At 37.4% G+C, this 52,749-nt stretch overlaps 1 protein-coding gene and 3 non-coding genes across 7 annotated transcripts; all 4 read left to right on the forward strand.

The window, feature by feature from the left end:
- Window positions 1-2,884: 2,884 nt before the first annotated feature.
- Trnad-guc (transfer RNA aspartic acid (anticodon GUC)) lies at window positions 2,885-2,956 on the forward strand. The gene has a single exon. It is a non-coding gene; the product is annotated as a tRNA-Asp (tRNA).
- A 654-nt stretch (window positions 2,957-3,610) lies between these two features.
- Window positions 3,611-3,682, forward strand: Trnaw-cca (transfer RNA tryptophan (anticodon CCA)). The gene has a single exon. It is a non-coding gene; the product is annotated as a tRNA-Trp (tRNA).
- Window positions 3,683-8,246: 4,564 nt separating this feature from the next.
- On the forward strand, window positions 8,247-8,319 carry Trnav-cac (transfer RNA valine (anticodon CAC)). Its single transcript has one exon. It is a non-coding gene; the product is annotated as a tRNA-Val (tRNA).
- Window positions 8,320-16,725: 8,406 nt separating this feature from the next.
- Window positions 16,726-45,114, forward strand: Tmpo (thymopoietin). 4 transcript variants are annotated; one of them, XM_076854972.2, is made up of 9 exons: window positions 16,728-17,295; window positions 24,816-24,942; window positions 26,579-26,737; window positions 31,981-32,078; window positions 40,152-40,271; window positions 40,371-40,466; window positions 40,865-40,975; window positions 42,016-42,104; window positions 42,910-45,114. In XM_076854972.2, exons 1-9 carry the CDS (start codon window positions 17,017-17,019, stop codon window positions 43,193-43,195), a joined length of 1,365 nt encoding a protein of 454 aa, XP_076711087.1. In that variant the 5' UTR covers window positions 16,728-17,016; the 3' UTR covers window positions 43,196-45,114. The 4 variants fall into 4 exon arrangements, with proteins under 4 accessions (XP_076711086.1, XP_076711087.1, XP_076711088.1 ...); XM_076854973.2 differs by lacking the exons at window positions 40,152-40,271; window positions 40,371-40,466 and having other exon boundaries at window positions 16,729-17,295; XM_076854974.2 differs by lacking the exons at window positions 40,152-40,271; window positions 40,371-40,466; window positions 40,865-40,975 and having other exon boundaries at window positions 16,730-17,295.
- Window positions 45,115-52,749: the final 7,635 nt, after the last annotated feature.

Genomic DNA, 52,749 nt, shown 5'->3' on the forward strand with positions numbered 1-52,749 from the left:
TTTGGGAGTCTGAGGCAGGAGGATCGCAAGTTCAAAAGCAACCTCAGCAATTTAGCTTAGGACCTAAGCAATTTAGCAACTCTGTCTCAAAATGAAAAATAAAAAGGACCAGAGATGTAGCTCAGTAGTTAAGTGCCCCAGGTTCAATCCCCAGTACTAAAAATAAAACAAACAAATATCAGACTATCTTTACAGTCACTTTTGAGGCCCCCAGGCCTCTCAGAGTTACATAACCATTGTCACTTCCTTCCTTCAAGTTTGGTCAAATGTTAGCTTTAAAAAAAAAAAAATTATAGTTGTAGATGGACAGCATGCCTTTATTTTATTTGTTTATTTTTATGTGGTGCTGAGGATCGAATCCAATGCCTCGCATTTGCTAGGCAAGCGCTCTAACACTGAGCCACAACTCCAGCGCAAATGTTAGCTTCTTAATAAGGCCTATATTGAACATCTTATTTAACTGATCATTCTCCAAATACCCTATTCTCTTTTCTAATATTTTTGCTCTTACTTTTATTTATTATACTCATTATTCACTGTCTTTTTTCCTTCAATAGAACATAAGCTCCACCTGAACAAGATTTATTTGCTAAAAATCTTACCATACATCTGAAACAATGTCTGGCACATATCATGGGTTGTTAAGTGAATGAGTAACTACAAAGTGTCTGTTAAGTAATTTGAGATTACTCAATAGTAGTATAGGAACAAGCAGAACACGTGCTTACACTAGTTATAAAGTTTTCTCTGCATGGCGTGTATTTGTTTGTTAATACTCATGTATAAGGAAATTTGCAACAGGGTGAAAATAGCAGCGGAATACTATCAAAGCTTGGATGATTCCTGGCCTCTCACCACTTCTACTTGTGTGACCCTTACAAAATTCTATTTAGGGACCGATAAAACATCTACCTGTAAAATAAAAATACTTACCCTATTGGCCTCATGGGGCTGTTAGAAGATGAAATGAATTGTTTAGCAAGCTACCCAAACAGTTACGTAAGCAGAGCAAGACTTGAACTTCTCAATAATATTGATTGCCATCATGCAATCTAGAGAGATTTCTCTCCAGGGTGTTCGGTGCCCTCTGTGCTGCCAGTCACATTCTTAACCTTTATGTTCTCCAGCGCTGACAGTGAGAAATCTCTGAACTCCGTTACCCTGTTCAGGTTAATTACCCTCTCTTTTCCTTTCCATTTTAGGAAGATGGACAACAGGTGCTAAGTTCCCTGCTCTCTGATCTGCGCTGACTCAGGCAACTTCTTAGTTTCCCCAGGGAGGCAAAAAGAGCAGTAACAACATGTGTCTCAACATCAGCATAGCTTTACCAGAGCTTCAGTGGGTGGTCTCTCCTGGAAGGTACAAAGATTACGCCTCTTCAATCATATGAAGAACAGGGGACAAACATGTGATTCCAGGAGACCTTGAGTTCTCAAGATGCTATGGCTCTGTCAAAGGAGGGACCTGGGACAAATCCTTTGGATCTTAATCACAAAAGAGGATGCCGCCATTATTATCACAGTGGCTTTTGGCAAAGAGTTATTTGAGGGTAAGAAGTGGAAGGAGTCACAAGGATAAAGAGGGGTTTTATTTTTAGTTTTTGAGGCTTCCGGTATATTTAGGAGTGAAAAAAATAATACATGCCAAAACACACTGCAGAAATTGCCATTGGTTGATATTTGCATTAGACAAATTATCCTTTTCATCAGATGAAAAATATCATGTAATTTACGATCTATAAAAATACATTAATTTTTAGTACACAGCAAGAAAGGGGCTTCTTTTTTTTTTTTTTTCCCTGGGGGTGGGGGGGTTCTGTGTGTGCCGGGGATTGAACTCAGGGGTGCTCAACCCTGAGCCACATCCCCAGCCCTATTTTGTATTTTATTTAGAGACAGGGTCTCACTGAGTTATTTGCTGAGGCTGGCTTTGAACTCGCAATCCTCCTGCCTCAGCCTCTCAAGCCCTGGAATTACTGGTGTGCTCCACCTGGCCGGCCAAGAAAGGGATTTCTTAAAACATGTGAGTTTAAGTTCTATACTGAATCTTTTCAATCACGCAGTTTATCAGTGACTCTAAACACACTAATTTAGAGACAGTCAAAAGATGACATGAGAGGCCCTCTTTGTCCCACTGGGAAAATGGCTTGCTCCTGTTTATGGAAAGATTTAGGATGGCACAAATAATCCTGCTAATGTACTTTCCTGACTTTTTTGTTTAAACAGTAACACATCCTTATTTTGAATTTTAAATTTAAGTGTATTACTTGGTCATTTACATATGCTTTATGTCATTCTAAGCAAATCGAAGACACTACCTAGAATTTGTAGACAAATTGTATCAGGAACAGGCGGGTGATAAAATTTCATACGGCTGCAGCTGGTCAAAGCCAGAGCCCTTTTGTGTCGTGAAAGCACAGAATTGTCTGAGAGGCCCCAGGCTGTGGGGCGACTCTGACTGCAGCAGACATCTGACAACCGTTGGGTACCCTTGAACTTCAACTTCTGAATGAAAATTAAAATTTGTGAGGGTGAAAATTCTGTTTCAAGTCACATACCCTTCCTCGGTCCTGATTAAATCCAACCAAAAACTCATGCCAACCACCTAAATCACTTGGAAAGCATAAAGAACCCCGGGAAGCTATTTTTACACAATTCACCACCACTGAAATTGGAAGCATTTTTGTTTCACTCATCCTTTACCACTTATCCCTTCCGCCCCCAAAGAAAAAGTGTCTAAGACTGCCAGGGAAGATAATCAGAGCAGCTACTCCAGGAAGGTGGTTTTTTTACACTTCCTGGCGGCACACCAAAGAGAAACAGAACCCAGGAAGGGGACCTGAGCACTCCTTGAAGAAATACCTGAGCAAGGGACCGTGCATGGCTCCTCGTTAGTATAGTGGTTAGTATCCCCGCCTGTCACGCGGGAGACCGGGGTTCAATTCCCCGACGGGGAGGTTCTCTCACTTTTTTAATATCCCGATATTACTTTTATAAATTTAACCCTCATGACATTCTTGTCAAACATAAGATGTCGAGACATCCTTTCTAAGTGCACAACCATGTATTTTCAAAATGATCACCTTTACGCTTAAGGCACAGTGTGGAATGAAAGCTGACCTGAGCGGAAACACTACAATGTTGACAAAGACGGAAAGGCAGGCGCAGAGATTCTGGCGGGCCCCTAGCTCGCCCTGGGCGCCAGTTGGCACCGGTCCGCGCGTGCGCAGTGGCTCCCCGTCGCTTTGCAACTCAGGGTCACGAACTCACGCGCCATCCGTGGGGGAGGGGAGAGGAAGGGAGGCGTCTCCGCCCCTAACGGGCGGGGGCGGGGCACACAAGAACGGAAATGGCTCGATAAAGAAGAGGAAGGACCGTTTTCTCCTGACCCTGGGGGCCCGCTTAACCGGGTAACCCTAGCGCGGTTCCCCGCTGGCTATGTCTCAGTCTAGGTAGAGAGCTAGTTGTCGGGGACAGTTGAGCTCTGAAGGAATCGGTCTCCAGCTCCGACAGATACCGAGTGGAAGGAAAACAAGAAAAGGCGGGGTTCAGCCGGAAGAAGCGCCATGTTATCGGAGTCCTAAGAAACCGCGCGAGCCATAGCCCAGCAGGACCTCGTGGCGCAACGGTAGCGCGTCTGACTCCAGATCAGAAGGCTGCGTGTTCGAATCACGTCGGGGTCATGGCTTTTTTTTTTTTTTTATAATTTCTTTCTGAAATTATCCGTTTGTACAATCTTCGATGCGTTCCCGCCATTTTTCGAAAATGATTTTAGTGTTAAAAAACAAAAGTCTTCCTCGGTTAAAAGTTATCGTAGTAACCTTTAGTATGCAGAAAGATAAAGCTTACCATATAGTAAAAAGCCTTAAGGATGGTGTTTGTACTGTCTGGTCTTGTACAGTGAGTTTTTTGTTATTACCGAGAATTAAGCCTAAGAGTGGAAGGGTTACCTCTGCATCACTGAGCGTATCAGCCCACTGCGGTCCTTTGTAGCATATATGCAATATACTGTGCTGGCTGCTTTTCCGAAAATGATTTTAGGCCATTTGCCTTTTAAAAGCAAGTACAATAGAGTACTGTTTTGAATATTATGATTTACAAGTTTTAGCCCTTACTGGGTGCCACAGGCACTGTGAAAACCGTACAACGTGTGACCAGTATAACATGAGGCTGTGGCACACAGGTTTTAGTGATCTGCCAAGGGTCACCCAAGATTGCAATCAGCTAACTGACTCCAGATAGCCCTCTAAATGTTTGATTTTAAAAAGGTGGGGGAGTGGGGAACTATTGAAAGAATGTCTTAGAAGCTGCAGGAATACATTTTCATCAATTTCAAGTGAGTCGTAACAAGTCTTATACCACTTTTGACTGTTAATCTCTTTATACTAAATAGTGCCTTAAAGATAATGTATAAAATATTTGTTGCACACACACACACACACACACACACACATAAAAGAATAACAGGCTATGAGAAATATTTTTAGGTTTTTATTGGATATTTCTATAAAAGCCCCTGAGTTTTACTGCTCAATATTTTGAAAATAGCGAATAATAAGTTCTAATGATTCAACCTAATGTAGCCATATAGCTAGACATTGTATTTTCATTTGATGTAGTTTGTTTTTCCCTCTCCTGTTCAAATTGAAAATAGGTCCATTTCAACAGATATTTATGAGACCTCCCCAATTAAGATGAACCTGGTGTTGTAGATGAGGGTGACAGTAAAATTTACATTGAGTAAATTTTTTTTTCTTCTTTTTTGAGCATCAGGAGACATATATTTTTAAGCCCCCCTCCCAATACTATAATATGTTTTGTGCCACAAAAGTAGCATAAACCAAATGGTATGGGGTGCTGAAAACTGGGAGATTAACTCAGCAGTTTGTTATATGAGCTGGTAACAATGTGATACAACCCGCTGTGTCTATATCACAAAAATGTGATTTTATACAAATGAAACAACATGCTTCTTACAACTGAAGATCAAAGAAGTACTGTTACAGAAATATGCTGTATTTACAAAGGTTCCAGGAGGAAGAAAGAAGATAGCTTCTGTTAATGAGCTAAATTGTCCTCCCAAAGTCTGCTGTTGAAGCCCTAATCCCCAGTACATTGAAATGTGAATATATTGGGAGACAGCCTTTAAATAGATGATTAAGGGAAAATTAAGCCATTAGAGTGGCTCCTAATCCAGTCTGACTGGTGTCATCCTTTAAAGATTAAATTTGGACCTACAAACATTAAGGATACATATCTCAGAGGAAAGGCCACGCAAGAACAGAACAAGAAGTCATTCATATACAAGGCAAGGTTTAGCACCTTAACCTTGTACTTCTAGCCTCCAGAGCTAATGCAGCTTCCTTGGAGACCATTTAGTTCTTCAGTATGGCCAGAGAAGGAAAAAAAAAAAAAAACAAACTGGAGAGGTAAACAAGACAGATGACACAGGACCTTTTACATTCTAATTTAGATTTTATTTTGAGGATAATGCAGAGCTATAATTCACAATTTTGATGATACATCAAAATGTTTTCTAAGCTATAAAGCAGTTTATATACACATTGTTATTAATACTATTATATGCACTGTGAAACTTTCACTTCACAGTTCCCATCTTCTTTCCCAAAGGTGAACATACATGGTTTCTTAGAATGGTCCATTGACTGACTTGCTGTAACTTTTAATTAACCTAAACCCAACACTTCATTTTAACTTGATCTTTATATAGGGTTGATGTGTGGAAAGAGGATCTAGAATACACAAATCCATATCTGAATCCAAATTCTGACTTTGTTCCATTTCACTAAAAATTTTCCAGAGTATTTTTTAAATTTTTTTTTTTGTTGTTGTTGTTGATGGGCCTTTATTTATTTATCTGTATGTGGTGCTGAGAATCAAACCCAGTGCCTCACACATGGAGGCAAGTGCTCTACCACAACCATTATTGTTTATTGTTTATCCCCAGCATCACAAAAAAAAAAAAAAAAAAAGATATTATTTATTCTTAAAAGGGGATTAATTCACTAGTACACAATTGTCTGAGCTGTGTATGTCACCTGATAAATAACTGTTCTCTTCTGCCATTATTTGAAATCAGTTACCTAAAGTAGATCTGGATAAGTTGATGAAATGGAGTTTGGGAATAGGCAAAATTGAAATATTCTAATTCTGATAAACCAAGTGATTGCTTGACTTCTCACATTAATTTAAAAAGAAAAATATTTGTGGTTTAAATTCATATGTGTTTATTATAAAAATCTTGGAGAAATCACCCATGCCCCACTACCCATGGGAACTACTACAAACATTTTGGTCCATATGAGGTTAGTATGTTTTTCTTTGAATAGATTTTTAAATATGCACATCTCCACACACACTGTTACATCTATATTCTTTATAGAACTGCAATCTCCTTCTACATAGTACTCCATTTTTTCTACTTTTTACGAATGTTACTGTGAACATTCTCTCACTTTTTTTTTTTTTTTTTTCTTTTCTTGAGGTGCTGGGGATTGAACCCAGGACTTGTGCATGCAAGGAAGCACTCTACTAACTGACCTCTACCCCCCCAGTCCTTCCTCATATTCTTAAACATCAAGAACATGATTTTAATGACCATGAAATATATGGGTTTTTATGACCATAATATCATAGATATTTCATAAATTACTTAGCCAGTTCCTTATTGTAGATTTCAGTTTTTATTTTTCACCATTATAAATAATAAAACAATAAATATAAACAAACTCTACTTTTGATTATTTCCTTGGAACAAATTCCCAGAAATGGCTTCAGGGAAGTAAACATTTTTTAAGGATTTTGGCTTTTCAATTTTTGACATCATTTTAAATGTAAACTGATCTTCTATTTGAAGTGACTTCTTTTTGAAGTGACACCCTAAAGTTCACAGTCAATCCCATGAAAAAAAAGTCAGCTGTATATTAATAACACGAGAAATGGAGGCAGTTATCCAAATGATTAAGAAAGCTATGAAAAAGTTTTCTGACAAAATAATTGGAGCAAAAATTTTTTTTTTTTTTTTTAGTTTTGTTTCATTTATTTTTTTGTGATGCTGAGGATCGAACCCAGGGCCCCACACATGTTAGGCAAGTGCTCCACCATTGAGACACAACCCCAGCCCTTAGTTCTGTTTTAGCATAAAAATATCTTTCCATTGATTCTTGGGGTTTGGAGCCTTGATATTGTAGGTATTTTAAGGATTTTTAATACTTGTTTTAACATAAGAAATCAATTTTTTATTGGATGAATATTATAAAATACATAGCTTCCCCCCCCCCCTTAATTCAGAACATTTCACAAAGAAATGAGAGTTTTTAAGCATTGTTATTCTAGCCCTATTGTCAAAATGTCTGGTCAAGTTTGGTGTAATGCATGGAAAGGGTACTAAAAGAAGCAAGTCTTTAAAATGGGAAGGACCCTGAATACAAATGGTAGAACTTACTTATGATAGTACAAATCTTCAACTGGAAAAAAAGAAGAAAAGATGCAAGAGAAAATGAGAGAAATTTGACAGTTCTGGAGGTTGAAGCACTCTCAACAGTTGGTTTTAATTTTCTTAAATATGTGGCAAGGTCACAAGGAAGTGGAGGAAAGGGATGTGAGAAATTTGAGGAGAGAATTAAAGGTAAGAATGGTTAATCCAGAGAATGGAATGACTTTGCCAAATAGTGTTGAGAGCTCCTATGAGGACTAAAGTCTTTTGAATTAAACCAGTCAATCCATTTCATGACTTTTGTACAGCAATATTTGCTGTTCAGATGCAAGTAAGAAAAAATTCAATTGAAGCAGGATTTAATCCAAGAAAGGTTGAGGTTACTCCAACAAAGAAAGAGGAGAGGCATTGAGTTAAGAGAGTTGAAGATACTTACCAAAATGTTGATCGGGGGCTGGGGGTATAGCTCAGTGGTAGAGCGCTCTACCACTAGCATATATGAGGTTCTACCACTAGCATGTATGAGGCTCTACCACTAGCATGTATGAGGCACTGGGTTTGACTCTTAGCACTGCATATAATATAAATGTCCATCAACAAATAAAAAATGTTGGTCAGGATGAGTTGATAATGGCAGAAGCAGGAAAATAGAAAATGTTAGACTTAAAAAGGATTAATGATTTGGAAGTCTTACTTAGGTTAGGGACACTACAATAAGCTGAAAAAAAAAAAAGGCTAGTGGTTAACAATTGGGATCCTTAAAATTGAGATTTAGAGAGTAAGGTAGGGTTGGAGATGTAGCTCAGTTGGTAGAGTGCCTGCCTCACATGCACAAGGCCCTGGGTTCAATCCCCAGCACCACCAAAACAAACAAACAAAAAAAAAACTGTAGAGAGTAAGGTAGTTGACTTGGGGCAAAGCCAGTTGTCACTCTTCATAAAACATTTCTTCTTTCTGATTCACTTCTGCCTGTGGCCCTGTGGCCCCATGGCCCACATTCTGCATGCTGGTCCAAGGTAGCTGCAACATCTTTCAGGTTTGGACTAGAAGGACATCACCAGCATTCTTAGGTTCCCAGCTTATAGACAGCAGGTCATGGGTCATTAGGTCATTCCCCAATCATGTCTAAAGTAGAAAGCTCCTGGAGTGGTAGATTTCACTTCACTCACAGCTTTTTGCATCTGATCCTTAGGGGATGCCTACAATGATTCTGACTCTGCCATGTACTGTGCGTGGCCTCCCATGCTTTCCCTTGAAAAAAAAAAATATATATATATATATATTTTTTTTAAAGAAAGAGAGAGAGAGAGAGAGAGAGAATTTTTAATATTTTTGTGGTGCTGAGGATCGAACCCGGGCCACCCGCATTCCAGACGGACGTGCTACTGCTTGAGCCACATCCCCAGCCCTCCTTTGAAATCTTGGTGGAAGCCTCCATCACCCTGTACCTCTTGCTTTCTGTACAGCTACAAAACGAGCACCATGTACAAGATGCCAGGGTTCACCACCAACAGGAAGAATGGACAGGCCCCCTTGAAATGTGAGTATAATGGCTCTTGAGTGCCTGGCAACTGAACCATGGGAAACAATTTCCTAGGCAGCCCTGTGCCAGCAAGGAGCCCTATGGCTCTCTTCTCAAAGCAAAATTCTTTCAAATTAGTTTACAATTTTTACACTCTTGATCCTGGGATGGGTGGGAGTATGGCCAATTCCTTAGAAGTCCTCAAGGCCTAATCCCACAGCCATGATACAAAGCACTTGGCTTCTTTTTAATGGTACTAATCTCTTCAGCAACCACATCCTCCTTGGTCCCAAACTGCAAATTTTAAAAATCTTTCTGCTCTTCTTTTTGCTTCCCATTCTCACTGTAAATCTGGCTCAATTAGCCATCAGTAGCCATTGCAGATCCTGAATGCTGTGCTGTCTTATGTGGGGAGCCACAGTGAATGACCACACCTTCCAGTCCTGATGCCTCAAGATTCTGACCAACCACTGCATGCACTGTGGCTTGGGCGGGGTCTAGCTTGGAAAGTAAGGGGTCTTTGTGGGGTGTGCCCCTAGGGTTGAGTAACACTCACCTGCCCTTTTTTGGATAGAACTTTATAAGAACAAGAGTCACCCCAATAAAAGCTCACTTCCGAACATGTTTTCTCTCTCTTGTCAGCCTCTCATGACTTTCTCTTGCCCTTCCTTTTGGGGAGCCTGAGGCCGAGAGCGGGGAAGCCATCCTGAAGCTTGTGTAAAGGTAAATTGTGTCTGTGTTTTATTTGGTGTCCCTGCAAATTCACAAGAGTCATCTTAAGTTCAGCTGCCCATTACTGGTCGGCAGTCTTGAAATTTCTTCTACCAGATTATTCGGTCACCTTTAAACTCAGCCTCACACAAAGTCTCAGGGCGTGCATAAAACATAGGTAAGTTCTTTGCTAGAATGTAATGGTCTCTAATCCCAATTCCCAATAGAGTCCTCATTTCCTTTGGAAACCTCATCGGCACAGTCTTTACTTTTGCATTCCTATCAGCATTCTGGTTTTATAAATTACCACCAGAGTCACCTATCAAGTTCCACATACAACATTCTATGCCCGACTTATAGCCTGATTCTCCAAACTTTTCCTGCAAACCAGTTCTAAAGGTTTCTGAATCACATGGTCAGATATAGTCACAGTAACAATTCCGTTTCTGGTACCAATCTTCTGTGTTAGTCAACTGAATTGTTTCACAATTTCAGAGGCTTTAGCCCATGGCCGCTTGGACTCATTGATTTGGGACTCTGGCAAGGCAGGACATCATGGTAGAGAGTGCACAGTGGCACTCTCACTTATTTTTTAATAATAGAAAATGTAGAAGCTGGGTTTGTGGCTCAGTGGTAGAGCACTTGCCTAGCATGTGTGAGGTACTCGCTTTGATTCACCACATATAAATAAATAAAATACAGGACATAGACTACTATAACAAGAAAAAGAAAATATAGAGAGCACCAACAGTTGTCCCAGGGACACAGGCCACACTTTCTTCTGATCAGAGTTGACACTGATCATTTTGAGTTGAAAGGAAAAGGAATTGAATACATTGAGTAGAGATAAGATGAGGTCTTGGGGGCTGGGGTTGTGGCTCAGTGGTAGAGTGCTTGTCTCCCATGTGTGAGGCACTGGGTTCGATTCTCATCACCACATATAAATCAATAAAATAAAGGTCGATTGACAACTAAAAAAATTTTTTTTAAAAGATGAGGTCTTTAAAAGCCAAAAATTATTATAGATTTTTGGGCTTGAAAAGATCATTGAAGCATGCCACAGGTTTTAATTTCTAAGCAAGTATATGTCATTCTCTATAACACACTGCAGTGAAAAAGCTTCCAGGGTCCTTTTCTTATTATTAAAGTGAAAATGGTCCCAGAGACCAAAAAGTAAGACAACCACTGTGGGTTACACCAAGTTGTGACTGGACCATTTGCTTCTTTGACCTCACAAGGAATTAATGTAAGGGAATTTCAAACAACACCTATATAGGCTCTGGCGTGACTGATTTTTGTCCATAAGTACAGGGAGCTTTTGTTTGGTGACCTGTCAGACTCACAGATAGTTAGCTCACTTAGTGGTTTGGTTTTGATCTTCATATTGGTTTTTGATTTGGGGGTTTGTTTGTTTGTTTTAGCTAGAATCCTTAGTTGGTGTTGCTTTTGAGGCTGTATAGTGAGAATAGTCAGAGTAGTGAGGTTGTAAGAGTATGGCAGGGCCTTTCAACCAGCTTCTACATTGAGGAACCCTCACATGTTATATAGGCCCCTAAAGGACATCAAATAGGGAAACTTTCCTTAGGTGAATCTGACCTTGCATATCCTCATGGGTACAGAGGTAGCCATGAAAATCTTACGAAAAGTAGAAAAGAACTTTGTTCTTCATTATATTCTAAGTGGATCTAATGAAGACTATGGAACACCCAAGTGTGATCTAACTCTCTCACATTATTGAAACAACTGAAAATATCTGCCTCGTGATGGAGTATGCAGGTGGCAGACAGCTAGCTACTGTAGTCCATCCCAGAGGTCACTGGCATATAGGAGGAGGTTCACAGAGTACTCAGGCAGATCTTGTATTCTGTACACAACTGTCATGAGAAAGGCATCATGCCCACATCTGAAGCTGGAGAACATCCTGGTGAATGCCAGAAGAAATAGCAAACTTTATGACTTGAGGCTGGGCATCAGGTTCACAGCAGACAGAATCTGACACCATCTGCGGCATTCTTCCAGACCATGCCCCAGAACTCTAACAATGAAAAGACTGTAACAGCTCCATCATGGACATATGGAGCCTTGATGTCCTTCTGTCCTTCATAAGAGTCCTCCCGCTTAACAAACATCACATTTTTCTAACTGAAGAAGCAGGTCTTGCACACATGGTACCTTCCCTCTCACGTTTTCATGAAGTGATAAGTGTCATCAGTTACTGACTGACCTCACGAAGAATACCACGGTAGACTAAGTCACGAGGCACCATGACTAAACTAATGTGAGGAATATTCACTGATTTCTTCTAGGGAGCCACTCCCCAGCCACCTAGAACCTCACTACTGAGGGTCATGTTTGACATGGTTTGTGGTCCATATGAAACCTGAGTTTCTTAGGTAACCAGAAAATTTGATGAGATTATAGCTATCTTTCAGATGCTCCAGCACAAACAAACCAGGGGGACTGATCAGTCCAAGTTAACCCTATCCTACGCATCCAAAAGTGGGCCCAGCCCATTCCCTTCCAATCCTTTCAGCTTCACTCTCTGTTCAAAAAAGAGTGCTAGTGAGCCTGCTCTTTACTTCTTTCCCTTTTTGTCCTGTGAGCTATAGCTGCCTCAGGAGGACTGTCAGGACAGAAGGGCAGTAGAAGACCCAGTCTGCCTACCATTCCCCTCTGCAACTTGCAAACAAGGATACCCCAATCCAGTATAGTCCCACAAATATTCTTGCAACCCCCCTCACCCAACCCCTTGTTGAGCACCGTGGGTAGGAGGCAGAGAGCAGCAAGAACTCCTGGGATACATTGTCATCAGAAGAAAACTCCCTCCCTACTGAGCAACCCCATGGTAGGACTACAGCCTGTACTGGTGACAACAGCAAGGACTGGGAGGCAGTGACTAGGAGCATTGCAACTGTATCCTAGGAATATGTTGCTGAATGCCATGTTGCTGCCTGCTGGCCCTCAAGACAAACACTAAATTCAGGAACAATGTGCTCTAACAAAAGGAAGACACACACACACTCTGGACTCAGAAATAAAGTGGCTCCAATGAAAATGGACAGCTCAGACAGAGGCAAAAACCAAATAGATTACAGGGGATCTCACTCACGTGGAACAGCTGCAGGAGGGAAGTCTGCAAGCTTCCTGGGACATCGCCCCATGAATTCCAATCCGGAGGGCATTCAGAACTGCCTGTGGATGAGTTGGCCCCACTATCCTAAGTGGAAGAAATATCACAGACTTTTTTACCTGGGACTCTTCTCCCTTCCCTACTCTTCTTTGTCCTTTCTGCCATGTTTCTGGAATAGCAGAGATTTTTTTCTTAATATTTTTTTAGTTGTAGATGGACACAATATCTTTATTAATTTTTGTATGGTGCTTGGGGATCAAACCCATTGCCTTCCACATGTGAGGTGAGTACTCTACCACTGAGCTACAACCCCAGCCTGCAGAGATGGTTCTTAATAAGTTTTTATTTCTCACCAATTTGGTAGTAAAATTGATGCTCCAAAGATAATCACAATTTTTTTTTTTTTTAAAGGTAAGGTAGTTATTGATGCTAAGGCTCATAGTCTTACCACTAGAGTCGATACAATTGAAAAGGGGAACAAATTGTTGGAGATACAGAAATCAAAGATCTAAGAGGCTAAGTGTTAGTGTTGCACAGATCACCCACAAGATGCTGAATCTGCATAAACTGTAGACAAGAATGATAGTGAGAAAAACCTAGAGCAAGGAGATCTATAATTTCTGAAGGAGATTAGCCAGGAGGTTAGTAAATAATAGCAAAAAAAGTAGAGGGTGACTTAGCTGGATGATGTGAACTCCAAATGTTCCTGGAGGAGGAAAGAGAAGTTTGAAAGTAGCGATCAGGAACAAATTCAGTAGCCTAATTACTTTAGTTTGAGGTACATAGAATATGAGAGAAAAATATCCTCTACTTTGGAATTCTACAGCAGAGTTAAAAGCAAAAATTACCTTCATCACTAAAAGTATAGTTTTGGGAATACATCCTAGGATGATTCCAAGTCTCAATTTGATAATTCATGATTTGGGGAGAAAGATCTAGAAAGGCAGTCTCATTGTGATAGCTTATGACATAAATCATGCTTCCAGAGAAATGTAGTATCTGCAGTAACCTCCTATTGATAGCATGTCCAGGAATAAGAAAAGAGATGAAAGTGACAGTTTTTGTTTAGGGAACATTAATTTCGGGCATCTAGAATGCAGTTTTTGTGAATCATACTTGACTTGTAGGGCACAGTACTGTCTACTAAAACAACTTTAAGACTCAATAGTTGGTCAACACTCCTTTGCTTGTGGAAAAAAGAGGATGAGCTATCGATACTACAGGTTATGAGTGATAAGTTCTGTTTCCTCACATGTTGAAGGATAACATTAAAGAAGCACACTGAGGCAAGCACATAAAGCAGGGTTCATTTAAAAAGGGGTAACATAGACTTTTTCCAGGAGGGATAAGTGGGCCATAGTTAGTATCCTAGGAAGTGAAGGTGCTCTGCCTTTTTATATGTCCTAGGCTTCCTTTGTTCTCCTGTTCTCTTCCTCCTTATCTCTTTCCTTCCTGCATACATGACTAGGCCCAGGAGATGATTGATGGAATGGTGAAAAGGTGGGGAACAGGTGGCCTAGAGGGCCAGGGAAGGAGTGATCTGGGAAGGAAGGGGGCCCAGGGCAAATTAATTAGCAGTTCCCAGTCTGCTCTGGAGTTGCTTCATTAACAATTCTTTAGGATGGGCCTTATAGGCTGGACTTTGGGGATATTAACATTTCAATCTCCCACAGGCACAGTACCCAACGTTTAGACCCAAACCAGATTGGTCTGTTTTCTTCAGTTTGTCTATGCTGACTATCTCTTTTTAAATTCTGGCTTCATTATTGTCTCTAAAAATTAAACTACTTGGAAAACTTCTGGTGCAAAAGTCCTGTGGATAACAAAACAAACAGTTTCAATGCAGCATCTTCAGGAAGCACACTGAGGTGGCAGTGAGACCTTAGTATTGTATTGTACTCATACCAGATTTAGGGTAGAAGCCAGCGCAGTGGTGCACACCTGTAATCCCAGTGGTTTGGGAACCTGAGACAGGAGAATTGCGAGTTCAAAGCCAGCCTCAGGGGGCTGGGCTTGTGGCTCAAGTGGTAGAGGGCTTGCCTAGCACATGTGAGGCACTGACTTTGGTTCTCAGCACCACATAAAAATAAGATATTGTGTCCACCTAAAGTGATGGTGAGGCACTAAGCAGCTCAGTGAGACTCTCTAAATAAACTATAAAATAGGGGTGGGGATGTGGCTCAGTGGTCTAGTGCCCCTGAGTTCTATTCCTAGTACCAAAAAAAAAAAAAAAAAAAAAAAACTTAGGTAGAAGAATATTATCTTAAAATGTCACCAAAATATCAGCAATACTTCTTCCTCTGAAGATCCACAAAAGACCTATTGTATATGCCCTTGCAGAGATAAAGCTCAAGACTTGTTCTGTCCATTAAAAGTTGAGACTATACTTGAAAACATAACTGAAGTACATTGCAGATTGGGACGCAAAATTATGGTCCTTTATCTCTCAGTTCAGTTCCCTTTTTGACGATAAAAACACTCACCTATGCTGTGGGAAGCTGTGATGGGGGGTGGAGGGAAGCTGTGATGGGGGTGGGGGAACCCCAACTTTCATAAGTGATTATAAAAATGTACAAAATAACTTTTTTATTAAAACAAAATTTTAAATTTTCATCACTGAGTTTAATACTGTTGCCTAAATATATGTAATATTGAGATTTTTAGGCAGGAATTAATAAAATCACTTCTAGGAAAATAATGTCATTAAAAGAATGTTTCTTTGAATTCATAAAAACATTTTTAGTGATGGCATTTATTTTAAATTTACTTCAACATAACCATGTAGAAATCAGGTGAACATTTAAAAAAATCTTAAAGCAGTTTACAAAGCATAATTTTTTTCAGAGTCAGCTGACAACCTAAATCCGAGGATAGCTTTTCTCTAGGAAGCATCTTGAAACGCATCTACATACGTATATTCTTGAAACGTGTTTGTTCCTATTGATGTCATCAATGGTGTTTGTTTCCAGGAAGATATTTTAATTAGAGTATATGTTTCAGATTCTACTGGATTTTAATCAGTTTAACATGGGTTTGTTTATAGTTTCCGGCCTAATTATAGGTCACTAATGCTGCGTCCGAAATTAAAATCTAGTATGTACCATCTCCGTTGTTTGAAGTTGACTATAAATACTGCGCTTCATTTAGTTGTTACCACTCTCTCTGGGTTTAAGTTATAGTCAGAGACTTAAGACTGGGGGGGATTTAACCAAGGGAGACTGTCCAGCAAAAATGCATGCACGGATTTATGTAAGCTCCAAGTAACTGTTCAAATGAAATAATTTAGAAATGCCTAATCCATAGGGTCACAAACAAACGGGACATATAAGAATGCAATTTTGTCAACATATTCAAGGACGTTTTAAACTAATAGCAGAGGTCCAGTTTCTCCGGAATTGCAGGAACAAAAGAAGCTTTTCCGATCAGAGGGGAATTTGCCTCCTGGTGCTGCCCCTTCCACTCTCCAAGTAAATCAAGACACACGAACATGCATGCCTCGCCTCTCGTCTTCCCCACTAGAGCTAGCTTTCGGGAAAGCAGCCTATTCTTTGATGGACTGTGTCCTGGGAGGGAGAAAGGCCCAGCCAAGTGTCCTCAGGGCTGGCGTGGAACTCGGCCCGCTCGGAGGTGACCGACCCCAGGATGGAAGCTGTGTCCCAAGCAAGAGGAGGGAAAGGAAACCGAGCACAAAAGCTGTACGACCCGTCCCTTATCAGCGTCTAAAGGGAAGGGTGGAGGAAGGGGGAAACCGAAACGGGCCAGAAGCCTGAGCTCCCGCCCGAGCAGCTTTTAAACTGCGTTTCTACAACCTCTCGCTCCGCACGGTGGCTAATGGAACCCGCGCGAGCCGCCCAGCCAATCACCGCCGCGCTTCCTCCCGCCGCCCGCCAATGGCGGCGCGCGTTCTTGGGGCGTGGGCGAAGCAGGCTGCTCTCGCCTTGGCTGTAGTGTGTGGGCTGGGGTTGGTGCAGCCTCTCAGCCTGTCCGCACTTAGTCCGTAGTTGGGCTCGCGGCGCTTTTGTGCCCGCGTCTGGCCTCGCTTTGTGTCTGCGAGTTTTTTGCCGTGCCCCCGCGGCGCTCCTCCCGGGCGGGAGCCGTAAGGCTCGGAGGCGACAGCGCGGCCCCCGGCCAGGAGTGAGCGCGGCGGTGTGAGCGGCGGCAGTGAGGCTGCGGGGAAGGGGACTAGTAGATCCCGGAGATGCCGGAGTTCCTGGAAGACCCCTCGGTCCTGACGAAAGACAAGTTGAAGAGTGAACTGGTCGCCAACAATGTGACTCTCCCGGCCGGGGAGCAGCGCAAAGACGTGTACGTGCAGCTCTACCTGCAGCACCTCACTGCACGCAACCGGCCGCCGCACGCCGCGGGCGCCAACAGCAAGGGGCCCCCGGACTTCTCCAGCGACGAGGAGCGCGAGCCCACCCCAGTGCTCAGCTCCGGGCCCTCCACCGCGGGCCGCGGCCGCGCCACCGTCGGCAGGGTAAGGACGCCCGGCCGGGGCCACAAAGGCGGGCGTTTGGCGGTTTCCGCGCGCGCTCGCCCCCGCTCGGCGCGGGGCTGTCCCCGTGCTCCGGCCCGCAGCTCGGTGGCCGCCGGGGTGCGGGCTCCGGGACCGGGGCGCTGCGAGGGAGGGACCAGAAGTTGCGGCCGCGGGGCGCTCGGACGCTGCGTCGGGGAGCTGTGCGGCGCCGCAGCCCTGGTCCTCGACTGGCGGCCGTCGGGAGTGGGCCCTGAGACCGGGCCCCGAGCGCTTTTCCAACGCCTGGCGAGGGTCGGCCCCGGAACGCTGTAGGTCAGGTCCGAGCGTTTTCCCGCTTCAGTAACCGAAATGACTCGCGCAGAGCAGTCTCAGAGCGCTCCCTGGAGGGCAGTCTGCGACCTACTCATATCTAAGCAAAATTTGAAATAAAGAAATTCCCGCCTTTTCATATTGGTTTTGTTAGTTTGCATGCAGAGGGCTTTTTGAACTGGTGGTGTTTTCTTGTTAGTCTGACTTCTTCCAGCACCAGGCCATCTCTTGTCGCGGCAGTTTTACTCTAGGTTGAAATGAACCTTTAAAAAATTTTTTTAAATGTTTATCATCGATCTTAGGAAATTCTAGTAAATGAGTTTGGGTTGATTGTCCCCTCCCACCCCTTTTTTGCTTAATTTTACTTGAGGAAAGAAAGATTCGGAACCAAGAGATAGGTTTATTTTATGGCATCATGATGTGTCGGTATTAAATTTGGGGAGGGGTACCGGGAATTGAACTCAGGGGCACTCATGTGACCACTGAGCCACACCACATCCCCAGCCCTATTTCGTGTTTTATTTAGAGACAGGGTCTCACCGAGTTCTTGGGCCTCGCTGTTGCTGAGGCTGGCTTTGAACTCGGGGTCCTCCTGTCTCAGCCTCCCGAGTCGCTGGGATTATGGTATTAAATGTCTGATCCTGGTTAAATCTCAGATTGGCTTCAGCGAATGCTTATTAGTTTGCTTTTTGTTATCGGTAAATTTTAAGTGTGTTTTTGTTGGTTTGTATATACTTACTTACCAGGCTTCATATCATAATGTTGTTAAAACTTGATGGTGTAACTTAAAATGCTTTCATGAAAGACGGTGAAATGTGGTAGGAGTTATTGCTGCTGGTTACTATAATAACTCAAAGTTATTGCTGCTTTTCTTTTTCTTTCTTTCTTTTTTCTTTTTCTTTTTTCTCCTTTTTTTGATGCTGCATTTTGCAACAGAGCCAAACCCCAACCTATTTCTTTTCAAAAGTTTTACAACATTCTCTGTTAATTTAAAATTTTTTTATCTAATGTGTTTCGCTGACGAATGAAATGGAAATGAATAACATGTAACAGACACATGTAAATTTAATCGAAAAGTCTCAGTCTGGGCTTCAGAGAAACTAAAAATCATGCAAGGCAGTGTATGCCACATAGTATATAATAAGTATTTGTTCAATAAATAAAAGAGCAGCCAAATTTTATTGTTTCTGGTGTCTCCATTTTAGGGTTTAAAGAAAGCCACTTTAAACAAAAATTTACTTTCAAAGTAAAGTTTATCCCTTATTGATTTTCCTCCACTGACTCTTCAAAAAAGGGAATAGATAGTATTTAAACTATTTCATTATAGATTTGGTCAAAAGTGAAATATCTTCCATTTCAGTCAGCACACTTTAAAAAAAAAAAGCAGTTCTTCTGTAGTACCCTTTGTTGGTGTAGATGTATTAAACCATGAAGTTTGGGTTGTATGCAAAAACTTTAAGTCTTGGAGTTTCCATTATTTTTGAGTTTCTAATATGTGCTCATAACACATTAAGATAATAAAAATAGAAATTTAAAGATTGATTTCTGCAGACCCTACACATCATCATAAAAATTTAGTGTCTTGGGTCTAAAAATTATGTTATTTACCCATTTCTCACTCCAATTCATTTTGGGGGGGAAGAATTAACATTTTTTTTAGCTTATCTACTTTGGGACTGAAGGTGTGGCTCACTAGTAGAGCATCTGCATAGCATATGGAAGGTCTAGGTTGATCCCCAACACCTGCCCCCCTACACACACACACACACACACACACACACACACTACTGTGTCCAGTGACATGCTAAAAAGTTATATTTCTCTCACTGGCGGTGAGGGGGGTGTCTCCTGGTCTCAAGTGATCCACCTCAGCCTCCCTAGTTACTGGGACTGCTGGAGTGTACCACCATGCCCAGCTTCCTTTATAGAGGAGAATTATTTCATAACCATAGAATTTTATCTTATCCCACTTGAGTGATTAAAACTTAAAAATGTATGCCTTTGGCCAGGCTCAATGATAACAACTTGAAAAAGTTAATATTGGTAGTCAATAGCTTTATTTTCTGTTTTAAAGATACTTCAGGCAAGTGGCACAAGCCTGTAATACCAGCTGTTGGGGAGACTTAGAATGTGAGTTCTAATCCAGCCTCTGCAAAAGCGAGGTACTAAGCAACTCCGTGAGACTGTCTCTAAATGAAATACAAAATAGGGTTGGGTATGTGACTCAGTGATGGAGTATTCCTGAGGTCCATCCTGTACCAAAAACAAATAAAAAAAGATACTTAAGGCAAAAGTAAGTTACAATTAAGTCTGAATAGACTTTTTTTTTTTTTTAAATATGGGATAGGAAGAGGTTCTTTGGATTTACAAGAGCCATAGAGCATTTATAATAGTAGATATGTAAAATTATTTTGCATGTCAATTTCCTTTATAAGAGAATTTGCTTTGTATGTACCACCACAAAAATGTCTTAGACTGTGTAGTATGACAAACATTTGCATGTTAAAATTTTTATTTTTGTTTTGTTTTGTTTTATTGTTTCTTTTATTCATCTTGCCAGTATTTTAGGTGCTGAAATTAGATTGTGGACACAAGAATAAACATTAGTTGAGTTTGCATCCTACCTTTTTGTTACAAAGTGCAAAGCATGAAGGTGTGGTAGGGATTGAATCCAGGGCCTCATGCAGGCTAAACACACTATACCAGTGAGCCACCCTAACCCCAACCTGATTAATTCTTAACAGAAAATGTTTAAAGACTTGGGACAGAACTGTAAAAGGCAAGTTAAGGTTGGGGAATGTTAATTAAATCATAAATTGATTGCAATGCTCCTTAATGAGGTGTAAATGAATCAGAGTTACAGATTTAAATTCTAGGTCTGCTGCTTATTGAACAGTGAACATTGATTGCCTTTAGGTTTCTCCATTTTTACCTGGAATATAGGAATAAACTAAAAGTCACTTATCAGATTGAGGGTTGATTACATGAGTTTGCATATATGAAGTGCCTTGTGCTCAGTAATTGATACCTGTTATAGTCATTGTTTCTGGATGTTTTCATCTTAATATCAGGGCAATACAGTGCAAAGTTACCATAATAACAATTTCAGAAAGGATAAGTATGTGAAAGTGATGTATAATGTCTGTTCAGTGATACTATGTTACATAGTATGCAGATTTCCCTTGTTAGCCTTACAGCCTTGGACCTCAGTTTCCTCACAGTAAAATGGGGGCATCTTTATCATGATTTTTTTTTAGAATTCTCAAATACTATAAGGCACTTTAGCACACACATCAATATTTAATGTGTGCTCAGTAGAATTTATTTTATAATAGTATTGTTATCAGCATCTTTGCTATTAAAGGTAGAAATTAAACAAGTTGTTTCACAGAATTGTTGGATTTTAAAATTGAAAAAACAGTAGAGGGCTGAGGTTGTGGCTCAGCGGTAGAGCACTCACCTAGCATGTGTGAGGTGCTGGGTTTGATCCTCAGCACCACATAAAAAATAAAAACAAATAAAAATAAAAGATATTGTGTCCAACTACAACTAAAAAAATATTAAAAAAAGAAAAAAACAGTAGATGTCATCTGGTATCTGGAAACGAACTGGAGAAGAGTGCTTGGTACATAGGTACACTGTATTTTTTTTTCTCAACATCTTGCTGCCTGAATTGATTCTTTTTTATTTTATTTAATTTTACATTATGATTCTTAATACACCATTATACAATAATTTATCATATCTCTGATGGTACTCTGTACTTTTGACTGAATGAAACTTAACAGATTATGACTAACTTAAAGGAATAAAACTATCAGGAGGTAGAATTTAGTACAATTAATGTTTCCTTCTTCCTGATTGAAACTGCTGTCTTGTTAATCATGTACACCAAACTACCCGTCTCCCAATTTTTTTTATATTTATAAAATGAATTACTTTTCTGGCACTTTCCCCCTACAGATTAAATTTAAAATCACAGTTTATCTACTACATTTTAAAGTTTTCTTTGTTCAACTGAAGTTTAAGAAAATGTAAGGGGATTGATTTCCTACTTTGATTCAAAATCTATGTCATTTCCTCTCTTTTTATGGTGCTAGGGATGGAATCCAAAGCCTCACACATACTAGGCAAGCATGCCACCTACCTATAAGCCACATCCCCACACCTCCCTGCCCCCCCAATAGGAAATGGATTTTCAAAAATAAATGACTCGATTTTCCCTCTCAAATGAATGTACGCATCATTCATTTGTTTGAAAGAACCTCCTGTGTCAGGCACTACTTTTGTTTTTGTTCTAAGATGCTTGAATTAGAAATATGATAGTGCTCTTGCTCTCTGGTGCCCACTTAAATGCTGCATCCAGATTACTAAAGCTACACATTTAAAATATAGATTTTCTGCCCAAACTTGAGAATCAGAGTGAAGCAAGATATTTTAAAATAGTTGCAATTTTGATAACAAGCTACATTTGGGGACTTGCTGCTTAAGGAGTTTACCATTTAGAGAAAATAAAGGGTGTATACAAATAACTAATAAAAAGTAAGTGGGCTGTATTGAATGCTAAAGTCAGTTTTCTCAGAAACTTTAGGCTAGTAACCCTGTCAAGGGTGGCACATACCTATAATCCCAGCTGCTCTGGAAACTGAAGCAGGAGGATTATAAATTCTAGGCCATTTGGGGCAATCTAGCAAGACCTTCTTTTGTCACAATATAAAATATAAAGAACTAGGATTTAAAACTTAGTGACAGGATTTGTTTAGTATCTGCAAGGCCATGAGTTCAATCCCTAATACCACACCCTCCCATCCACCTCCTACCCCCCAAAAAAACCACTTCAGGATGTTACAAGAAATTGGAATTTTTGTTGATAGTAAAATTTAAACATTCTTATGCTGGGAGGAATTATTTACAAGTAATTTGAACCTGGTTAAATTATTCATTGCTTAAAGTATTTATATCATATAATGGAGTTTTTCTCTACAAACTATGTTTTATGGAAAATTCAAGTTAAGTCAATAACACAAGATAAGGTTGATTTGATTAAATCTTTATTCTAGAAAGATTTCAAGGCTTTAAATATAGAGCTCTTAGATTTTAGGTAACTATTTTGACATCAAAATGTACAGTTTCAAGATTTGAGCCTGGTAAGTCCAGATTAGTGCACTAAAAGATATATAGTGAATTGACTTTATTATTATCACTCTCTGGGGGGAAAAAGTTATGTGAAGTTTTTGTGTTTGCTTGCTTGCTCAGTGGAACTCAGGGCCTGTGCTAGGCAAGCATTCTGCTTCTGAGCTACATCCCAAGCCTCTATTCAAATTTTTTATTGTGTTTTTTTTTTTTTTAAACTTTGTTTTTGTGGTGCTGAGGATTGAACCCAGTGCCTCACACATGGCTAGGCCAGTGCTTCCCCACTGAGCCACATCCCTAGCCCTTTATTTGTTACAAGAGAAATTTTGGTACATTCCCAGGGTGCCTGCTCCCCCCCCCCCCCCTTAATTGGAAAGTAATTGATCTGTACAACTTAATAATTTTAGCCATTTTTCATAAAACATTTCTAAGGTGTAGTATTAACTCTCCTGCCTTAAATACTAATTCAGGCCTGAGTGATTTTTTTTGAGTGATATTTGTGGCCATTATTTAAACACCTGGGTTTTGTTCGGTACACTGATACTTTCTAGGACTACTCAGACATTTGTAAAGGCTATTGCCATAATCTTAAAAGGTATCCATACTTTTACTGGCTTAAACTATTTAGTTTTTTGAGAAAATACTGCTATTGTTCAGATTATTTCAAAAATTTATTTTGAGGGGCTGGGATTGTGGCTCAGTGGTAGAGCACTTGCCTAGCATGTGTGAAGCACTGGGTTTGATTCTCAGCAACACATATAAAATAAAATAAAGGTCCATCAACAACTAAAAGAAATACATTTAAAAAGGGGTCTGGAGTTGTGGATCAGCAGTAGAGTGCTCACCTAGCATGCATGAGGCACTGGGTTTGATCCTCAGCACCACATAAATATAAAATAAAAATATTGTGTCCACCTAAAACTAAAAAATAAATATTAAAAATTTGGAAAGAACTTGTTTTGGTATTGTTCTCAAAGTTCCACATTCTTTTGGCTATTCTAGTAAAATGATTTTATACAACTGAATCTGGTGAATAAGCTGTGTTAGGGGTGATAACTATGAAGTCTTGTGAGACTTCTTTCAATGGCCATAAACTAAGTTAGAAGGAGAATAATCATTTGGGCTTCTTATGTTCTGATATGCTGTTTAAGGGGAAATCATTTTTTATATGTGAATATTAAAATCTTTATGGTTAAAGTCTTTAACTTTTCTACATTAGTTTAAACTTTACGAATTATAACTGCTGGGGTTGTAGCTCAGTGGTAGAACACACCTAGCACTTGTGAGGCACTGGGTTCCATTCTCCATACCACCTAAAAAAAAAAAGTATAAAAAAAACTCCAAGGATTAGAAAAAGTCAACAGTAAATTATATTTACTACATTAGGGTGAATATGTTTAAACCGTGTCTGGCTTCACTTTGTTTCTTTCATGCTGATCTGACTCCCTTGTCTTCAGGAGTTATCTTTTAAGAAATACAGTATAGTTGGGCATGGTGGTGCACACCTATAAGCCCATTGACTTGGGAGGCTGAGGCAGGAGGATTACAAGTTCAAGTCCAGCCTCTGGATCTTATTAAGACTCTGTCTCAAAAAAATAAAAAGCCCTGGGAACTTAACTCAGTGTTAAAGTACGGGAGGGGCAGGGTGCGCAGTATAAAAAATTCAACATAATTTTTGTTTATTTTAAAGAAAAAAGGTATAAGGTTCATTATTACATATATAATGTTATCCAAAGTCAATTACTTTTACTTTGTATTTATTTGCTGTTGAATTTTTGATGCCATTACTACCTCTTTACAGAGGTATTTCAAAATTGAATATTTCAACAGTTAATCGCTTTAACATGTAAGTTATTTGTGTGGGAATTAGTTTTGTACAGTCTAATTATAGTTGAATTTAGAATGTCTTTAAATACTGAGTTGCTTTTAACTTAATCAAATTGCTGTGGCTTAATGTAGTATAACTATAAATTGACTTGTGGATTAATGTTTATGTTTATTTTACACAACATATTATTTGTCTAATAAATATACACTCTAAAATTTGTGTAGAAATGACAATTGGACTTTGTTTACAGAAAGCAACAAAGAAAACTGATAAGCCCAGGCTAGAAGATAAGGATGATCTAGATGTAACAGAGCTCTCTAATGAAGAACTTCTGGATCAGCTTGTGAAATATGGGGTGAATCCTGGTCCTATTGTGGGTAAGTTCAAAAAATTTCAAATATATTTTCTATGAAGCAAGGCCCTAAGTTGTTTTCTCTTCTTGCCTAGTTATTAGAATTTGGGTTCCAAGGGCTGGTATTACCATTAACCCTTTGTATGACCAAGTCTTTAATGTCCTGAACCCTAACGAGGGAAATAAAAGAATTGAACTATGTAATCTCTTATCTCTGTGGTTGAGATTGCTTTATGTGGTGCACATATCACACCACCTGGTGAGACTATATTGAATTATTTTTGTTTTCTTACTGGGAATTGAACCCAGGGGCGCACTAAGCCACATCCCCAGCCCTTTTTTGTGTGCGTATTTTATTTAGAGACAGTGTCTCACTGAGTTGCTTAGATGCTAAGTTGCTGAAGCTGGCTTGATCCTCCTACCTCAGTCTCCCAACTGCTGGGATTACTGGTGTGCACCACTGTTCCAAGCCCATATGGTTTTAATATGACAGTTGAGGAGAATCTCAGCTAGCTTAACTGGCCAGTTCATCCACATCAGTAAGTTAATAACTGACTAATATAACTAAAGTTATTCATTTCCTAGCCTAGTACCGTTTTCCATTTATCATTAAAAGTGCCATGTCTTGATTGGAATTTAAAGAATGATAAACTATCTGGTTGTGGTGGCACTCAAGGCAAGAGGATCTTAAGTTCAAAGTCAGCGTCAGCAACTTAGCAACCCCCCCCCCCCCATAAAGTATAAAAAAGGGCTGGGAATGTGGCTTAGTGATTATTGCAAGGTAGCATTTACCTTATTTTATGAGAGTCTTGACAATGACCTCAAGGTGAGAAAAATTCATTTTGATCATCTAAGTTGTAGAAAATTTTGAATACAAAGATTTTGTTTAAAATTGTATAAGGAAGATGCTGATATGTACCAGCATACATTAAATTACATGATGGTATACCAGCTGTTCATTTTAAGACTACTTTATATTTCTGGATATGTATTGTTTATAAAAGATCCATAGTCATTTTACTCAACTTACAGAAATTAAGGAAAGATATAGCTAGTGTGAAACAGAAAACAAAAGCTGTTTGTTATATAGAATTACATTGTATGATATAATAAAATTATATATAATATATGATTATATATAATGTATCAATGCATATTCCTCAGGGGGCATGATCTGTTTCTAGAATTTTCTATATTGGCGTATACTTCTGTAATTGTAGAGAAAATATACAAAGTCCAAGACTTGCAGTCAAAAAGAGTCATACTTGCGGGGTGGAGGCTGTGGCTCAGCAGTAGCACCCTTTCCTGGCATGTGTAAGGCACTGGATTTGGTTCTCAGCACTGCATATAAATAAATAAAGGACTATCAACAACTAAAAGAAATATTTTTAAAAAAGAGTCATGCATGGTTCTTCGGTAGCTAATCCAATAAGACCTATATCAATCTACTGTGTATTCCATGTTATTAAAAGAAACATAATCTCATTAAAATCTCAGAAAAATTCCTATTTTTGAAAAGACCCCATTATTATTTTTTAAGTAATAAAGTTTAGGAAAGGAAAGGGTAAAAATTGAGTTTATAATGTTATTTAAGATAATTTCTGAGCTAGACCTTAAATAAGATAATGCAAGAGCTAAAATCAAGTTTTGCCTTGATACAGGAACAACCAGGAAGCTGTATGAGAAAAAGCTATTGAAACTGAGAGAACAAGGACCAGAATCAAGATCTTCTACTCCTCTACCAACAATTTCCTCGTCAGCAGAAAATACTAGGCAGAATGGAAGTAATGACTCTGACAGATACAGTGACAATGAAGAAGGTAAAAATTTTAAATTGTTAAATGCATGTAATTCTTTTAGATTCTCATGAGACTTCATTTATGAAGAAGGTAAAGTTTAAAACAATATTGGCAGGACATATGTAATTTTTGTTCATATTATTAGAGTAATTCTACAAGTAACTTGATTTAAATACTTGAAACAAGTATGAGAAACAAAAAAGTACAAGTGTCTAATTTTCTATTACCCAAACTTACCAGTTAACTATCTCTTGCTTCAGATTTCATTTTTGTAAAGACACTCTCCTCCACATTTGCCCTTGCCCATTATCATCTTCACAGAAGTGACCACTATCAGTAGATACTGATCTATTTAGTTTTTAAATACTTATTCATCTAATATACAGTATTATTTTGTACTTTAAAAAAGTCTATATAAATCATATGCTACTTCTTGTGCTTGTATTTTTATTCCATGTTATTTTTTAATCTAATCTTTATTAAGTATATGTTTATTCCTTGTTAATATACAGTGGTAGCATTTGAATGTGGCATATTATTTTTTTCTGACAGGCATTTAAATTGTTGCTAGATAATCTGATTTCATGGCAACTTTAAAGCAAATATTTTGACCATATCTTTATATATTATACTATTTTAAAGAAAATTTGTGATATTTAAATTTTTTGATACTGGCACATGAATAAATGTCCTTTTAAAAATGATAAGTGCAATGTGATATTTATAAACTCTTGATTCATATGCCTTCTTCATTAGTTTTGTGATTATCTAATTTGACCCAAGTTACTTAAATCTCCAAAAGCTCTGCCTTCTAAGGCACAGTCTGCCAAATTGTTCAGAATATGAAATATAGGGTCTTTTCCTTCAACAGCACTATTTTAGCAAGGAGGCAAGAATAAAACCAGCTCAAACACAAGTAATGCTTAAACTTCCTGCCTCTTTTGCCTCTACAGGAAAGAAGAAAGAACACAAGAAAGTGAAGTCCACTAGGGATTTTGCTCCTTTTTCTGGACTTCCAGCTACTCCCTCTGGTGGATTTTTTCAGGGTATTTCTTTTCCTGAAATCTCCACCCGTCCTCCTTTGGGCAGGACTGAACTACAGGCAGCTAAGAAAATACATACTTCTAAGGGCGACCCACCTAGGGAGCCTCTTATTGCCACAACCTTGCCTGGCAAGAGACAGATGCAGAATTTAGCCTCTGGAGGGAATTTGTTATTTTCCTCTAAGACTAGCCATGATAGGAGTGTAGAGAAAAGTTCTTCGTCATCCTCTCAGCGTGAACTCGCTGCCATGTTGGGCTCTACTGCAGCTTCTCCTTCACTGATTAAAGAAACCACTACTTCTTACTGTAAAGACATAGTAGAAAATATTTACCGTGGAGAGAAAAGTGGAATTCAGCCATTATATACTGAGAAGTCCAATATTTCAGATCAGCGCATTCTCTCCAGCGAAAGGGAAGTACTAGAGGAGTCTAAGAGATCACAAGTAATTTCCCCACAACTTGCTCAGGCAATCAAAGATTATGTCAATTCTCTGTTGGTCCAGGGTGGGGTAGATAGTTTACCTGGGACTTCTAACTCTATACCCACACTGGACATTGAAAACATATGCAAGAGAATTGGTCAGTCTAGTTTTCGAGAAACCACTTCTCTGTCTCCTCCACGAAAATTCCCTAGACTCAGTGAGAAGTCAATAGAGGAGAGGGATTCAGGTTCCTCTGTGTCATTTCAGGATAGCCAGGTATTGCAGGATATACCTGAATCTGAACATATGTCTTCTTTTGCCAAAACTGTTGTCTCTCATGCACTTACTACCTTAGGCATGGAAAAGTCTGAGAAATCACAGCATGATAACATTGATACCTCAGAACTATCTTTTCCCTTCCATGAATCTATTTTAAAAGTAATTGAAGAGGAGTGGCAGCAGATCGACAGGCAGTTGCCTTCATTGGCACGCAAATATCCAATTTCTTCCAGAGAGGCGACCCAGATATTATCCGTTCCAAAAGTAGATGATGAAATCCAAGGGTTTATTTCTGAAACTATCCCACCAGCAGGTATTCAGGAGGGCTCTGCTGAGTCTTGTGATAAACACTTGGACTTAACACTTTGTAGAGCATATACAGCTGCAGCATCCACGATGCAGATTGCAACCCACACTGCCTTTGTAGTTAAGGCTATGCAAGCAAACATTAGTCAGGCTGCACAAATTATTAGCTCAGATCCTAGTTGTATACACCAGGCACTCGATATTCTGAGCAAAACATATGATGCAGCTTCGTTTCTTTGTGAAGCTGCATTTGATGAAGTGAAGATGGCTGCCTATACCATGGGATCTTCCACTCTTGGTCGTCGATATCTCTGGTTGAAGGATTGCAAAATTAATCCAGCTTCTAAGAATAAGCTGACTGTGACTCCCTTTAAAGGTGGAACATTATTTGGAGGAGAAGTACACAAAGTAATTAAAAAGCGTGGAAAAAAATAAAGTTAAGAGCTAAGTCACCTGTCTTATCTTTGATAAGGAATTTCAGATTATTAAGTCATTCCCTATGTGGAACTGCTCTTTTAGATTTACACAGATAGAAAGGCTGATAAAGTTTTAAGCTTTATAGATCATATATTTGTCTCAAACATTTAATGTTTCCTATTATACTAACTCTTCAAAACTGAGAGAATTTCAATACTAAAATAAGTAGATTCTTCACTGTTTCAAATATCATACGCATATTCTTTTCTATCTAGGGTAGAATTAAATACTAATTACACATTCAAAGCAATAATTTATCCTTTTTGATACTTCACTTTCTAGAAGTTGTCTACACTTTTATTTTCTTTTGTTATATGCTGATACCTGCAGTAGCATTCATGATATTCTAGATCAGTGCAACTTAAAGTACCAGTTCACAAACTATTACTGATCCACAGACAAACATGCACAAAAATTTTAAGACTAAGGGGTTCGGGACATAGTTCAGGAGTGTAGTATGTACAAGGCCCTGGGTTAGTCTCCCCATCCCCCATTGCTTTTTTAATACAAGAATTTAAATATAAAGATCAATGAAAGGATTTATTTATGTAATACACTTATTGATAGCAAAAACAGTATATGGCTTTACAATCTGATACCGATGCCTCATCACTTCCGAATTAACTCACAATTCATGGACCACACTTTGAAAGACATTGCTCTTGTTGGTAAATAGTCTAGGATAGTACAAGCATACACTACCACTCTATTTTGTCAGATGAACTAGACACTGGAGAGATGGGGCTTTTTAAAAAAAAAAATACTTTTCTTTTTGAGGTATGTGGTATTTCATGGATGATTAGGCTTAATAATCTTGATACGAAAAGCAAATTTATCAGGTTTTTCTTAAAGCCTTAAGAAATCATACTATATCCCAGTGTCTATGTCTGTATAAAACAGTGTATTATCCTGTTTTCATTTCTATGATTGTAAGATAAAGAATCTGATTGTAGAGACATTGTGGGAAATGGTAGTCTCAGCATAACAGAATATGGTCCCTTCATTTCTCTCTCCATTTATTCTTAGACTACACATTCCATCTTTGCAGCTTTCTGGGAGTAATTTTGTTATTTGTCTTCTAAAATGTACATGTATACATGTACCTACTAAGTACTTTGTGATTTTAAAAAATGTATTGATGTAGAATGCTCCTACAAATTCAATAAAGTTGTTAAATTTGAACGGTTTTGTGTGGTCTCCAGAAACGTGTTGTACGTGTGCTTTATTCTTGAAGTTTCAAACAAGTTGAATATTTGTGGATGAACATTTCATTTCCATTTCATCATTGAAACTCACTTAACATTCCAATAGTATAATTAAATATTCCAGTTATTGTTGTGTGGGTTTTCTTATATTGAAGACCATGTTTTTATTGACTGTTGGAATCTAAATTTGTAAGGGGAATTAATCTGTAACCAGATAAATTATTTGCCTAATCAGTTTCTGCTTGGCTATAAGTATTTTACCTTGTGTTTTCTAATTCTTAGATTTCAAGTTAACAAAGAATAAAAGTAGATTTTTATGATGCTAAGGGTTGAACCAAATATATCTATTAGTGGAAATGTTGGGAAATGGGGGAATATAGTTGATAGCCTATTCCCAAATGAAGATTGAACTGTTTGAATTAACTTGATAAAAATCATCTTTCTTTTTGGGAAACTTGCAAATAAATTCTAGACTGACTAATATCAGATTGGAAGTTAGCAGGACGTGTATCAGCCATCTTGACCACTTTGTAGCACAACTACATTGAATTCATACAAAATTGAGCTTTAAGAATTGACGCCATTCTTGTTTTTTGGTAAGAAAATAATATAACAAATTTTTGGTGGTAGAAGTTTTTAGAAGAACCAATTGATAACTAAGTTTGCTACACTATAATAAATGACCACAAAAGTGGGAAAGGTACATATTTTTTTAAATGGAGGTCTTCAAATGGCAATAAAATCAAGACCAGAAAAATGAAAAATTGGAATCTATGAAAAATGTAGCAAATACTGACTCATCTTCAAAGAAATACCATTTTTATTATGGGGAAGGGAAAGAGAAATGCCCTGTGATTGTTCTAACTTTTCTGTGAACAAGATTCCTTCTTATCTCAGTTTCATCTGGACTTTTTGTGACTGCATCAAAAATGGATTGATTGGGTGCTGGTAATTGAACCCAGGACTTCTGAGCTGTACCCCTCATTGAGAAGAGACTTTTAGATTGCACTTACATGTTAATATCATTGACAGTTACCATGTACTGTTGTTAGAGGCTTGATATAATACAGATTTTTTTAATTCTTAAAAATCTATGTGGTTTTTGTTTTCCACACACCAAACTTAAATTTAACAAGCTAACTTTTGTCATAGTAACAATATACTACATGGACAAAATAATGGCAGGCTGTGTTGACTATTTTAATATCTTTTTCCCACATTTGAAATTGTTTTTTAGTGAAAGCCTCCAGGAGCAGTTGGAATACACTTATATTTAATTCTATTAGTCTGAGAAAAAGAAAAGGAGAATTAAGTAGGAAGTGGGAATGGGATTAAAGAAGGAATTTTAAAAAATGGAGTAGTAAAAGTTTCTAAGACAAATTGTAGATAAACAATTTTGGTCTATTGAGATATCACCAATAGACAAATTTGTTTTATGTATTAATGTGCCTAAAACTGGGTTCCCAAATTGTGTTAGGAGAACATAACTTACATGTTTCAGAAAGTAATGGTTTCTCCAATATTATTTCCAGACTCTAAAATAGAGCTCAAGCTTGAGAAGAGAGAACCACTAAAGGGCAGAGCAAAGACTTCAGTAACACTCAAGCAAAGAAGACTTGAGCACAACCAGGTATATTTAGCTTTGTAATCAACGTGTACAGATTCAAGTAATCCGATGACACTCATCTGTCGTGTTAAATTTGGTTAACAGTTGATACCCAGATTCAGTGTACTATTAACTTGATTTCATAGTTAGCTACATGGCATGGGAAATCTAAACTTTGGGGTTTATCAGTATTATAGGTTATGTTCACTGCAAAAGCAAGTGTTTGATAAAAGTCTCATTTGTGTTTGATTCTGTACTAAGCATGGTTCAAAGCTGGTCAAACTGCCTCTCTTTCCCAGTTGCTGCAATCGAACTCAGGGCCTCACGGGTGCTAGGCAAGTGTTCTACTACCATACAGCTTTTTGAAAGAAATATTTTAAAAGATATAAATGTCTTAGTGCTTTTGGTACAGCTTCTTTAAAAGGTAGGGGTAGTTTTGTATTTGTGTCTTTTTCTCTGGATTTCTGAATTTGCTTTTACTTTTACCTGTTTTGTCTTTTGTGGTGTTTCCCTAAACTCTGACGCTATTTCATATTCTGGATGAAACTTTGACTTTTTGTGTAAGAAGCAAAATGCAAAGGGAAATTAATGGGAAAATCAGCATAGTTATAAATGAACTAGTTTATAGAGAACTAATTATTGACTTTAATTTAATAAACTTATCTCTACAGTCTTTTTCCTTGTCCTTAGTCTTTAGTTGAAAATTTTATCTAGTTAGCTATTTATCTTTTCCATGTTCTGTTTATCATTTAAAATTGCACTTGGGCATGGTGGCATAAGTCTATAATTCCAGCTACTTTTGAGACTGAGGCAGTCAGGTAGTGAAATTTGAGGCTGTCTTTGGGCAACTTAACAGGACCCTGTCTCAACATTTAACAAAAGGTCTGGGGATATAGCGAGAGGTAGAGTGCTCCTGGGTTCAATTCTCAGTAAGGGTGGGAGGTGGGGGACATGTCCTAAAATGGAATTTTGTATTCATATGCACATATGCATGCATAGCTGGGATTGAACCCAGGGCCTCATGCGTCTTAATCATGAACCTACCACTGAGTTAAATTCCCAATCCAACATGTTCTTGTAAGCCATGTTCCTCTGTTCATTTGATGTAGTTGGTATGTGTAATTTTAGAACCATTTATTAAAAATAAGCTGGATGACTACAGAAAATATGTAGGGTATTGAATGAATGTTCTTTTTTTGTTTTTATTTGTAGTTGGACATGATACCTTTATTTCACTCACTTATTTTTTTATGTGGTACTGAGGGTTGAACCCAAGAGCGCTCTACCGCTGAGCCATAGCCCCAGCCCTGTTCTGTTTTGGTACAGAACTAAATACCAGAATAAGTATTTCATTGACTTTAGAGTTTTGCTAGCAAAGAGCTTTAGAGTCATATTAAGGAATACAGAAATAAGAGTAAGAGCAGAAGAAATTAGGAATATCATGAAAGGCACTGCAATAGACAAGCATGGAGGATTTTGTTCCAGAATATGAAGGCAAGGTGTCTACCAAGAATGTGTGTCTGATCAGATAGTAGGTTAATGGAAGGTATGGGGTTTAAAGATGGTTTAATGGTTAATTGTTTCGGGAATCTAAACTGAGGAGCAGGATAAATAGTCAAAGGAGAGTTGAGGTTAAGGAGTTGACAGGCAGAATAAAACTGTGGACTTATTACAAAAAATGTAAAACAGAAGAGTGGAGGGAAGAGTTTAAAAACCCTCCAGTCAAGGATGTCCTAGTTATCAATATATTACCAATTTAGTTTCATCTTCACCTACATCTTCCATCCAGCTTTTTAAATTGCTTTTGATTTTGTTGTTTTGCCTTTTGATGGAGTATTTAAAGCAGATCCCTAACATTTCACATGTTAGTGTCAATATTTTAATGTTTATCTCTAAAAGATAGCTATTTAAATGACAGCGTCATTTTCCCACCTAGTAAAATTATTAGTTTTTTTAATATCTAAAATGTTCAGGGGCTGGGGATGTGGCTCAAGTGGTAGCGCGCTCGCCTGCCATGCGTGCGACCCGGGTTCGATCCTCAGCACCACATACAAACAAAGATGTTGTGTCCGCCGAAAACTAAAAAATAAATAAAATTCTCTCTCTCTCTCTCTCTCTCTCTCTCTCAAAAAAAAAAAAAAAAAAGACTGCTATTGGTCTAGCAGTTTGTCTGGTGGTGATCTGTCTTTTAAAAAATAAATAAATAAATAAAGTGTTCATATTATTCCAGTTTTAGAAGTGTTGCACTTTTCTTTTTACATTTGTTTGGATCAATCAGGGATCCAGACAAGATCCATACATTGTATTTTATTTTTTAAATGATTTTTTTAGATTTCTAAGTCTGTGGCTATTCTTACTATAACTGCTTTTCTTGGGCTGGGGATGTGGCTCAAGTGATAGCGCACTCGTCTGGCATGCGTGCGGCCCGGGTTCAATCCTCAGCACCACATACAAAGATGTTGTGTCCGCCAAATACTAAAGGATAAATATTAAAATTCTCTCTCTCTCTCTCTCTCCCTCTCTCTCACTCTTTCTTAAAAAAAAAAAAAAATAACTGCTTTTCTTTCCTCCATTTATTTGGTCTAGAAATTAGGTCATTAGATTCTCTCCCACATTCTGGATTTGATTTGTCAGATCACGTAATTTGCTCTTCTAGACCCTGTGTATCCTATACACTGGAAGTTAGTCCAATAGATCGTTCACTAATGATAGAAATGTTTTATATCTGTGCTGTTCATTACAGTAGTGTCTATGGTTTGAACACATAGAATTTGTCTTAGCATGTCTAAGAAACCAAGTCTTTAATTATATTTAATTTAAATTTAAATTGCTACATGTGGCTAGTGGTTTCCATGTTGAACAGAACAGATCTGAAGAGTTGGTTAGATTCAGGTTCAGTTTCTTTGGCAAGAATGATGCTGTAGTCTTCCTATTGATCATTTCAGGAGATATATATGCCCTTTTGATGATGCCAAAATTAATGAGTAGTAGGTTCAGATTTTGAAAGAATGATCTATCCAATTCGAAGTTTTATATTGGCCTTTCATTATAATGGTTCCAGTTGTTACTAATGATTATTGCTTAAATCCATTATTTTATTTGAGGTTCTAAAATGGTGATTTGAGGGTTGGGATGTAACTCAGTAGTAGAGCACTTGCTTAGCATGCTCAACACCCCAGGTTCAATTCACAGCAATGCAAAAGATAAAATGGTGAAGGCTGGGGCTGTAGCTTAGTGGTAGTGTACTTGCCTAGCGTGCATGAGGCACTGGGTTTGATCCTCAGTACTACATAAAAAATAAATAAAATAAAGGCATTCTGTCCATCTATTAACTACCAAAAAATTTAAGAATAAATAAATAAAATAAAATGGTGATTTGTCTCAGTATCTCACTCCTTTATATCTATGACCAGGATTTTTTTTTTTTTTAATAAAGAACCATTCCTCATAAATTTCTCAGGTATCTAAAAATCAAATTTTATACAAGAGGCTGGGATTGTGGCTCAGCGGTAGAGTGCTCGCCTAGCACCGGCAGGACCCCGTTTCGATCCTCAGCACCACATAAAAATAAAGGCATTGTGTTGTGTCCATCTATACCTGAAAAATAAATATTAAAAAAAAATTTATACAAGAGAACCAAGAGAAATGCTTTCTTGCCTTTTGTTTGCCAGTTTTCAAATTGATATTAATAATTAATATGTCGAAGGGTTAGCAATGAAACTTTACATATTGACTTGTGGTGTACTATATGTACTATAGTCATTTTTTCCTTCCCCCCACAGCATTAGTTGGTTTTTTTTTTTGTTTTTTTTTTTTTTGTATTTGGACATAATGCCTTTATTTTATTTATGTTTATGTGGTGCTGAGGATCAAACCCAGTGCCTTGCACATACCGCTGAACCACAACCCCGGCCCCTCAGTGTGCCATCTTTTGTCAGTGGGAATTACTAAATTGGTTCCTATATTCTTTTATTGTCTCCCATATGTCTTTGGGAGATTCTTGCTAGGGTGTTCCTTCTACGAAGTTGCCATTGCTTTACTCCTTTTTGGAGAAAAGTAAATCATGAATGAATGGTGAACTTATATCTCTTCTAAAATGCTTGGTATCTTGGTTCTTTAAATGATAGTATATCTTCTATATCACAGGTGTTTCACAGTATACTAACAATAAAATTGCTAAATGCGGTTTAGGACTTCATTTTTCCTTAGGATATAAAGTCAAATGCTGTGCTTAAATACACTTGAAAGACTTTTTATTTGTGTCCTAAAGCCACAACTTAATGAACTGTTAGGGGTTTTTGTTGTTTTTTCTTTTTTTTTTTAGTTTTTTTTTTTTTCCTTTAACCAAACTTTGGTTAGTTTCTTTTTGAAAATATAAATAAATGCACAAATTTATTTATACATATATGTGATATGTATGTATATATGTTTGTTCCCTTTCTCCTTGCTTAAAAGGCAGCCTACTTTGAACATTATCTTTAACCTAAGCACATATCCCAGATCACTCCATATCTGAATTTATCCATGTTCCTCATTGTTTTGTACAACTGCACTTTGTGTTGCAGTTTGTAATTTATTTAGCCACTTCCCTTTTGGTTAATATTTGAGTAATTTTCATTTGTATGCTGTTATGAATAATGCCAAGGTGAGTGTTTGTCTTTTCCTTTTTTTTTTTTTTCTTTCTTTTTGGTGGTGGTGCTGGGGATTGAACCCAGGGCTTTGTGTATGCAAGGCAAGCATTCTACCAACTGAGCTATATCCCCAGCTCAGTGTTTGTCTTTTTGTTGATGAGGATTTATTGCCTTTTTAACCTAGCTCTCCTGTGAATGTTCTCAAGTGCCTCAGCTACTTAATGTCTTTTGACTTTTTGCCTGATATATTATCAAAAGGCAATATGAAAACATCTCACTGAACATAGATGATACTGCAGTTCTTATTTTGTCTGCAAAATACACAGCAATCACATTTCTAATTTTACATCTCAGTGAGCTTCCTTTTAGTCATTGTTTATCATTTTACTAAATAATTATAGTACTGAATTATAATTTTATATTTTTAATTTTGGGGGGGTGATCAGGATTGAACTTAGGGGCACTCAACCACTGAGTCATATCCCCAGCCCCGATTTGTACTTTATTTAGAGACAGGGTCTGAGTGAATTGTTTATAGTGCTTTGCTGTTGCTGAGGCTGCTTTGAACACGCAATCCTCCTGCCCCGGCTTCCCGAAAAGCTGTGATTACAGGCGAGTGACATCACACCCAGCTTAAAGTCATTTATGATGTGGGTTCTAATAAAAAATCCTTAGGATATCTTTTTGTTTTAGTTGGATACAATACCTTTATTTATTTATTTTTATGTGGTGCTGAAGATTGAATCCAGTGCTTCACATATGCAAATGCTCTACCACTGAGCTGCAGCTCCAGCCCCTAGAATATCTTTTTTAATTGTGTTAAAGGTTCTCAGTTTTCCATAAAGATCACTAATCCTAAATTGGATAATGATGGGAACTAATAAAACTGGTTGAAATTTTCCAAGAACTTATAAAATCTGAACAAAAGAAATATAAATTATTTTAGAATTCTCAAGTAGGCCCTCAGTCAACCAACGTGTTCCTTGTGTTACCTGCCACAAAAGATTATAAAGAACTTTAAATGAACTTTAACTTTGAAAATGTAAACTTTATTTTTAATTAACCATAATTATTATTTCAGTAGATGTTTGGTAAAGTTTTTAATGGACTGTTATTTATTCAATCCAAAATATAACAAAGTTCTGGAATTTGGCCTGGCACAGTAAAAGGGGGTTGTAGCTCAGTTGTAAAGCACCCATGGGTTCAATCCCTGGTACCAAGAAAGAAAGAAAGTTAATCCTTGAGTTTGGTAGATGATCAATTCTAAGGAAAAAGATTGTCTTCCCCCAGCCCTTTTACCTTCATCTTGGTTATAGGTAAAGTGTCTGGTTTTATTGTGTCACTTACACAACTGATAAACTTAGTTCTTTCAAGTAATGTAATTCTTTGAAGAGTTTTTTAAGTGCTGAGTACATGTCAAATAGACTATCAAACTAAAATATTTTTAAAATACTTCTAATTATTTTGACCAGCATTGAATAATTAATTATTTAAAAGGGAATGATATTCGGGGCTGGGGTTGTGGCTCAGAAGTAGAGTGCTCCCCTAGCAGTGCGGGCCCCTAGGTTCGATCCTCAGCACCACATTAAAATAAAGGTATTTTGTCCAAGTACACATAAAAAATATATTTTTTAAAGAGACCAATATTCAAAGTAGGATTTTTTTTCCTTAATTTCAAGGTGCATGTTAAATCTACTGCAGTTATATTAAGCCAGTTATTCCCAACTCTGCACATTAGAATCCTCTTAAGAGCAATAAGAATTAACTGTATCCAGACCTTTTATTTCTTTATTTTTTAATTTTTGTTTACTCATTTGTGCTAGAAATTGAACCTAGGGCATTGCAGACATTAAGCATATACTTGACCAATGAGCTATACCCCGAGCCCTGTCTAGACCCTTTTAGAAGGATTCTGATCTAATTGGTCTGAGGTGAGGGTTGGGAGCATTCAATAGATTGTAAAGCTCTTCCCAAATGATATTCTGCCACCAAGATTGAGAACCTCAAATTAAAACTATTATTTTTTCTTATTTTTAAATAATTAAGAATTTGACTGCTATTAAGCATTTATTATGTTTTGTGATTTGCTTACACATTTGTCTTTAGACTAACTATAATTTTACATTCAGCAAGTATTTCCTAATTGTTGTTAGTTGGATAAGGAACTCAGATTTAGATTGTGAGAAAAAGTAAACTCTTATGTCAATTCCAAGTACAGATAAATATAAAATCAGATACATGAGACAATGTTCCTTTGTGAGGTTTTGGTACAAATTTGCATATTTTAAAATAATTTTTCTTGTTACAGGATAAGAATAAAATATGTCTTTAAATTTAATAGACACTAACTTGGTCATAAAACTACCAGTTATCTAGGTAAAATATTATCTTGAAAAGTGACAACCTAGGCACACTGTGCTGTAATACTCATAATTAGTTGATGTTATCTAGTTAGAAGGAATTTAAAATAATCATCTGATAATGGTGGCTTCAAAATTGAAAGCTTATTACTTGGAATCCAGAATCTTAGGTTCTGTTCCAGAACCTCTGAATCAGATTCTGCATTTTAACAAAAGATTCAGGTGATCGATATATATATTTGGCCTAATGAATTTCAAACTATAAGCATCCAGGAACTGATAAAATTATTTCTTAAAAAAAGGAAACAAATCTGTTGACCCCCCCCCCCCCACTTCCAGGGAGAAATTAATCCGGAACTAGAAAGCAGTAACCATCACTATTATCTTTCTATCTTTCTGTATGAGGTGTGGGAGCATTGTGATTTGGCAGTGACATACTGTGTTTATATATTCACTAGGATGATCATGAGGTTTTTCTTGTTTGATTCTGTTTGTTTCTAAGAGTTTGACATCTGGGAATTTTTTAGTTTACATGGCCAAGTATGGTTTATAATTCAAACTGTTTCTATTAAAATAATACTAATCACATGAAAATAATGTTTGATCTGTTCTAACAGTCAGAAAAGTTCTGGTTGGTCTGTTTGCAATGCTAGGGATCAAACTCAGAGCCTTGCACATGCTAGGCAAGCACTCCACCACTGTGCTACATCCTCAGCCAAAAGTTTGTGTTTTTGTTTTAAAAGGAAATTGACCTGCTATATAATAAATGACTTTCATTTAAGTCATGATCATTCTGCTTCTTTGTTGAGACAAGAGTTGCAGCTGCATTATTAGAGCTGCCCAAGCATACAATGAGTCACAAAAGGACCCAGTGATAATTGGTGTCTTTTCCCCTCTTATTGGTGGACTCTTTAGTGTATTTTATGATTCTTTAAGAGTTCTTCTGATGCTGAATGTTCAATTGGTACGTTAGAAATTTGAGGGCATAGCATTATTTGTAAATGCTGGCATTTGGAGACTTGTTGGCTTTGCAGTGTGTTAATTTGGCCATTTTTAGGGTGTTTGATGTTAGAATATGACTTTTTAATGTGTCAATGCTTAAATAGAGCTATTCACAAGCTGGAGTAACTGAGACTGAATGGACAAGTGGATCTTCCAAAGGCGGACCTCTGCAGGCATTAACTAGGGAATCTCCAAGAGGGTCAAGAAGAACTCCAAGGAAAAGGGTGATGCAAGGCTTATTCCTTAGAATTGGGTTTTCAGATTGGTAGGGTTTTAGTGATTACTTTATATTTATTGTTTTTGTTTTGTTTTCAAACTAACAGGTGGAAACTTCACAACATTTTCGTATAGATGGTGCAGTAATTTCAGAGAGTACTCCCATAGCTGAAACTATAATGGCTTCAAGCAACGAATCCTTAGTAAATATGTTTTGTGAACTATACAAGTGGTCTTCTTTGAAAATTGCCCTTTAATTGGAAATGGGGAGGTGGTAAATTTTGGCAAATCTCAAAATCTACAAATTTTTAATATTTCAAACGGATTTTTCCCCCATATAGTTCTGAATTTTAGAATTTTTCAATATAGCTATTTTATTACAAATAAGTTCAATTCCTCCCACAAGAATCCATACTTTTTTACTAAATATTTGAAGAACTATAAGACTTCACCTATAAAGTACTCAACGTGTGTGTTTCTGGGCTCCATTGCCTAAATTTTTGTAAAGGGAAAGTCACGTGTTACAGAAATAGAATATTTTCTTTTTAAGTGTCTGTTATGTTTGGATAATTCTGAGTCTGAATAATTTGAATCTTGGCAGGTTGTCAATAGGGTGACTGGAAATTTCAAGCATGCAACTTCTATTCTGCCAATCACTGAATTCTCAGACATACCCAGAAGAACACCAAAGAAACCATTGACGAGAGCTGAAGTAAATGAATAAAATTTAGATCGATGCTATCATTGATCTTTTAAAGAGGAAATATTTATATTTGGGTGTTTTTTTTTTTTTTTCTCCAGTGGGAGGGAACAGAGCTTTCTTTTCTTGGGTGGTGGTTGTGTATGTGTGTGTGTATGTGTGTATGTGTGCGTGTGCACACGCATTTCTCATTTTTAAGACACTTTTAATAGTGAAAACAGAAATTAACTAATATAGTATGCCATGCTAATACTACCCTTTTGCTGCTATGTGCCTTTTTAAGTTCTGGTTTTCAAAGGAGTGGTCATTTGTGTGCTGCTTGTAATATGTTCTATTTGTCATGGATGCAAGTTTAGAAGTGCTGCCTGGGCTGTGAGGGATGCTACATTTTTCTTCTGTCGAAATGTTAAATAATGGGACTTTAAAGTGACTTTGTGTGGTGCTTGAATGGGTTAACTCCTGTATAATTATGCTTTAAAGTACTAACTGCATGATACATTATAATTTTTATGAATCTTTATTAAAGGAATTGAAATTATTTTGATGTGGGTTTTAAAGGTAAACATACAGCAAAACAAGCCAAAATTTTTTCTAAGCTGGGGAGATTGCATTGCCTATAGTTTTAAACATAAACTAGAATTGGTTAAAGGTCCATGTTAATTGGTCACTTCCTATATTTGATTATTTTATTTTATTATGGAATTCCTAATAAGAAAAAAAATGTATTCTTAATGTTTTATTAATGAAAAACATGGAAAATCATTGAGGGAATTTACACTGCCACATTAGGTTGCTGAATTTTTTTTTTCCTTGTTTATTGGCATGGCAGTTTTCCCCCAATAGCCACATTAATATCACTTCATGATGAAGAAATTTAAAGAGAGCCGTGGAACTCTGTGAATACCTAGATGGTAATAAATTTAGAAACAGCAGTCATAAAAGCTAGGATAGATTAAAGGGCATTTTTGATCTCTAAAACTTCTATTTAAAATTATATTTTAATTATTACACACTTATATTGAATTTTAATTTGTTTCTTTCTTTTTTGTTAGGTGGGAGAAAAAACAGAGGAAAGAAGAGTAGAAAGAGATATTCTTAAGGAAATGTTCCCCTATGAAGCATCTACACCAACAGGAATTAGGTACTTGGAAATACTGAATCAAGTATCAGTGTACTCTGCTAGGGAATTCTTCATTCTTCATTGCAAAGTTATTTTACTCTTTTCAGAATTAAACTGTTCTTTGGGGAACAGATTAATTCCCCTAAGCCACAAGTTATTCGTGTCCTTGAAAGTTGAATCATTTTCAAAATTAACTTGTCAAAACAACTAATAAAAAAAAATTAACTTGTCAAGTTGAAGGATTATAAATAAATCTTTTACCTTCTATTTATTTAATTTTATTTATTTGGCAGTACTAGGGGTATAACCCCAGGCCTTCAGTCTCTTCCCTCATTTATTTTTTATGGTGCTGTGATTGAACCCATGGCCTTGTCCGTGCTAAACATGTGCTCTCCCACTAAGCTACATCCCAAGCCCTGAAGGAAATCAATTATTTCTTGCATTTATCCTTTCTAATTGAAAAAACTGGAGTTAGATTTACCTGTTGAATTACTTCCTAACTGAAAGAATCACAGCCAAAACTACCTTATGTTTTAATTTTCTCCTAAATATACTTGCTTTGAAAAAAACTTTTAAGGCAGGTCCAGCGAGCATTTATCAATGTTGTGCATATTATTTTCTAATAAAAGATACATCTGACTTTTAAAGTGGAAAATGTTTAGAAGTTTTAAATTGACATGACCTTGTGGCTTTATATATATAAATTTTGTACTGCTGCCTCATGGAATATTCTTAGAATTAGAAGTGGTATGACGTTTTATGTTACTTGTTCAAATCATGAGCTCATCTAAAATTATTTTTCTGTTTCTCCTTTTACTTTGAACAGTGCTAGTTGCCGCAGACCAATCAAAGGGGCTGCAGGCCGGCCACTAGAACTCGGTGATTTCAGAATGGAGGAATCTTTCTCATCCAAATATGTTCCTAAGTATGTTCCTTTGGCAGATGTCAAATCAGAAAAGACAAAAAAGGGACGTTCCATTCCCGTATGGATAAAAATTTTGCTGTTTGTTGTTGTGGCAGTTTTTTTGTTTTTGGTTTATCAAGCTATGGAAACCAACCAAGGAAATCCTTTCTCTCGTTTTCTTCGTGATGAAAATAGAAAATCCACCTGAATTATATTACTTTGGCACATTCAACTTGGTCTCCTATTTTTAATAACTAGAAAAACATTTGTGTATATTTGTTGACTCAAGAACTAAAAATAATGTGATTTCACTTCAAATTTAATATTCCATGGAAAAGCAACAAGATATCTGAATGAACTTCATTTAAATGTTTTGGACTTTGGACTAGTGGGAGATCACTTTGTGCCATATGGATAATCTTTTTTAGCTCTGGAACTTTTTGTAGGCTTTATTTTTTTAATGTGGACATCTTATTTCATTTTTGGGAAAATATATTGTTTTGTGTATTTGGAAAACAAGAAGGGCAAAACATGGTAGTATAATGTGAAATTACACATTTAAATACTTTGAATTCTTACAGAAAAGATTAAGAATTATTCTCTGCTGAATAAAATTTTACAGAGGTGGAACATTGAAATTTGGTAAGAGAAAGTAATTTGGTTGTACTTTTATAACTGAAACAGTTTGACAGTGTTTATGAGGGAAAGTACAGCAATAATCTCTTCTGTAACTTATTAATAGTAATGTTGCTATTGTAGCCCTATCATACTCACTTTTTAAAAGATTCCTAATATCATGAACGTCCTCTTTCAGTAAGACCCATTTAAATACAATTGATTTTTAGCAGGGATCTTTGAGGGTGACATAATACTTGTTTTAGAGAACTAGCTGGCTGTACATGTTAGCTAGCTAGAAGGCTAAAATTGGAAATTTATACTTTTTATTTACAACCGAAGATTCTGTCAATCCAATTTACTACCAGAATTTTTTTTTTTTTTTTTTTTTTTTAAGAAAAGTAAGTGTGTGTATGTGTTTTGTTTAAAAGTTAGAAATTTAAATACTGGTGTTGTTCCATTTGGATTCTTTGTTGCATTGTCTTCTATTACCAAAAACAAACTTTTGCCAAGTGTTTTTTCCCCCTATATTTCCAGCTATAGTTTTGATTAAAAAGTAAAAAAGTATTTGCTTTTAAACTACATACAAGTAGTAGTTAAAGTTGTAAACTTTCAGTGCAAAGTGGGCATTATGATTTTGTATACTCTTGAAATATGGTTAGCTTTATCTTTGTGGTTGATTTATTTTAACTTTTTAGCTAAAACTTACCTCATGTATAACTTGGTTGCATAAAATTGTAGGTGAACGAAAGAAATTTCAGTAGAATCAGGTAAAACATAAAAACTTTAAACTTAAATCATTTGATTTGCAAGTTTATTGTCATTGACCATAAAGCACACTAAGAACATAAGTTATTTTTAAATTACCATCCAAAATAAAAGATAATTTTAACAAAGGAAGAAATTGAAGGTGTATTTAGACCACCAAACTTTTTGTTTGAATTAGCACCATTCTGATTTTTAGATTTTAGGTATTTTGTAGACATTTTTACTCAACTTCTGCAGTTCAGATCAGACACACTTATAGGTCTGATTCTGCAGAGGCACTCATAGATCTGAAAAGCTTTCCTCTTTGAATTAAAATGTTGCTTTGAGATGAGCCACAGAGGAGGCATGTTTTACTCAACTTTTCCACTATCAGGTAATAGCCATCTACACTAGTTTTTTTGTTTTCAGACTTTGTTCCCATATTGTTTTCAGTTGTTTGGTTATAATTAGAAATTGTGAGGAACTCCATTTAATGTTTAAAAATGTGAGGAGATAAAGCAGACTTGCATTTATGTAAGATCAGTTCTCTCATAGGAAAAATATGGTTCAAAATAGCAAAAGGACTGGGTAAAACGTGTACTCTTTTTTAAAAAAACAAACATGTATTTGGTCTTTTGTCTGTGTCTGTTTTATTCCACTAGAGTAAATGTGTCCTTGTTGTAAACACAAAGCATTTCTTCCTGATTAAATCATAGATGTAGATTTACAGTATAATTCAATAATAAAAAAAATAATTAACCTCTAGTTTTGTTGTTGCAATATATGATTTTTAGATAGCTCAAACAGTAAGATTTCTAGGTAAAATTTCTTGTGTATTTATGGATTGAGTTTTAGTTCTCATTTCAGTCTATTCCTATGTGTATTACTTCTAATTACTGTAGTAATCAGGTCCTCATCTGTTCATAAGTAAGCAATATACATCCATTATATCTGCAGAATGACGTTAAGTCTCCCATTTCCTCTCAATACTAGCCCCAACTTTACTGTTGTTAGTACTTATCTGTGACACTTTTGCATTGAGACTAAGCCAAAGTGTCACTGTTGTATTCATTGTGGAATCGTGTTCACAAGATGAAAGTGCTGATGTTACATCTCTGATTTGTGTCTCCAGTGGTGATCTTATTAACAATGGTTTTTAAAGTAATAAATACACTATAATTAATTGGAAAGTAATTAGTGTGAAAGATTTAAAATAATAATTTGTTGCATGCTTACCATGTGCCAGGTAATATTACTTTTATGCCCTTGATATGTATTGACTCAGTCTTCCTGATAATAATGTAAAGTAGGTATTATTCTCTTATGGCAAATGAGAGAATGGATGCCCTGAGAGATTATTCTCAACTGAGAAATGATGGATCTATTTGCATATGTTAGAGGGGACCAAATACACATAATCATTTCTCTATTCAGCCCTGTTCCTTCCATGATTTTGGTGGTGCATCTCTTTTAAATTTCTAAATAGGACTGGGGATGTGACTCAAGTGGTAGCACATTCACCTGGTGTGCGTGCAGCCCGGGTTCGATCCTCAGCACCACATACAAACAAAGATGTTATGTCTGCCAAGAACTAAAAAAATAAATAAATATTAATTTCTAAGTAGGATTTTCTTAGGATTAAGTATTTCACTGCTAGCTTTACTATTGTCAATTGTGTCGAACACATTTTTATTTCGTTATTACTGATGTAGTTTTAGCAGGAAGAGAGCAATCACATATCATCCTTCTCGCCAAAGATTTGGGTAAGAACTAGAGAAGCACCATCAAATTGGGTCGTTTCGTAGGTTTTTGTTGATTTTTTTTTTGTGGTGCTGGGGATTGAATAAACAGGGCCTTAAGCATACTAGGCAAGTACTCTAGCATTGGGTTACATGCCCAGCTCGAGACATGGGAGTTTTGAGTATAGGGGAATTCCTGTGTTTTGTAAAGTTCTCCTGATATTGAATCATTAGTTAAACTGACAGTGGCTTTTATGCTATATTCATAGTGGTTTGAAAGTTTTTCACCACCTTCTTCAAGAAACATTTATTCCAAGCCCCCTTTGTGCTAAATACATTAATGTTTGGTGCATGAGTTCAGTTTTGGAAATAATCTTTGAGCTTGAATTGGGCGTTCTTTGGGCAAGGTAGGTTTGTTGTTGTTGTTGTTGTTGTTTTGTTTGTTTTTTTGTGGTGCTAGAGATTGAACCCAGGGCCTTGTGCATGTGAGGCAAGCACCTCTGCCAACTGAACTATATCCCCAACCCACAAGTGGTATTTTTTAAAAAAGTATTTGACCATCCTATTAACTAATAGTCATATACATTTATTAGGAGTTTAAATATTTTTTAATATTTATTTTTTAGTTTTAGGTAGACACAACATCTTTATATTTATATGGTGCTGAGGATCAAATCCAGTGCCTCATGCATGCTAGGTGAGCACTCTACCACTGAGCCACAACCCCAGCCCAGCAGTTTAAATATTGATAATTATTTTTATCATATTAACCTTGTGTTAAATAGGACCAAAAACTTGTCAAAACTACAAACCAAAAGCTTTTATATTAGATCACTACTGACTTTGTTGTTCAAAATTTAACATATACATATTGTAGCTGTGAATAATTTCAAATGGGAAAGAAGTGTGAAGCATGTGTTTTATTCACATTAATAATAGTTTACTATTTATTTGTTTCTGGTTTGGGAAAAGAAGACTTATTATTTTATAGAAAATTATGTCAAAATCTAGCTAGTTACCTGCATGCCATGGCACAAACCTCTAATCCAGCAACTCGGGAGACCTGTGGGTAATATTGCAAGTTTGAAGCCAGCCTGGGCAATTTATGGAGACCCTGTCTCAAAATCAAAAAAGGGCTGGAAATGTAAGCTCAGTGGTAGAGCACCCAATCCAGTAGCCTGAAATAATTGCCACAGTTTCTGGATCATAAGTAAGGAAGGAGCTGGGTAGTTCTGGATCAGTATCTCATGACTTTGCAGTTATGCCATCACCCTGGCTACAGTATCATCTGAGGGATCAGGAGGGGAGAATCTGCTTCCAAGCTCAGAGTAATTGGCAGGCCTTTGTCCCTCACTGGCTGTTGCTGGAGATGATGTCATACCTGAGTGCCCTCTTGACATAGTTGTAGGCTTCTCCCACATTAACCCAGGTGCACCCAAGATAAAGATTATAGTGCATGGTGCCTGCAGAAGACATACATGTTCATCAGTCACTCCCCTCTCATGTGTTTCTGGGCCAAACCTTCCTGTTAGGAATGACCTCCAGAACAAGACAGAACCTCTGAAAGCCTCTGATCAGTTGCTTAGGAAACAGAGTCTAAGCATTGTGACCAGCAGGTCTTGAGTCAGCCTTAAATGTATACTGACCAAAAAAAAACCACAATAATCACATACAAAAAAATCTGACTTTTTCAAAAGAAGGAAAGTAGAAAATACTCTACTTTAAAATGAATAAAAGGGAAGATGCACAAGTCTCCATTAACACCCTTAATGGGTAAAACCTCCCCAGTGTTTGCTTTTGGGTTATTTTGTGTGCTGGGCATGGAACCCAGGGCTTTGTACATGCAGCAGATGCTCTACTACTGAGCTCTAAAGAGAAGAAAATAATGATCAGAAACATCAAAATATCAATAACCTGTGGAAAGGAGGACTTTGTGATCAGAAAAGTGTTCAGAGGGGAAGGAAAGTGAGGGCCATGCTGTATTTACTGATCTAAGTGTTGCTTTGTGATCATAAATTTTACCTTTCTATGTACCTTGTTTCTGATAGAGCTCGTGATTTTTTTCCTTAAAATTCAGAAAAGTTCCCAAGGTGAAGGAGAAAGTGATTTTTGTTGGTCATATGTTGGACTTAGTTTTTCAAGAGTTGATTGTGTCTTGCCCAAATATTCAAAATAGTTTTGAAAAAACAAAGTGACAGGTACCATACTTTCTGATTTCAAAACAGTGTGATGCTGGCATAAAGACAGACAGGCAACGAAGTAGGATAGAAATCCCAGAAATAAACCCTCACATTTACTGTCAGATGACTTTTCTCTAAGGGCACTGTAGACAGGGAAAGGTTGATCTCTTCTGCAGTAGGAAACTAGATATCCATGTGCAGAGTGTGAAGTCGAACCCTTACTGTCCTCCATATTTAAAAAAAAAAAAAATTAACTCAATGGATTAGGAATATAAATTTGAGACCTAAAACTATACAATTTCTAGAAGAAAACGGAAAGCTTTAGCAGCAATTTGCTTGCAGTAATACCAGAAGCACAGGCAACAAAAGGCAAAAAAGAAACTTCAAAACTTGTGTGTTAAAGGACACAATAAAATGAAATGATAGTCTGTGGAATGGGAGAAAATATTTGCAAAATCTGATGGGGATCATGTCCCAGAACATGTGAAAGAACTTAGAACAACAAAATGGCCTATTTATGGGCAAAGGGAGCTGGGTGCAGTGGTGTGCACCTGAAGTCCCAGGTTGGGAGGCTGAGGCAGGAGGGTCACTTAAGCCCAGGAGTCCGGGGCCAACCTGGGAAACCTAGTGAGACCCTGTCTCACAAGGAAAAGGTGTGGGGGGGGGAGGGTTTATTACACATTTCTCCAAAGAAGATATATAAATGGACAAAAAGCATATGAAAATTTGTTCGACATCACATAATCAGAGAAATGCAAATTGAAAGCATGATCACCTCATATCAGGATGGCTGGTCAAAAATTACAAGTGGTGACAAGGATGTGAGATAATTGGGCCCCTTATACACTGGTGAGAAAATAAAATGGTACAACCATTATGGAAAACAGTATGGTCAGCCCTCAAGTTAAAAGTGGATTTGTGGGACCTGGGGATATAGCTCAGTGGTAAAAGCACTTGCCTAGCACGAGTGAGGCACTGGGTTCAATCCTCAGCGCCACATAAAAATGAATAAATAAAGATATTGTGTCCATCTAAAAAAAAAAAAGTGAATTTGTATGATTTAGTAACCACCCTTTGGGGAATATATCCAAGAGAATTCAAAGTAGGTTCTCAAAGGCAATTGTCACAGGCGCTGTGGCATATTCCTATTTTAATTCCAGCAGCTTGGGAGGCTGAGGCATGAGAATCTTGAGTTCAAAGCCAGCCTCAGCAAAAACAAAATGCTAAGCAACTCAGTGAGACCCTGTCTAAATAAAATATAAAATAGGGCTGGGGATGAGTGTCCCTGAGTTCAGTTCCTGGTACCCAGAAAAAAAAAATACACACATATATATATGTCTGCTCATAGTAGCGTTATTTAAAATGGCCAAGAGGTGGAAGCAATTCAAACATTCTCAAAAATGTGGCATATGTGCACAACGAAATATTGTTCAGCCGTGAGGTAAATCCTGTCACTGTGATATAGATGGACCTTGAAGACATTACAGTAAGGGAAGTAAGCCACAAAATCTCAGATGCTGTATTATTTCATGTCAGAAGTCAACACAAAAACTAGAATGGTGGGGCTGGGGATGTACTCAGTGTTGGAGGACTTGCCCAGCATGCTTGAGGCCCTGGATTTTATCCCTAGTACTGGGGAGCTGGGGGGAGGGAGAAAAAGGTGCCAAGGCTGAGGGTGAGGGAAGTAGAGACCTGGTGTTTAATGTAGAATTTCAGTGTAGTCAGGCATGGTGGCGCACACCTGCAATCCCAGCAGCTCAGGAGACTAAAACCGGAAGGTCACAAGTTTGAAGCCAGTCTCAGCAATTTAGCAAAACCCTATCGGACTCAAAAAGGGCAGGAGGTGTGGCTTAGTAGTTAAGCACCCCTGGGTTCAATCCCCAGTACCCACCCCCCCCCAAAAAAAATCCACCTTTGAAAGGTGAAAAAGCCCTGGAGATGGGTTGCACATCAAAGTGCAACACTACTGAACTGTACACTTGCAAATGGTTAACATGGAAAATTTTTTATTACCTTTTTTTAGCCACAATTTAAAGTTTTTAAAATTTTTTTGTGGCTGAATCTAAAATTCTAAATTTTTAGCCTAAGTAAAATGAGCGGGTCATGCATAAAATACATTACTTAGGTATCTTCATAATTATTTTGTGTTAATTGTGCAAAATTCTAATTTACAAATGGTAAACACTTTTTTCAAGCTTTATCTGCTTTTTTAATTCTTTTAATTGTTTCCAAAATCAGGGACTCAAGTCTGTATTTGTAAATATGCTGTTCCTTATTTCAACTATGTAGTCATCTCAAAAGACAGAAAAAACGTTCAATTAAATTCCCATTCATTATTTTTAAAAATTTGAAATCTAGCAATAGAAAGAAATATCCTTAATTTCTACAGCTTAATTTATCTGTCAAAACTTGGAGTTGTGTTAATAGTAAAACAACAAGTACTAAATAAATTGTTCCTAAATCATTACTTTAGGAAAAAAGAATGCTTACTGTCTTCACTACTTGTTCATTTCAAGGAAGATTAAATCTTTCTTTTGCAGCTGAGGAAACTATAGCCCAAAGGCATTAAGTTATTTTCATGAGGTCACACAGTTAGCAGATCAAAACTGAAGTTTTAAATTCAGATCTGTCCCAAGGGTTTGTATTCTTACAAAAGATTGTCAAACCAGGCACAACTAAGCAAGTAACTCCAAACATTCAGACTCTGCTCTGTATATAAATAAATATTTGGTGGGCAACACTGATTAATAAAATAATCAATTTTACATAATGTGGAATTTTTTCTTTGATTAAAGGGCCTGAAGGGCTTCAACTGAAGCCTATTTAGTGGAATGGAGAAATAATATCTGCTTTTCCAAAGCAACACAACAGTGACCCATTTCCTAGACTATTAAAAGTAGATAGAGGATTCCTGAATCACAGTGGTTTAACTTACAAGTGTTCAACTTTATGGTGGTGAAAAAGTGATACATATTCAATGGAAGCCATACTTAGGATTTTTTATTTTTTATCTTTTCCCTGACTGATTCCCAGTGTGTGGGGTTCAATATTGTCTTAGGATGCTGGGTAGCTCCCAGTCACACAATCTCAGAAGTGAAAAATGGATGCTCTGCAGTATACTGTACCACCACCATTTTCTGGATGCAGGTATTCATTGTTACATGAGACATTCAACCCTTTATTATAAAATACTTTGGGGCCTGGGTTGTGGCTCAGTGGTAGAGGGCTTGCCTAGCATGTGTGTGGCACTGGGTTTAATCCTCAGCACCACATAAATAAAATTATCGTGTCCATCTACAACTTAAATAAATAAAAGTACTCTTTGGTTAGAAGATTGTGCCCAACTGTGGGCTGTGTTTTGAACCCATGCTAGGCTGCACTGTGACGTTCATAGCTCAAATGAATTAAATGTTGTTATAGCTTGGGTAAGAGGTGTCCTCCAAAAGCTCCTATGTAAATGCAGGAGTATTCAGAAGTGAAATGATCAGATTATGAGAACTGTCATCTAATTGGTAGGTTAATCCACTTAATGGATTAATGATTTTGAATGGATTACTAGATGGTAACTGTAGGAAGATGGGGCATGACTGGAGGAAGTGAGTCACTAGGGGCGAACCTTGGGGATTATGTATTTGTATCCCTGGCTCCTCCCACTCTCTGTCACTTCTTACAAACTGAGTGGCTTTCTTCCCCCACAAAGTTCTACGTCACCTTGGTCCCAGAAGAGTTGAGTCAGCCAACCATGGTCTGAAATCTGAAATCTTGAGTCCCAAATCAACCTTTGCTCCTCTAATTCCTTCTGCTCAGGATTTGGTCACAGTGACTAAAAGCTGATTACACACAAATGCATCTTTGACCTATGATACTTTCAACTTAATGATGTGATTGTTGGGCTGTAAATCCATAGTGAGTAAAGAAGCAGTTAATAGAAAAAGTTATCAGTAAATGTTTACTTACAGTTTGTTTTGTCTTTGTAAATAAAGTTACTTTGGAGCAATGGGGCCTTGTTACCAACCAGAGAATGATAGTCACAAAGTATATGCTTGTTGTCTGCTACTCCTTTATTAGTCAAGAATGATAATGGAATTTTTACTCAGGTTATTTCTAATTTCATAATATTCAACAAATAAAATTTTGATTTTGTGGACAGAAGTCCTGTACTATTTTTATACTACTCTACCTTGCATAAGGCAGCTTTAAATGGAAGATAGTTATAGACATTTTTGTAGATATTTCTAGTATTTCTAGTAATTAAAAAATTTACACATAAATCAAAGCTTTTCCTAATTTCTCTCTCTTCACAAACTAAGTATATTTCACAGTAAATTTTTTAAACAGTCCTATGGTTTGAATATGATTTGTCCCCCAAAAAACTTACATTGAGGCTTAATCAAAGTGGCAGTGCTGAGAAGTAGGGCCTAGCTGGAGGTGTTTGGGTCATGGTGGGCAGAGCCTACCTGAATAGATTAAAGCTGGTGGGA

The sequence above is a fragment of the Callospermophilus lateralis genome, chromosome 4, assembly GCF_048772815.1.
Source record: "Callospermophilus lateralis isolate mCalLat2 chromosome 4, mCalLat2.hap1, whole genome shotgun sequence".
Classification (NCBI taxonomy): Eukaryota; Metazoa; Chordata; class Mammalia; order Rodentia; family Sciuridae; genus Callospermophilus; species Callospermophilus lateralis.

Bases quoted from the DNA above. Each gene is read 5' to 3' on its own strand.
- Tmpo (XM_076854971.2), top strand. From the start codon at position 17,017: ATGCCGGAGTTCCTGGAAGACCCCTCGGTCCTGACGAAAGACAAGTTG. The intron at 17,296-24,815 runs GTAAGGACGCCC...CTTTGTTTACAG, and splicing joins GCCGCGCCACCGTCGGCAGG to AAAGCAACAAAGAAAACTGA. The intron at 26,738-27,669 runs GTAAAAATTTTA...TTGCCTCTACAG, and splicing joins ATACAGTGACAATGAAGAAG to GAAAGAAGAAAGAACACAAG.